Source organism: Apodemus sylvaticus, chromosome 1 (assembly GCF_947179515.1).
Source record: "Apodemus sylvaticus chromosome 1, mApoSyl1.1, whole genome shotgun sequence".
In the NCBI taxonomy this organism is placed as follows: Eukaryota; Metazoa; Chordata; class Mammalia; order Rodentia; family Muridae; genus Apodemus; species Apodemus sylvaticus.
This window is the reverse complement of record NC_067472.1, coordinates 28,118,370-28,190,458: the sequence shown is the minus strand read 5'-3', so window position 1 is coordinate 28,190,458 and position 72,089 is coordinate 28,118,370. Positions and strand designations below refer to the sequence as shown.

General features: G+C 37.8%; 2 protein-coding genes across 6 annotated transcripts in view; both read left to right on the top strand.

The window, feature by feature from the left end:
* The window catches only part of LOC127677435 (gastric triacylglycerol lipase), a 17,366-nt gene extending 17,170 nt beyond the window's left edge, over positions 1-196 (top strand). For all 3 annotated transcript variants that reach the window (XM_052172526.1, XM_052172522.1, XM_052172532.1), the window contains one exon: positions 1-196. This exon is cut by the window's left edge and continues 35 nt beyond it. In XM_052172526.1, coding sequence (XP_052028486.1) covers positions 1-196 — 196 coding nt within the window.
* Positions 197-39,736: 39,540 nt separating this feature from the next.
* Positions 39,737-61,579, top strand: LOC127677410 (lipase member K). Of its 3 annotated transcripts, none has more exons than XM_052172511.1 (9): positions 39,737-39,838; positions 41,791-41,905; positions 43,155-43,257; positions 43,905-44,014; positions 46,185-46,321; positions 52,581-52,727; positions 54,682-54,753; positions 57,623-57,694; positions 61,340-61,579. In XM_052172511.1, the coding sequence occupies exons 1-9, from the start codon at positions 39,737-39,739 to the stop codon at positions 61,577-61,579; spliced, it is 1,098 nt and encodes a 365-aa protein (XP_052028471.1). The 3 variants fall into 3 exon arrangements, with proteins under 3 accessions (XP_052028471.1, XP_052028466.1, XP_052028458.1); XM_052172506.1 differs by having other exon boundaries at positions 41,791-41,908; positions 43,059-43,257; XM_052172498.1 differs by having other exon boundaries at positions 41,776-41,908; positions 43,059-43,257.
* Positions 61,580-72,089: the final 10,510 nt, after the last annotated feature.

Here is a 72,089-nt window from a genome sequence, read left to right as displayed (position 1 = left end):
TGTACCAATTGCAGTGTGGAACGGTGGCAATGACATCCTGGCTGATCCCCAGGATGTCGCCATGCTGCTTCCCAAACTCCCTAACCTCCTGTACCATAAGGAGATCCTTCCGTACAACCACCTGGACTTCATCTGGGCGATGGACGCTCCTCAAGAGGTTTACAATGAGATACTTTCCATGATGGCGGAAGACTAAAGAATAATCTGCATCCATTCCAAACCCCTTTCTCCTTTCATGCAGTTTTTAAAACTGTATTACACGTTATTGTAATTTTGACTTTAGAAATACATTGGCATCAGCAAAATCCTCATGTGTCATTTGGATTTTTTAGTTTAAAGAAATACAATACTTTCATTTGGAAGCTTATATTAGAAACATTGAGGGAATACATTTCAGAGGCAAGGTGAAATTTCTCTTTGGAGTATCTCAAAAGTGGTCTCTTAACTCAATTTGGATTAGGAGCGTGGGTCATTAAGAGTCCTAGATCTGAATGACGACATGATTATGTGTGTCTGACAGTGATTATGTGTGTCTGACAGTGATCTAATTACTTCTGACCACAACTCACAAGCAGTGCCATACCTACATGCTGAAAGTATCACTTCCTCTTTCTTGTGAGCCCCATAAGAAAGCCAACTCTTCTGAGTATGAGTGAGGAAGCTAGAGGCAGCCCAGGGTAAATTGAGGAAGCCATAAGGTGTGCTCTGCTGTCCTTATCCTCACCCTGACGTCACCACTACAGACCTAAACCTCTGTTTAGTCACCATCTAACAAAAATATTTTAAAAGTCACTGCCAGTGCTCTGGTAACTATGAGACGTACAAATTCTCCCACTGACAAGTGGACCAAACTAACAACTGCCATAGGCTGATGAAAATGTTTTGAAAGTCTAAAACTTGAAAAATATCCAAAAACACATCCAAAATTGGGAGTTTTATAAACACAATCTCAATGTTGGTGTGACATCATATTCTAAGTAACTAACATTTTGGTTTCTACTTTTTATAGTAGGGTTCAATGCACTAAGCAAGCCTTATTTGTTGCCAGCATAATGAATAAAAGAGGGAATGCACTCACCAAAATGTTAATTTTCATTGCATTATCCTGTCCCATGTCTTTTACTAAGAATCTTGGAGCTTTCTTATGTACAGTACACTTTCGCTTTCATCTTTATTAAGGAAGACATTTGTCAGAGAGGATCACTTAGGAGCCTTTAAAATTTCAGTGAAAATTTTAGGACCCCCCACCATGAAAATGGCACGTGGCTGTTGGTGAATAGCTAGAGACACATAATTGGTGGTATAATCAGCTAAGGACAAACTACGTCATCTATTCCTGCTTAAGGAAAACACAGCCATCATCACATCCTTAGAGCCTGTGGTATTTCCCCTCTAACTGCCTTTTAGTCTATGTCTGCAGATATGGGCATTTGTTCTTGTTCTCTGAACACAGGGAATGTCACTGAAGTTGCTTTCTCAACAGCCCAGCTTCAGTCTCTCATTCCCTACTCTGAATTGTGGACACATTTGCTAGTGTTGGAAGCAGTATTCACTTAGGATCCCTTTACCCAGGCCATGGATAACATCCTGTCATGTAAAGTTCATCAGTGCCAAGCCAGGATACCTCATTCTCTGAGTCAACAAAAGTCAAACAAAGTGTTTCTAGGAATACAACTTTAGAGTCAACTTTGGACCTCTTTTCCCATCCTAAGAGTCTAAAAGTTTAAATCTATTCAGATTTTATACAGTTTGATGATCTTCTTTATATTCTATATTATTTGTAATCTCTCAGTCAATCCCATCCCACCTGTGACTCCATCCACACTCCTCCATCCTCTGGATAGATTTCTCAAATGATAATGTCTCTTTTTCACAAAATGAGACCATTATTATGTTCCCTAAAAATCCACCCAGAGGTCAAATGTTCAATCCTCTTATAAATATTGACCTACACATAATGATCTTTATTTAATTGTATGAATCCCCTGGGTATTATTAACACTTTATCTACCTACTAGATACCAATAGCACTCACACACCCCCAAGTCATGATAATGATGAGTATGTATCAAGACATTGCTAAATATTTAATAAATTCTTTGTGGTTATATCAGAATTACTGCAAGTCTAACAGAATTTTGATTCTAAGAGTCAAAATTTAATTTTATACAGTAAAGTTAACCCAAAAGTGGGTAGACATGGAAATATAAGAAATAATTATAATGATTTATAATTATAATAACCCTAATATTAAAATAATAATAATAATACTGTGACAAAAACAGTTACTTAAAATAGCATTCTCCCTTTTCCAACCTTTTCTTCTACAATGGGACTTACATTTGTAGGTTTTTTTTATTTAAATATAACTATATTTTTTGTTTTGCCTTCCTTTTCCTCCCTTCAATCAGTCTCTCCTTGTAACTCTCCCTTGCTCTCTCTCAAATTGATGGCCTCTATTTTCAATTGTTGTTTTATACACACAAATCTAATATATATTAGAACATAGTATATATATATGAACACCTGCTAGGTCCATTACTAGAATGTCTATGATTTCAAGACTATTTAAGGCAGGAAAAGTCTCAGGAACAACCCTGTATGCATTTTACCACTAGAGGGCGAGGTGGACTTATTAGTTGCTATTTTTCTCTGCAGGAGTGCTGTTACTCTGATTGACCTTACTCTGATTGTGGTTACAATTTAATAAGAAGGCCTTAGCCTTCTTATTAAAACTTATGGAATCTACTCGGTAGATTAGTGTTGTGTGGAAAGATGTGAGCCTGGTAGGGAGAGAGGTCTGTTCCTTCAGCTCTGTGCCTCTAGTGCAGAACTGAGTTCTCTGCTTCCCGCACCCTGTGTCCTCAGGCCGTACCCCTAAGCATGGAGAATACCTGGATGTGGGTGTGAGGCTGTAGGATCAGATGCCTTTGGAGTGAGTAGGAATCTGCCTGGACCCACAGGCCACAGAGGTCATTGGGTCAGCAATGGATTTCAGGACACAAAGGAACAACTGAGTAAGTGCAGGACTGGTGTCAACAACACAGTCCTGGACAACAGCAACCTACACAAAGTGGGTCGAGAAAGAAACTGTAACAGACTACAATAGAGTGCATATATGGCATGATACCAGCAGAACTAATTAATTCCAGTATCAGAGAAACTGAAAAGAAGCTTAACAAACTGTGTGTGTGTGTGTGTGTGTGTGTGTGTGTGTGTGTGTGTGTGTGTGTCAGTAATTTATTATGTGTCTCCATTTTTTAGTTGTGAGAATTGAACCAAGGACTTGGCATAGACTAGGTAAGCCCTCTACCACTGAACTTTTTTCTCAACTTTGTATTTTTGTTTAAAGACAGGGTATCACAAATTTGCCCAGGCTAAGAAGTATTTATGATTATTCTTGCCTCTTTCCCCAAAGTAATTGGACTACAAGCCTATACTGTATACCTATACCTTATACACACATACACACACACACACACACACACACACACACATATACATATACATATACATATACATATACATATACATATACATATACACACATATACATATACCTATACCTATACCTATACCTATACTACCTATACCTATACCTTATACCTATACCATAGGTATAAGATATAAGCACAGGGCCAGCTTATTTCTCATTTTTTTAAATTTTCATTTCTTTTAAAAGCTACTTTCTTACCTATTTTTATTACATAACCAAATTTTAGACTCTGTATTTCTCTATTTGTATTATTTTCTGTTATCATTGCAGTTCTTTGACCTTGTTTCACTCTCTTCCCTCCTTTCCACCATCCCCCATACTTTTATGCATGAGTTATTATCATCTTTACTTCATAAAAAGGACTACAATTAATTAGGGCCCTCTGTAGTATGAAACCTGCAATTAGGAATTTGCCAGTCTTTATGTATCACAAGTTAATTGAGCTAAGATAGCAGGCAGGCATGATACAGATTTACAATTTAGGAATACATACCTTTAGGCCATAAAATCACTAACTAAAGGTTGTAATAGGAAATAAATGATTTGTTGTAAGTTCAAGGACAGAAGATAAAATATTGACTAGGTTTATCTGTACAAAACTTCTATACTAATGAGACACAAGGCAGATGATTTGCCTTTTGACATACCATGCTAACTGAGTCCTAAGAATTACAATTTTAGACTCTCAATGACCCTGTGGAGCTAGTGGCAGATAATGAACCTTGTTTCATGTTTAGTTAGATAACTAATGTCCTAATGGAAACACATGCAAACATCTTAGTTGTCACTTCTTATTCAATTTATTATTTCAATTTATGTTTGAACTTCTGAACTCTTGAAAAAAAAGGATGCTTAGAATACCATGTGATCATGTATCCTGTGAAAGTACAAGAACTGGGAACCATGACAATAAGTGGCAGATGCAGAAAAAGAAAGTAAAGAAATGAAGATTTGGGAAGACTATAGGATTGCTAGCTTCCTGCACAGGTTATGGAGGGTTTTATTATTGTTGATGGTGGTATGGCAAAATATTTGTTGACACAAGCAATATTGGCAATGAAGTGTTTATTTTGGCTCATGGTTTGTGGGTTCAGGCCATCACAGTAGAACAGAGATGGTTGCAGAAGAGTGATACAGCTGGCCATGATCCACCATCAGTCACAAAATAAAGTGAGAAGAATGGTCTTCTTCCTTGTACTGTGGCTTGCACACCTCCACAGAAACACATATGCAAACATATAAAACTTAAAGTTGCAGATCCACCTGTGATGAAAAAATCATTTGCCTGGTGATTTTGTCTCTGCAGCATTTGTCTTTCTGAGCCTGGTTTATGTCACTCTACTTTTCAGTTCTACCTATGCTCTTGAAAATGCCATGTCTTATTTTTTCTCTATGACTGAATACAATATTATCATATGCATGCACCAAATTATACCTATCCATTCATCTGTTGGTGGGCATAAAAGATTTGGTCCATATCTTAATTATTAACAAACATTATTTAAAGAATAATATTTTACCCCTGACCTACAAAATCTTAAGATCACTGTAGTTAATGTGCAGCACACTTAATCTATCATCAGAAGTATTCAAAGACCTAGATTCCCAATGTGCCTCAAAAGTCTAAGTACTGAATCTCTACTGAGATTTAGGCTTTTAACTATAAACACTTGAAAAATATTTATTAAACTACATACTTCTAGCATAAAATACCACAAAGTAAGAAACTACATTCCAAAATGGGCAAGTGAGAGGGTGACTAGGAAAGGCCAGATAAAAGCAAGATGGAAAGGCACCAGAACAAGAATGACCCCCTGGAGCTCCATGACTAGCATCTGAGAATTATGATGACATTACGTGTGCTTTGACATACTTAAGGAGGCACCTGGTCCATTTTGGAAAATTCATTTTATACAAGCAATTATAATTATGCATAGTCACACACATATACAATAATACACTCTTGTTGGGCCTGGCCATTTGTCTCATCAATGTATATACTTACACACACACACACACACACACACACACACGGGGGAGGGGAGAGAGAGAGAGAGAGAGAGAGAGAGAGAGAGAGAGAGAGAGAGAGAGAGAGAGAGAGAGAGAGAGAGAGTTACATATGGATATGGAGCAAAAGCCTAAACACCAGCAGAGAAAGAACTCAATCATTCTGGATGGAAAATAACCTTTAATCTTTTTTGCATAGAGAAAGAAAAAGCTTCTAACTCTCTATTTCTGTTAGTAAAATAACCCTGTCCTTGTCAGTAATAAACTTCCTGTAAGAAAGAACCCATCTCATGTTGAGAGGAACTCTGCCTACCCTACTCTTTCTGCTCTCTCTCTCTCTCTCTCTCTCTCTCTCTCTCTCTCTCTGCAGCTCTTCATGTCTTCTCACCTCTCTCTAATGTTCTGTTATATTCTGTTATGTTCTGCTATCTGTCTCATCAGCTTCTACTTTGCTTCTATTCTCTTTCTCTCTTATTTTCCTTCTACACCTCCACTATTCCCTTTATGCATCTACCACTTATTGTCATCACTTTTAGTTCTTGTACTAAAAATAGATACATGATCACATGGTACTCTAAGCATCCTCTTTAGTCATGAGTTCAAACAAAACTTCAAATCATAAATTGGACAAGAAGTGACAACTAAGATGTTTGCATGTGTTTCCATTAAGAATAGTTATCTAACTAAACATTCATTATCTGCCACTAGCTCCACAGGTTCATAAAGAGTTTAAAACTATAATTATTAGGTCTAAGTGAGCATAGTATGTCAAAAGGTGAATCATCTGCCTAGTCTCTCATTAGTATTGAAATTTTGTGTAAATAAACCTAGTCAATATTTTATCTTCCATCCTTGCACCTGCAATAAATTATGCTTCCATTTACAGCCTTTAGTTAATGGATTTATGACCCAATTTCCTAAGTCGTAAATCTGTATCATGCTTGCTTGCTATCTTAACTCAATTAACTCATGACACATGAAAAGTGTCAGACTTCCTAATTGCAGTTTTCATATTACAGAGAGCTCTGTTTGTAGCCCTTTTACAAAGGCCTCAATAATTACTAGTATGTATTTAGGGATTTTTATAGAATTGTCATTAGGAATTAAAAAAATGTCTATTTGTCTATATAGCATCACCAAAGGAGTGTATACTTTTTGATCTGCAGAAAATTTGCCCAATAAGGTAGGCTAATGCAGGGCTTGTTATATCAACTTAATAATGACAGGAAAGGCATATCAATAGCAAGAATCAATCCTGAGACAAAGTCCCTTGAATCTTCTATCCAAGAACTCATCATTATAGTTTTCCATAAACCATCTCAGAAAAATAACATGCTAGCCTTTAGCCTCTCCTAGATGGCTTCTGACAGTAGACAGAAGGTGCATGCATCTCTACCCTCCTGGAGCTTATATTTAACTAAAGCTCCATCATAACACTATGGCCTCATGGGATTTCCTTGAATGAGCTATACCAACCATATACTGTCTAGATTCAGCAGTTTTCAGGAACCTTGGTATAAGCTTCCATGACCCTGTAACTCTTAAATATTTTCTCCCCTACAGTCTTATTCAGAATTCTGTTGCTTTGATCAAGACCATGGCCAAAAACAAATTGGAAAGGAAAGGGTTATTATACCTTATAAATTTCAATCACCAAGCATGATGAAGAGAAGTCAAGGCACCTGGAGAAGAAGGAACCTGGAAACAGAAAGTGAATCAGAGACAAAGAGGAATACTGCTTACTCTCTTTCTCCCCATGGCTTGCTCAGATATCATCTTAATACAAACCACGAAAACCTGTCTATAGATGGCACTTCCCACAGTGCCCACATCAACTGTTATTGAAGAAAAACGACCCATTGACCTAGCTATAGACAAATATTATGGAGGCAATTCCTCAAGTAGTATTCCACCTCCTAGATGACTCTAGCTTTTGTAAAGTTGCCAACAAACAAACGATATGACTATCATGTAGACTGGATTGACACGTTTTTCTAACTCAAGATATAGTCTGCTCTGCTTCTAGCACAATATCAGTGGGCTCTGTGCATTTTGTTCAATGAGCATTAGAAAACATTCCTTAGACAGCTGCTATACTTCAGGGATTTTTTTTTCAAATCATCCTGGTGTAAAAGTTCAAACAGGGTGAGGGATGTCAGGACAGGAAGATGGTGTGGTGGTGGTGATCAAAATAAAGTGAGTATATAATAAATCCCTCAGAAACCTACTGTATGGTAACCCGTAGATACCCACAAGGCTAGACACTACTCATCCTAGAAGTAATGGGTTGCTAAACAAAGTCCCAGTGCCTGATATCAAGTAGGTCTGTAGGAACTGTGTGTCAAGAATAACTCAGAAGCCCCCAAACAGGTTAGATTCAAGGTATAGAAAAACCAAGTTGAAATTGAGTTGGAAGCTTCCTCCCTAATGGCTAATGTCCAGTGGTAATATGCAGGCTGTTGAAGGTTTAAGGTATCAACTATCTTATCCAGTTGTTAATTCTATGAACTACAGTTCCAACCTGCTAGTCAAATGTACCCATTAGTGCAATAGTAGCACACCCGTTATGGAGGTAACCCAGTGTTCCTCGATTCACTTTTGGTGCCTGCTTCACAAAAGGACATCTTTATCTAATATTGTAAACCTGGATGAAAATCCATGACTAAAAAAGCCCCTGAGAGGGGGGAACCTAATACTGCTGAATTTACATAGCATCAAACTACTTTCTACAGATGAAGTCTACTCTAAGCCATTCAGAGAGGCCGCTCATTGCAGTGAACAGAGTGAAAGTAGAGACCCCTGGATACAGAAGATTCTAAGAATAAGGGATGACTGAGGACATTTAATGACCCTCATAAGACTCATAAAGATCAACTGGGAGAAGTCTTGGAGAATGACCAACACAGCTATGGTACTCATAAACTCAGTGCAGCTGCTCCAGTGTCACTGGGCTCACACAAATCCTAACAGTCAGTTACAGACTGGGAAGAGGCTCATGGGTCCCTAGCAACTTATTGCTGACCTTCTGGGGAAGCATAGTAATCAATGTGAACCCACCAGACTGTAATAGATACTTACAAGCCCTTGGTCACCTAGATGGCCCTAGTTAAACTCTGTGAGACACAAGGAGAAGCAAAAAGTAGTGAACAAGAAAAACAAATTTGTAAGGAAGGAAGGAAGGGGCTGGGAGGGATGGGGAGAAGTCAGAGATGTTTGGAGGGCAGTAACTAGCATTATCATATGCATGTAGAAAACTGTCAAAGATGGTGTCCTTTGCCTTACAGAAACTTTGTAGTTTTATGAGGTCACATTTGTCAATTCTTGACCTTAGAGCATAAGCTATTGGTACTCTATTCAGGAACTTTTCCCCTGTGCCCATGTCCTCCAGGGTCTTCCCCAGTTTCTTTTTGATTAGTTTCAGTGTGTCAAGTTTTATGTGGAGGTCCTTGATCCATTTGGAGTTGAGCTTGGTACAAGGAGATAAGAATGGATCGATGTGCATTCTTCTGCATGCTGACCTCCAATTGAACCAGCACCATTTGTTGAAAAGACTATCATTTTTCCACTGGATGCTTTCAGCTCCTTTGTCGAAGACCAAGTGACCATAGGTGTGTTGGTTCATTTCTGGGTCTTCAATCCTATTCCATTGATCCGCTTGCCTGATATTGTACCAATACCATGCAGTTTTTATCACTATTGCTCTGTAGTAGAGTTTAAAGTCTGGGATACTGAATCCCCCTGAAGTTCTTTTACTGTTGAGAATAGTTTTAGCTATCCTGGTCATGGTATGTACTCACTAATAAGTGGATATTAGCCTAGAAACTTTGAATACCCAGGACATAATCCACAAATTAAATGATGTCCAAAAAGAATGGAGGAGTGGCCCCTGGTTCTGGAAAGACTCGGTGCAAGAGTATAGGGGAATTCCAGAACAGGGAAGTGGGAAGGGGGTGGATGGAAGAACAGGGGGACGGAAGAGGGCTTATGGGACTTGCGGGGAGTGGGGACCCAGAAAAGGGGAAATCATTTGAAATGTAAATAAAAAATATATCAATATAAAAAAAGGGAAAAAAAAGAAAAAGAAAATCCAAAAAACCAAAAAAAAAAAAAAAAAAAAAAAAAAACAACCCTAAGATTTCATCTTACACCAGTCAGAATGGCTAAGATTAAAAATTCAGGAGACAGCAGGTGTTGGAGAGGGTGCGGAGAAAGAGGAACACTCCTCCACTGCTGGTGGGGTTGCAAATTGGTACAACCACTCTGGAAAGCAGTCTGGCGGTTCCTCCGAAAACTGGGCACCTCACTTCCAGAAGATCCTGCTATACCACTCCTGGGCATATACCCAGAGGATTCCCCACCATGTAATAAGGATACATGCTCTACTATGTTCATAGCAGCCCTATTTATAATTGCCAGATGCTGGAAAGAACCCAGGTATCCCTCAACAGAAGAGTGGATGCAAAAAATGTGGTATATCTACACAATGGAGTACTATTCAGCCATTAGAAACAATGAATTCATGAAATTCTTAGGCAAATGGATGGAGCTAGAGAACATCATACTAAGTGAGGTAACCCAGACTCAAAAGGTGAATCATGGTATGCACTCACTAATAAGTGGTTATTAACCTAGAAAAGTGGAATACCCAAAACATAATCCACACATCAAATGAGATACAAGAAGAAAGCAGGAGTGGTCCCTGGTTCTGGAAAGACTCAGTGAAACAGTATTTTGGCAAAACCAGAACGGGGAACTGGGAAGGGGTGGGAGGGAGGACAGGGGAAGAGAAGGGGGCTTACGGGACTTTCGGGGAGTGGGGGGGGGCTAGAAAAGGGGAAATCATTTGAAATGTAAATAAATTATATCGAATAAAAAAAAAGAATGTGTTTGACCAGAAGTTGACCATCTGAATAAATATATAAACAAATTAAAAAGCAAAAAAAAAAAAAAAATACAGTGCCTCATGTTGTGGTGACCTCTGACCATAAAGTTATTTCTATTGCTAGTTCATAACTATAATATTGCTGCTGTTATGAATCACAGTGTTGATATAGGATATTCTGATGGTCTTAGGAGACCACTGGGAAATTTGACCCCACGTTGAGAACCACTGCTCTGGAGGTATGTGCAACTTATAGAAAATAACAAAAACAGGAAAACCTTAAATTGAACTATAGCACATGTGTACTCTCCTCATTACCATAGTTCAGAGTCTCTCTTTGAACACTAGACACATTGGGAAGGGTTGGATGGGGGAATAGGGGGAGGGAAGAAGGTTTATGGGACTTTTGGGAAGTGGGGAGCCAGAAAAGGGGAAATCATTTGAAATGTAAATAAAACATATATCGCATTAAAAAAAAAGCAAAAAAGAAAACTGTCAAAGAACAAAATTTATTAATAAAAGCTCATACTCATCCCAATGGGAATGAAATTAGAGCTAAGGATAGAGCTGAAAAAAAAAACAAAAACCAGAGAGAAAATATAATGCCACTTGAACTTCAAGAAAAAGGTGGCCATGATCTAGATGTGAGAGATAAAGTGGGCTTTCAGGCAGAAAAGGAACGGTCATAAAGAGCAAATGGGTGTGTGTGAGAGGAGCCAAGTGTAGCCTCGAATGACCCTGGTTTTCATGGAGAAGTGCACGGACTAAAGTCAGAAATGTGCCTGGAGACTCCCGCTTGAGAGCTTGTGAATGCCCTGCTAGGAAATTCAAACCTGAAGCTCTGGGCAACAGGAAATCGCCAAGTTTGGCAGCTCTTGATGTTGCTGTTCACCATTTTAAAAAATCGTTCATTTTACTGACAGTATATTGACTGCAGGGATTTTTTGAGTAGCATTCTCAATCAGACTCTTTCCTTTACGATTAATCTACATTTTGATAAGTTGAGACAATTCACATATGGGTAAGATCTTGTTCTGGGGCACCTTTTATATTGTAAGAGTGAAAAAAAATCCCACTTTAATGGTTCTCTTTCCTTCATCAGTTACAGATGTGTTCTTGGTAACTCCCTTGTCTGCATCTTTTTTTTTTCTTTTTTCTTTTTTTTGAATTTCTTTTTTTTTATTCGATATATTTTTTATTTACATTTCAAATGATTTCCCCTTTTCTGCCCCCCCACTCCCTGAAAGTCACATAAGCCCCCTTCTCTCCCCCTGTCCTCCCACCCACCCTTTCCCACTTCCCTGTTCTGGTTTTGCCCTATACACTGAGTCTTTCCAGAACCAGGGGCCACTCCTCCGTTCTTCTTGTACATCATTTGATGTGTGGATTATGTTTTGGGTATTCCAGTTTTCCAGGCTAATATCCACTTATTAGTGAGTGAATACCATGATTGATCTTTTGAGACTGGGTTACCTCACTTAGTATGATGTTCTCCAGCTCCATCCATTTGCCTAAGAATTTCATGAATTCATTGTTTCTAATGGCTAAATAGTACTCCATTGTGTATATATACAACATTTTTTGCATCCATTCTTCTGTTGAGGGACACCTGGGTTCTTTCCAGCTTCTGGCTATTATAAATAGGGCTTCTATGAACATAGTGGAGCATATATCCTTATTACATGTTGGGGAATCCTCTGGGTATATGCCCAGGAGTGGTATAGCAGGATCTTTCGGAAATGACGTGCCCAGTTTTCTGAGGAACCGCCAGACTGATTTCCAGAGTGGTTGTACCAATTTGCAACCCCACCAGCAGTGGAGGAGTATTTCTCTTTCTCCACATCCTCGCCAACACCTGCTGTCTCCTGAGTTTTTAATCTTAGCCATTCTGACTGGTGTAAGGTGAAATCTCAGGGTTGTTTTGATTTGCATTTCCCTGATGACTAATGAAGTTGAGCATTTTTTAAGATGCTTCTCCGCCATCCGAAGTTCTTCAGGTGAGAATTCTTTGTTTAGATATGTACCCCACTTTTTAATGGGGTTATTTGGTTCTCTGGGGTCTACCTTCTTGAGTTCTTTGTATATATTGGATATTAGCCCTCTGTCAGATTTAGGGTTGGTGAAGATCTTTTCCCAATTTGTTGATTGCCGATTTGTCCTTTTGATGGTGTCCTTTGCTTTACAGAAATTTTGTAATTTTATGAGGTCCCATTTGTCAATTCTTGATCTTAGAGCATACGCTATTGGTGATCTGTTTAGGAACTTTCCCCCAGTACCGATGTCCTCAAGGGTCTTCCCCAGTTTCTTTTCTATTAGCTTCAGAGTGTCTGGCTTTATGTGGAGGTCCTTGATCCATTTGGAGTCGAGCTTAGTACAAAGAGACAAGGATGGATCAATTCGCATTCTTCTGCATGCTGACCTCCAGTTGAACCAGCACCATTTGTTGAAAAGGCTATCTTTTTTCCATCGGATGTTTTCATCCCCTTTGTCGAGGATCAAGTTGCCATAGGTGTGTGGGTTCATTTCTGGATCTTCAATCCTGTTCCATTGATCCGCCTGCCTGTCACTGTACCAGTACCATGCAGTTTTTAACACTATTGCTCTGTAGTATTGCTTGAGGTCAGGGATACTGATTCCCCCAGAATTTCTTTTGTTGTTGAGAATAGTTTTAGCTATCCTGGGTTTTTTGTTATTCCAGATGAATTTGAGAATTGCTCTTTCTAACTCTATGAAGAATTGAGTTGGAATTTTGATGGGGATTGCGTTGAATCTGTGTATTGCTTTTCCTTGTCTGCATCTTTAAACACATTTGTTTCCCTGCCTGACTTTTCAATGAAGGGACAAATGCAGCAGGAGTCTTTGCCAGACTACCACATAGGTGATTTTTAGTCCAGTTCGCAATAGAGTTCTTCTTTCTCTCTAAAACATTATGAACAACTCTTCTACTCTCCAGATTTCCCTCAGATTTGTGGTCTTCCAAACTGAAGATTCCACCAGAATGTTCTGGAAAGCTTTGTATATAGCATTATAGGACTTCTCTAGCCTATAGCTCCAAGATTCTCCACAATCCCCCTGAATAGAAATTCCAAAAGCTTAGAAATCACATTCTCAGGTTTATTACAACAATGACACCCCCATCCCAATATAATTTTCTGTATCAGGTACTTTCCTTGTTGAAACAAACTAACTAACATAGACAGCTTTAGGCAGGAAGGACTTACTTAGTAAAGTTTGATGTTAGAGCCCATCATAGAATAGAAGACATGGATGTGACAGACCTATAGATGCAGAAACATGCAGAGCAGAGAGAGGTGGACGTAAGTGCTCATCAGACTTTCACACAGTCTGTGCATGAAGCTCACATTGAAGTTGTGTCTTTCCTTTCAGTCGATCCTATATAGAAACACCTTCATAGACAAATTCAGACCTGAGTCTCCTTGGAAACTCTAAAATCCAGCCCAGACGATAATGGAGCATGATAATTACATTTAGCAAACCAGCACACAAAACAAAGATTGATTTAAATGTGTACATTTAAGTAATAGTTTTATCTGGCACGTGTAATCAGTTAATTTAATAATTTAAAATATGTGTTAAATGAATATTGAACTGACAAATTTTATAAAATAAACCCTACTGAAGATTAAAAAAAAAAAGACATTTCAATTCACATATAATAATAGTAGGTGATTTTGATGTCACATTGTCATCAATAGATGATGTAAAATTCAACAAATTTCTGATTTAAACATTGTTACTATAAATCAAATGCATTTTAAAGACACCTATAAAATACTCCTTGTAACAACTGTAGAATACAAACTATCTTCAAGTATTCAAGCAAATTTCACATGAACCAATCACATTTCAGGGGTATAAAATAAATATTAATAAGAACAAAAACAGTGAATATAATTTCATGTATATTATTAGGTTATAATGGAGCCAGGCAGTGGTGGCACATGCCTGTAATTCCAGCACTCTGCGAGGAAGACGCAGGCAGATTTCTGAGTTTGAGGCCAGCCTGGTCTACAGAGTGAGGTCCAGGACAGCCAGGGCTATACAGAGAAACCCTGTCTCCAAACAAGCAAATAAAATAAAAGGTTATAATGGAAAAAGAGTAGGCAACAATAACAAGGGAAACTACAGATGTTATATAAACGTGAAGATTCAGTAATACAGTTTGGAATGATCTGTTGGTCATCAAAAAATAAGAAGGTAATTAGGAGTGAATATGATTAAGGTACATATATACAGGTGTGAAAATATTGTAATGATGGCCTGAAAAAAATTGTTCATCAGTTATGGGCACTTGTTGCTCTTATAGAGGACCCAGGCTCAATCCCCAGCACCACCATAGCTGCCACCAAACTCTGTAACTCCATTTCTGGCAGATCTGATGCTATCTTCTGACTTTCATGGCTATTACACATACTCTGCAAGACATGTAGGCAGGCAAAACACACATACATATACAATAAAATAGATGTATCACAATCATATTATTTCCTAAAACTAATATATACTAATAAAGTCACAGTTTCAAAAATATTGTTATTCTGAAAATATCTAATAAGTCAAAAATCATACGCAAAAACAACTCTGAGAAGACTATAGATGGGCTCTAGTAAAATGTACGTCTCTGCAAAGGGTTTTGTATATGGGTTAATAATACCCAAAAACTTGATAATTTTACAGACATTTTACTTAGATTTTGAAAGTGAATTAACAGTAGAATCAGTACATTTGAATTTAATTTTATCTGAATCCCAGAACTCAGTTTATTTAGTTTTCTGCACTTAAAAACTAAATCAAAGCTTTAATGTAAATACATATCTCACATTATCTTATACCTCAGTACCTTTGCTTTCTTTGTTACCAGTCACCCATATGGAAGGTTTACATTGCTCTTGCTGCTTCCAGGTGTGTAAAAATCTATGAATTTATGGATCCTATTTTGATTCTCTGTAGATTTCCTCTTTGCTGCATACAAACACACATGAAGAGTTTTTTTTCAAATATTGACATCTATCATCATGTGTCTTCAAATTCAATTTTTTAATAACTCAGTAAGTTACAATTTTCTGGCCTGTGGACAAATTGCCTTTGTCAATTAGTAGATTCTTTTAAAGACTATAGTTAAGAAGCAAATATTTTTAAATTGATATAGACATCACAAGGTATGTCCTAAGCTTAATACAACATTCACTTCACTTCCCTGGGTTTGATTTACTTAATAATCATTTGTGTTGGGAGTTTCTACTGTGATTTTCAAACATATGAGATTTAGAAAATAGGATGAGCCCTAAATATTTGCCTTGTGCCACAAATAATTAACATGTGATCACTTTCACTCTGTGTACATCTTACCTAAACCAGCAACAAGATATTTAAAAAAAAAAATCCAGACACAGATCTTATCATCTAATCCAGAGATAATTTATTATATGGTTAAAACATAGGTATTTCTAAAGCAGAGTACTGATATTAATTTTAAATGAAGGTATAAATTTTTTTTTAATTTGACCAGTCAACCTCAAATCTCTGCAATTGTCTCCTAAGTGTGCTTTTTACATTAGTTTTATGTTTTGTTCTTGTTTTGTTGTTTGTTTTTGTCTTGTTTCTTGGAATCGGGATATAACATCACATTATACCACGTTGGTTTATAAGTATCTTAAGACTATTTTCTTGTTTGTTTTCTTTTCCTTGCTCTTACTGACTGATCCCCTCCTTCAATTTGGAGAGTGTAATGTGTCATTGAGAATGCTTCAGAGGGATCTTATTTTCTCCATTCGCAATTTTTCTACTTTAAGAGCATCTCTTCTATCAAGTTCATACCTATATTTTCAACTCCTAAGTGATTTTTCTCAAAATGGCTTTGTATCAATTACTTTTACATTATTATATCTAAAATAGGTTTTAAAGGAACTATTAATTCTGCGTATATTTCAAATGTTTCAGTCCATAGCCACTTGGCCCCTGCACCTGAAAAGAACAGCATCCCTGTAGTGGAAGCCTGTGGCAGAGAAGCTTTGTCACCTCCATGAGGACAGGAACCAGAAGAGGACAGGAACTGGAAGAGGCCAGAGACGAGATTTGATGAGTACCTTTTCCCACCCACCTTCTTCAGCCAGACAGTTCCCACCCCACAAAATCTCCATGACCTTCTAAAATCACACCAACAACCGGAGATCAAATACTAATACTCAAGCCTGTCAGGAAGATGGTTTATATGTAATCATGAAGAATGCATTCAATGTATCTGTACAAGTGCTAAATCCCCAATAACATGCCACACCCCATTTCCTCCTCCCATCAACCCCATAAGACTTGACTCAGCTTTATAGATGAGACCTGGAATGTCTGCACTGGTTTGTCACAGCATCTCTCCTGGTCAACATCAACTCAATGAGGCTCTTACATGGATTATGGGGCACTTAATTACTAAAGTAGAACTGAGTTTACTTCTGAGTTTCTTTTGAAAAATCTTCGTATATAGTGCCATGATAGGATTTTACCACTAATAACTTTGTGCTTCAAGAGAGGCATTACCATTTCCTCAATCCCTACCCTCCTATCAAAGTTTCAAGGTATGCCTTCAAGAATAATTAGTGTACAGTGGAGTGACTCTTCTTCCTAGACTTGTTTGATCACTCTGCTGCCTTTGTCAGGATTTGTTCTCACCGACACCACTCCTAACAATTAACAGCTCTATGTGGAATCTTTATTGTATTCCATGGACAGACAGCATGATTGAGTCTGAAAGGCATTTCCATCCTTAGTGGCTGTGGTCCTCAAGAACAGGGAGGTCACTCATACAGAAGCATAGCTCTCACTGTAGGTTCTGCCAGCAATCCACTGCATGGTGTCTCTTATTTGCTTCCACGTTGTTAAAGCAAATCTCCTTACTCAAAAAATGCTCTTGTACTTTAGTTCTCAGTAGCTCAATACATAACCCATAAAAACCAAACTTAACGGAATTAGCAAATCCATTTAGGGGGAACTGCTAGTCTAGATAACTACACTGCTACACGGAAGAGAAACTGACTATTCAAAACTTTTTAGAAACCCTATTAGTAGAGCTAAAACTTTGAGGGCTCAGTGGAGAAGAGCCTTGCACTATTCATCCAGAAGACCCAGTTTGTTCCCAACACCTACGTCAGGGGTACACAGCTACCTGTGACTCCAGCTCCAAGGGATCTGACTCCCTCTCCTGAATTTCTCAGGTACCTACACTTGCATGCTTATATCCTCACACAGATGCTCACAAATAACCACACAATTTCAAATAAAATTAATATAAACAATTTGACTAATAAAATATTTAAATGTACTTATTGATCTTAAAGTCGTGCTGAGTTTATACAGTGTAGTGGTTCTCAACCTTCCTAATGCTGCTACCCTTTAATATAGTTCCTCATGTTGTTGTGACCCCCCAACCATAAAATTGTTTTACGATGCTTCATAACTATAATTTTCTACTGTAATGAATCGTAATGTAAATATCTGATATATAGGATAGGATATCTGATATGCAACCCTCATATTGAGACCACTGATATAGATTCATAAACATGAGTTATTATGAGATTTATTCATCCACTTTTATTTTTCCCTTCTTTTCTTCCTTCCTTTCTTTTTTCATTCTTTCTTTTCATCCTTTCTTTCTCTTTCTCTTCTTTCTCTCTCTTCCTCTTTCTTTCTTTCTTTTTTCTTTCTTTCTTTCTTTCTTTCTTTCTTTCTTTCTTTCTTTCTTTCTTTCTTTCATTCATTATTCTTAGGACTCCAGGGGAACACAGATGTTAATCCAGTGTTAACCTTCTAATGATATTTGGGACAAGCTGAGGGCTAGCAAAAAGAATGGAAACAGACAACTTGAGGAGGTAGGAGGTGGCAGGACCATCCAGAATGTACCAGAGACCTGGGAGGTAAGAGACTCTCAGGACTCAAAGGGACGGACCCTAGATGAAATTCCCTACAGTGGAGAGAGGGAACTTACAGAGCACACCTCCAACAGAAAGACAGGGCATCAAATGAGGGATGGGGCTGCAATCCCACAATCAAAAACTCTGACCCATAATTGTTCCTATCTGAAAGAACTGCAGGTATGAAAATGGAGAAGAGCTGGTGGAGAAGGTCAATTGGCAGGCCCAAGTTGGGATCCAGCTCGGGGAGGGGGAAGAGGGGCCCGGGCCTGATGCTTTTGCTGATGCTGTGGTGTGCTCACAAAATGTGCCTATCATGACTGCCCTCTGAAAGACCCAGCAAGCAGCTGACAGAGTCAGATGCAGATATTTACATCCAATCAATGAACAGAAAGAAGCTGCTGACCCCTGTGGTTGAATTAGGGAAAAGCTGAAAGAGGCTGAGGAGGATGGTGACCATCTAGGAGGACCAGCAGTCTCAACTGGACTCCTGAGATCTCTGATACTGAACCACCAACCAGGCAGCATACACCAGCATATATGAGGCCCCCAACACATACACACCAAGGACTTCTGGGCCTGGACTCAGTCAGAGAAGATGCACCTAACCCTCAAGAGATTTGGGGACCCAGGGAGTGGGGAAGTCTGGAAGGGGGAGGTGTGGTATGGGAGGACTATTCCAAATAGTCAGAGGGTGGACTAGGAGGGGGATAAAATCTGGAATGTAAAAAAGATTAAATAATTAAAAAAATAATTTGAGAACATTTGGCATTAATTACAACCCTTTCTTCTAAATCTCAAGCCTCTCCAATGAGTTTCTTCATGTTAGCACTTAGTACTTAACCTTTTCTCTGCCTCTGTAGAATATAGTCTCTATCATATGTTGTGCAGTACATTTCCCATTATGGTTTGCTGTTTTATAATTAAATTTTGGCCTGTCTGTCCTCTTTTATAGACTGTGGTCAATTACTTAGATGCCACAGAATTAAACACTTTAGCTTTTAGAATCTATTTTATGATATGGTTTAGTCTTGTTACTCTGCTTCAAATCTATATTCTTAAATATGTTTATATAGTTATTCTTATTTTTATCTGTCTTAGGGTTTTTATTGCTTCAGTGAGACACTATGATCAAAAAGCAAGTTGGGAAGGAAGAAGTTCATTTGGCGTATGCTTCCACATCACAGTTTATCATCCAAAGAAATCAAGACAAGAGCTCAAGCAGGACAGAAACCTGGAGGCATGAGCTGATGCAGAGGCCATGCAGGGTGCTACTTCCTAGCTTGCTCCTCGTGGCTTGCTCAACCTGTTTTCTAAGGGAATCCAGGACCACCAGTTCAGGGATGGCCCCACCCAAAATGGGCTAGGCCCTCGTCCATCAATCACTAATTAAGAAAATGCCTTACAGGTCTGCCCACAGCCCAACATTATGAAGATATTTTCTTTTCTTTTAATCATCCATTTATTAATTTATTCTTACATCCAATCACAGCCTCCCTACCTCCTTCTCCTCCCAGTCCCATCCTCACACACACCATCCTCCACTCCCCTGTTACTCTGGGAAGGGAAGGCATCCCATGGGTACCAGCCCATCCTGGCACATCAAGTTCCAGCAGGACTAGGCAATTGTGTATCCTCTCATACTGAAGCCAGATAAGGCAGCCCAGCTAAGGGGAAGGGGTTCAAAGGGAGCCAGAATCACTGCTCCCCTCCACCTGTTAGGGGGCCCAATGAAGACCAAGCTACACAACTATTACATGTGTGTAGGGGGCCTAGGCCTGTACCATGCCTGCTCTTCGGTTGGTAGTTCAGTCTCTGTGAGCCCCAGTGGGTCCAGGGTAGTTGACACTGTAGGTTTTATGATGTCTTTGAGCCTTCCAGATCCCTTACTCCTCTTTCCCACTCTTTGACAAGACTCCTCAACGCCTGCCTAATGTTTGGCTGTGGGTCTGTGCATCTGTTTCCCTCAGCTACTGGATAAAGCCTCTCAGGGGACAGTTAGGCTAGGTTCCTGCTTGCAAGCATAGCAAAATATCATCAATAGTGTTAGAGGTTGGCTTTCTATAGGTTAGTCTTTTATTCTTAAAAAAAAATTACATTTTATTTTGCTGTTTAAAAAAAATCAACAGAATTTTGATTGAAGTCTCATTAAACCTTTTCAATAATCTCCAAAAACTAGACATTCATTCAGGTTGACTTATTCATATTGTCCTCTGTTAACTGTAGGTAATGTTGTGCAGTCCTCCATACATACATTCCCTTTTTATTATTCTTGGTGTAACTGTGGCTATTCAAAAACAAGTTTCAAAATCGCCTGTGAGTTTTCAAACTCTTCTCAAAAGGAGCTGAGACACAGACTCCAGAAGAGAATCCTTCCCACTTCTTGTGGATGAATTCCTATCATTCATCAAGATGAGATGAAACAATGTGGAATAGCACCAAAATTAATAATAATAATAATAATAATAATAATAATAATAATAATATTTTATTCATTATTAATATTAATTATATTACTTACTTAATAATAAATATTATTAAATAATAAAATTATTATTATTATTATTATTAGATTTAATGATTTCACAATATTACTTACTTTTTTCTCTTCTAAGAGCTATCCTTTAGCATGGAGCTATTTGTTCCCTAAAATTAAACCCAAGTATTTCTTTGAACATGGAAAAGGAAAACTTGCCTCTACTTACTAACCAACAGAGAACCTAACATATGGAAAAAAAAAAACAGAGTGAAAGTCTGAGGAACAGGGATGCAATCCTCTGAACGTGCCTTTGGTCACTCGGATTTGGATAAGAGCAGATGCATAATGGACTAACTAAATGTTAAGTATGCCTCACCCCTTCTGTAATGAAAACGCAGTTGCTGCAGAAGAATGTTGAATTAGGGCTAATCTTACAATCTGATTGTAAGAAAATTCCAAATTTTATCTTTTCTTCACATCTATAGCTTTTTCTGTCATCACAACTAAGTGTGTATGGAAAGGTGGCACTGGATGTAGATATGCAGATAACTTATTACACAAGACTGTAGGAGGCAAAGGGTAAGGATCTGATGCGGTCTGCTGCTTGGAGACAGTAGAAGTAGCCTTTGCTGAAGAGAAAGAAGTGCTCTTTCTCATTTTCATAAAGCCAGTGGGGCATGTGGTTAATAACGGGTTGTCTCAAGTGTTAACATCTAAGTTGTGTATTTATAACTTACAACATATTTCATATGAAAATACTGCTCTAGATTAGAACCAACTTCAGCTTTTTCTATAACCTAGAGATCTTGATCAAACAAACCCAAGTTCATAGCCTCTGACTCAGTATGTCTGGAATAAAGGCCATAAAACTGCACAAGATCCCTGCTTATCCACAAACTGATCTGAGATGCCCTGGCCTCTTTGGTGATCTCATGGCTACTTCAGCTATGCTGTATCTATTTAGGTCATCAGACACTGACTTGTGATGTTTATGGAGTCTAACTTGGACTGTTCCAGAAAAATATAGGAAACAGATTCAGCTGTAGTCCCAGTTTGGATAACTCCAACAAAACCAAAACCAGTTTAAATTTCCTTATAAATCATAACACTGTATAGATTCCAGGAGGAAGGAAAGAAGGAAGGAAGGAAGGAAGGAAGGGAAGGGAAGGAGGGAGGGAGGGAGGGAGGGAGGGAGGGAGAGAGGAAGGGAGGGAGGGAGGGAGAGAAAGAAGGAGGGAAGGAGGGAGGGAGGAAGGAAGGAAGGAAAGAAGGGAGGGAGGGGAAAAAGGGAGGGAAGGAGGGAGAGAAAAAGAGAGGGAGGGAGGGAAGACCCAGCCATTGAGGTTTAAAAAGGTAGAACTGGAGATATGGCTCAGCAGTTAAGAGCTTCCCAAGAACCCAGGTTCTGCTCCACATGTTGACATGGTGGCTAGCAACCCTTATTCCAAGGGTGCTAACACCTTCTGATGAGCATACAGACAAGCAGGCAAGGCAGCTCATATAGAGAGAAAATAAAATGAAGACCTAAAAATTAATTCATGAACAAAGGACTTAGGCGATGGAGGAGGATTAAGAGAAGGATGGTAGGTAGAGATGGTATCAGTCGGGAGGAAAGCTGCAGGACTGAGGCTTTCTTTGGAAAGTCTCACCAAGTTTGAGGGGAGAAGAATAGTAAGAGATTGTGGCTATCTATCACAATACCCCTCTGACACAGACACACACAGACTCACAGAGACACATACAAACACACACACACACACACACACACACACACACACACACCAGCAAATGGAGCAGACCCAGAAGAGCTTAAGGACACAGGCTCCCCAAAGTGCCCTCTTTCCCAATTCTTATAAATTTCTAAAGTTATCTTTTCTGGCCATACATAGTTAAATATGTAATATTGGCCCCATCTAGAAAGAAAGAAGTATTAATTAATATTTATCTATTAGCCATCGAGTGCTGTTCTAGGACCATTGCATGCACCATTATTTTCAGTTTCTGATGTCATTTTAGAAAAGAGAGCCTGTTGTGGAAAAAGCAAAACACAGTTCTTACCATTCCATGAATGGGTGGCTTGACTTTTCCACTCACAGCATGGTCACTTGTACGAGAGGACAGTCATTCCATCTTTGTCAGATTGTTGTGAGGAACAATATACGTAGGTCAAAGACATAACATAGTGCCTGGCCTGTAGCTGACATCCTAAATTCATTGTAATGACATAATTGTCTTTATTGGGGAAAATTTACACAAGAATTTGCAAAACTTAACCATTTGGCAAGAAATAGGCAGAATTCAAATCTGGGTACTGTTTTTTCAATGTCCTTGGCATTCCCTTAGTCTGCCAATAGTGAGAGTGTGCTCCACACACTAGTAATAGTTTTGTGTTAATAAAAAGAGTGATAGAAATAGAGAATTACAGACTCCACATAGGTCAATAGAGTCTGAATCAATACCATAAGTAAAGTTTACTGATTCTGGCATGATTTTAATGATTGACGCAGTTACTTTGTTTGGATATTAAAATCTGAGATGCTTTTGCTATCATTACTACTGCGAGCAAGATGTCCTTTTCAAGATATGGTCTGCTACCAATATCCAGTTCTTCCATTGATAGAGGAGTTTGACATATATATTAATATGAATACTGTATATATATATATACATGATATGTATGTCTATATATATGAATATGCATATCCATATATGTATATATGTGTGTGCATGTGTAACACACATAACATTTATAAATATACATCTTAATCAACATATATAAATACATATCCTAATCATTTTCTTAATTAAAAATCTGATCTTGAAACTGTATAATTTAAATGTCATGACTAATTTGTCTTCAACATTCTTTCTCACGTTTTTGGCTAAGATTGGTGTACTTTGCCTCCAATGATCACAAAAGAAATTTTCTACCTACCTCAAAATTTGGTTGTCCTTTAATAATTGGGCTTAAATGTTCTGCATAGATTTTTTCTTTAAATCAAAACAATCTAAATGTTTTGCCTTTGTACTTTATTAGAGTTATTTTAGACACATTACTAAAGTATGTATTTCACAAAATATTTTTAATAAATTTGGTCAAATAATGCTTATATTCAAAGGAATACATGAAATACATGCTAGCTTTATGAAAAACAGTAAATCAAATGCCTAAATGGAGAGAAGAGATTATGAACTTTTTAAATCTACTCAACTGTTTGTGACTGACTGGGGAAAATGCTCCTTACATATATATATATATAATTAGTAATCTTAGGGATCTATAATAACCTATATGTGTATATACATACAATTGGATGTGCATGTCTGTGTATATACACATGTGTATGTTCATGCACTGTTCATTATGACGTTTTATTAAAGAAAAAATGAAAAATCCCAGAAAGTGAGATTTCATAATTCTCTCACCGCTCTTCAGTTAATTAGGTTAAGTTAAAAGGCAAATTTCATTTTTACGTTTAGAGGTATGAACACAGGACCACCAAGTGTACTTAGCTTTACAACACCATAACTCTGTTCAGACAGTCTGTACAGCTGTAGCAGTGAGGCCGCAGAGGGTGAGTGTGGAATAAAGCTTGACAGTAACTGTCAGCTGAAGTCAGAGCTGAGAATATTTCTTGTGGTACTGGAAGAACGAGAAATACAGAAATGTCATGTGGCTTAATGATTTGTTTTGTTACTTTTGCCTTTGATGTCATATTTGAAAATTCCTCCCTCAAATGACCCCCTTCACAATAGCCACAAGCAGTATAAAGTATCTTGGGGTGACTCTTACCAAACATGTGAAAGATCTGTATGACAAGAACTTCAGGACTCTGAAGAAGGAAATGGAAGAAGACCTCAAAAAATGGGAAAACCTCCCATGCTCATGGATCGGTAGAATCAATATAGTTAAAATGGCCATTTTGCCAAAAGCAATCTACAGATTCAATGCAATACCCATCAAAATCCCAACTCAATTCTTCACAGAGTTAGAAAGAGCAATTATCAAATTCATCTGGAATAACAAAAAACCCAGGATAGCTAAAACTATTCTCAGCAACAAAAGAAATTCTGGGGGAATCAGTATCCCTGACCTCAAGCAATACTACAGAGCAATAGTGTTAAAAACTGCATGGTATTGGTACAGTGACAGGCAGGAGGATCAATGGAACAGGATTGAAGATCCAGAAATGAACCCACACACCTATGGCCACTTGATCCTAGACAAAGAGGCTGAAAACATCCATTGGAAAAAAGATAGCCTTTTCAACAAATGGTGCTGGTTCAACTGGAGGTCAGCATGCAGAAGAATGTGAATTGATCCATCCTTGTCTCCTTGTACTAAGCTCAAATCCAAATGGATCAAGGACCTCCACATAAAGCCAAACACTCTGAAGCTAATAGAAAAGAAACTGGGGAAGACCCTTGAGGACATCGGTACAGGGAGAAAGTTTCTGAACAGAACACCAATAGCGTATGCTCTAAGATCAAGAATTGACAAATGGGACCTCATAAAATTACAGAGTTTCTGTAAGGCAAAGGACACCATCAAGAAGACAAATCGGCAACCAACAAATTGGGAAAAGATCTTCACCAATCCTACATCAGATAGAGGGCTAATATCCAATATATATAAAGAACTCAAGAAGTTAGACTCCAGAAAACCAAACAACCCTATTAAAAAATGGGGTACAGAGTTAAGCAAAGAATTCTCACCTGAAGAACTTCGGATGGCAGAGAAGCATCTTAAAAAATGCTCAACTTCATTAGTCATTAGGGAAATGCAAATCAAAACAACCCTGAGATTTCACCTTACACCAGTCAGAATGGCTAAGATTAAAAATTCAGGAGACAGCAGGTGTTGGAGAGGGTGTGGAGAAAGAGGAACACTCCTCCACTGCTGGTGGGGTTGCAAATTGGTACAACCACTCTGGAAATCAGTCTGGCGGTTCCTCCGAAAACTGGGCACCTTACTTCCAAAAGATCCTGCTATTCCACTCCTCGGCATATACCCAGAGGATTCCCCATCATGTAATAAGGATACATGCTCTACTATGTTCATAGCAGTCCTATTTATAATTGCCAGATGCTGGAAAGAACCCAGGTATCCCTCAACAGAAGAGTGGATGCAAAAAATGTGGTATATCTACACAATGGAGTACTATTCAGCCATTAGAAACAATGAATTCATGAAATTTTTAGGCAAATGGAGCTAGAGAACATCATACTAAGTGAGGTAACCCAGACTCAAAAGGTGAATCATGGTATGCATTCACTAATAAGTGGATATTAACCTAGAAAACTGGAATACTCAAAACATAATCCACACATCAAATGAGGTACAGGAAGAAAGGAAGAATGGCCCCTTGTTCTGGAAAGACTCAGTGAAGCAGTATTCAGCAAAACCAGAACGGGGAAGTTGGAAGGGGTGGGTGGGAGGACAGGGGGAGAGAAGGGGGCTTGCGGTACTTTCGGGGAGTGGGGGGCTAGAAAAGGGGAAATCATTTGAAATGTAAATAAAAAATATATCGAATAAAAAAATTTTAAACAAAAAAAACTGAAAAAGAAAACACTATAAAAAAAAAGAAAAAGAAAATTCCTCCCTCATTTAAATATCCTAAAAATACTCGCGTGCATTTCTTTTGAGTTTATGTTATTTTGCTTGATATTTAAATCCTAATTCAGGTGTAATTTCTATTCCTGTCTGGCATGGTGTTTCGCTTTCTATTGTTACGAATATTTAGATAGCTGCACTAACGCCATCTGGAAAATGATCTACCTTAACCTGTCAATGTTTAGCCCTTTTGTGTTCTAATATTCTGATGTGAAATGCATTTGTGTGATGAATTTTTCAATCTATTGTGTTCCCCACTTTGTGGAATATTTTTGGAGATGTTTTATTTTGCATTAATTTCACAAAAAAAGGTGAGTATCTTTTAATTTTTTTGTCCTGTGTTTATTCTAGTTTGTAAGTGCATTACAATATTCATGGGATCAGCAAGATGGGTCACCAAGGTAAAGGCATTTGCTACCAAGCCTAACAACCAAATATTGAACCTGACTACCCCACCTATATCGAAGGAATAACATGGTGGGAGAGGGAATCAGTTCCCATTGTTTTCTGACCTCCATATGCTTATCTTTGAACATGCATGCCAAATACATACAAACGTACATATATACATACATATATGAATTTTAAAAATAATTATTTTTATACTCTTTAATAGCCATGTGAGTTGATATAACTACAATTTGCATATCATTTAAGTGTAATAAAATCCTACCTACTCAAATCTTTTTTATATTCTTGAATTGCCTTTTACAGTTTTCTCAAATATATTCATGTGATTTTTTGCTTCTGAAGTTCGTTGATGATTATATTTCACAATAAAGTTTTCAAAAAGCATCCGAACAAATCATATTCACGAAGGATCTCTGAAAACGAGGCCAAAAATATTTGAAACAGTTTTGTTCATGAGTGTGTTTTTCCTGTGGATCCAAACCAGTCTTTATATGGCAGTGGAAGTCACAGACTCTGAGGTTCATGAAACCTTTTGAGGAAAAATGTTACTAAGCATGCCATGAGTTAAAATAAATTCCAAATCTAATATGTAATATCACAAAGGTATTTCTGGTGGTGCTGACCCATGCTGCACTACAGAGACACACTATATAGCCTTGATTCTGATTGCACATGTGTATCCCATACTGTGCATGCCATTAACCACACATCATCAAGGAATGCACTTTGAACCACCTTGGCTCTGATCCCAATCCCAAAACCATTGTATGCTGTGAACTACCATGGTTTTAATATACATACAAAGCTTTCCTCTCTTACAGCCCCAAATTGGTTTAATCAGAGAAAAAAAATCACTTTGCTATTCTCAGTTTTAGCATATAAGTATCTATAAAATGTATCTTTGGGTTGTGTTGTATTAGAATGCTTGACTTTTTAAAAAATTGATCTTTAGTAACTGACATGAGATCTAATTTAAACTCATTTAATAAATTGTGGGTTAGAATAAAGACAAAATTTTCAGTAACTTCTGAAGCTACACTAAATATACTTCTGCCAATATATACATTGTATTTATATGAAGCAGTGTTGTCAGCACTGACAATTATAAAAGAAAGTATTGATCAACTATGAAAAATGTTGAAGACACTACATTCTGAAAATAAAAGATACAATTAAGGGTTGGTTATGTAAGAAGAAATAAGGAATCCATATAATCAATTTGTAAACATTTTTCACTATTAGTAAATGGTAGGATTCTATATACCAAATATTTTACAATAAACTATTGATTTGGCATTGCTTACATATGTGGGTCAAGTCAAAAATTTCTTGTCAAATAGAGTTTCAAATTGCAGTTTATGAAACCCCCTTTTCTATGCCTGTCGTTCTACCAGACACACTGTATTACTGCTGCTGCTAGGTCTTAAAATAGCCACTAAATTTTATCTTAAAACTGTATCTTTACAAAAAATTAAATTCCCAGTACATTGGCTTCTATGTATGCAATTATCTTCAAACTTAGATTAGGTGACAAGTAGAGATAACAGGTTGCCTATCTCAGTATTCTCTTCTTAATAGTTGTGGTTTCTTTCTTTTTTATTAATCATTTTATTTGTTTACTTTTCAAATGATGTCCCCCTTCATGGTTACCCCTACCAAAACCCTCATCCCATCCCCCTCTCCGCCCTCCCCCTCTCTTAGCCTCTATGAGGGTGCTCCTCTACTCATTCACCCACTCCCACCTCACATCTCTAGCATCCCCCGACACTGAGTCATCAAGCCTCCCTCTCCTCTCATTGATGTCAGATAAGGCAATCCTCTGATACATATGTATCTGGAGTCCTGGCTCCCTCCCTGTGTACTCTTTGGTTCGTGGTTTAGTCCCTGGGAGCCCTGGATGGTGCAGTTAGTTGGTACTGTCCTTCTTTTGGGGTTGCAATCCCCTACAGCTCCTTCAGTCATGGTAGTCCTAGCGCTTCCATTGGGGTCCCCGGACTTCGTCCAATGGTTAGCTGTAATTATCTGCATCTGTATTGGTCAGGTGCTGGTAGAACCTCTCAGGGAACAGCTGTATCAGCCTCCTGTCAGCAAGTGCTTCTTGGCATCAACAAGAGTGTGTGTGGGGGGGTGGTATCTGCAGATGGAATGGATCCCGTAGGTGGAGTGGTTTCTGGATGGCCTTTCCTTCAGTTTCTGTTCCATTTTTTTTGTCTTTCTTTTGGACGAAACATTTCTGGGTTAAAAATTTTAAGATGTGTGAGTGGCCCCATCCCTCAACTGGGGGTCATGCCTATCTACGAGAGCTTATATATCCCCTTTTGTTGGGTATTTTGGCTAAAGTCGTCACCACTGGCTCCTGGGAGCCTCCTGCTTCCCTGGAGTCTGGGACTTTCTAGTGGCTACGCCCAGCTCCCCATCCCCCACTGCTACATGTTTCTATTCAATTTCCTGACCCTTTGTACTTCTCAACTGTCCCTTCCAATACCTGTTCCTGTCCCCCCTTTTTTCCTTTCCCTCCTTTCTCCCTCCTATATTCCTCCCTCCCTCTACCTCCTGTGATTATTTGGTTCCCCGTTATTATTATATTAAAAGTATTGCAAACAGAGGTACAGGAGGATGACTAAATGCATGATAGCCTTTTTTTTTTCTATATTCTTTGTTTACATTCCAAATGATTTCCCCTTTCCTGGTTCCCCCCTGCCCATAAGTCCCATAAGCCCTCTTCCTTCTGCTGGTTTTCCAATCAATCCCCTCTCACTTCTCTGTTCTGGTAATCCCCTACATTGCTGCATCAAGCCTTTCTAGGACCAGGGCCCTCTCCTTCCTTCCTTCTTGGGAATCATTTGATATGTTAATTGTGTCTTGGGTATTCAGAGCTATCCTCTTATCAGTGACTGCATTCCATGTGTGTTCTTTTGTGATTGGGTTGCCTCCCATGATAGCCTTTCTTGAACGAAAACTTGTTTTCAGAGTGAGGAGGGTGCATCCTGCTGAGAAACCGCCTTCCCACCTCTTTCTTGAGGCCCAGCACTTCAGGTCCGGCTTGGCAGGAGCCACATCTTAGTTCCTATGCATCACTTAGAACTCGCCCAGCAAGACTGCCCCAGCAGCGGTGGCATCTGCCATAGCTGAAGCCATAATTAACCTGCCTCTGCTTGGAAACTTTCTGATTGCAACATCTTCTGAATTGTTCAGAGCAGAGCACATTTCACTGATAGGAAACTCGGGAAGAAGCTGGAATCAATCTGATGCTCTCTCATGACTTGAACACTGGCCCTCAGAAGAACTGAAATCTGGTAATGTTTGAAGGGGCTGGGGTGATGGTATGTCAGTGAGACATGGGAGGTCTTAGAGGGACATAAGTTAAAGTGTGTGAGGAATGGTGTGTGTGAGTCTGTCAGGTTAAGCAAGATATAGAAGATTACTGTGAAAACATAGCAGTGTAACCCATTTCCGTGTGTGCTAAGAGAAATCATTAATTTGTGAAAGGAAAAACTAGATGTGAAGAGAGAGGAGAGAGAGAACTACTTCAGAGGGAGAGAGGAAACCCAGGAACTAGCTACTCAGTGAAAGGTAACAGTAGGTATTTTAGTGGAGTTTTCTTCAGAATTGTACATGTAGAGATTAGAAAATGGTGTTTAAATAATATAACATGCTTTGTTTGTAAAATTTCTGCATTGCCTATTCCATTGGCCTTGAACATGAATATTGCTGGAATCATCTACAGGGGACTGTAGGTCCCACTGATGGGTGAGGGTCTGCTGTCTCATGTTTATAAAAACTGGGAATGTTCTCCTGCCACTTATGAAGGGTACGGCAGATTTTTTCAGTTTCTTTGCAATAGTCTTACTGGCTGAGAAGTCTAAAAAGAGTTCATGAGACCTGCAATTTATAGACCTTTCGGGGGTAAGAATGGCCTATAAAATAGACTAATACCCCTCAACATTCTAATAAGTGGCAAATAAACATCTTCTGGAAAATTCAAACATCTATACTGATGCCAAAATTTAAAAATTAACATATAAATACTATCAGAAAATTCTGAAGTGACTATTACAGGGTCAAAGTGCTGGACTTCACAGATTCCGATTTATAATAAGAAATGGAGGGTTGGGATGAGGATATAACTCTTATGATAGAGGGTTTGTGCCTTATCCATGGGATCCTGGGTTAAGGCCAGAACAACACACACACACACACACACACTTGCAAACGTACAGTCTCAAGTGTACATACTCCCATACAAACACACACACATATATACACATGCACTCACACACACACATGATCAAGTACACATACATACACACACATACACACATACATACATACATGCTAGCACACTATGTACCCACACATGAGCATGCACACAAACAGAATTTCAGAGATCATTGATTTAAAATAAATTTATGTTTTTACATTGACATCCAATTATCTTATATTGCATTTTTTTGCATTTTATTTTTAAAGTAACTCAGACTAATAAAGTCATTAAAAAATAAACAACCTATGATTAAATTGATGAAAGAAGAAAGATTATATTCAATAGTCAAATATAATTATCATCATTTTAGAGTTATTATTCCAGTCTTTTTGACAATCTTAACTTTTTTATTGTCATTTGACATTTAAAATAATAAATTTTATTAATATTTGCAAGAGTTTCTTAAAATTTGTTATTATTATTTAATCTGAAGTAAAAATTTTCAAAACTACAAGTGCTTGTCTAGCTTTATGATAACAACAATTTTATCACAATTTTAAATAGCAGCTAAAGATAGATGTTATAGTACATTGTATATCTTAGTAATTTAAAATTAAATCATCACAGTAGATTGTAATTTCATACCTCATATCTTCTACTGGAAAAATCTCTTCATTTAATAGGATGAAATTTTAATAGAAGCTTAAGACCTTCCATCTTTCTTAATAAAATCTCTTCGTTAATCTTTTCTATTTTCAGAATACACATTAGTGGTGCAAACCTATGCTCAAATGGAGCCAATTGCTTTCTGGAACTCTTATCTGCAGCTCTGTTATTAATTGCATAGCAATGCATCAATAAAAGTACTTTTATGCTGGGTTTAGTGGTGAGTTTGAGGCAAGCCTGGGCTATACAGAAAGACAGAAAGGGGCACCAGGAGGTCGGGAAGAAGACATACTCATAATGTGTCTGCCAACTAGACAAGTTCATATCCTTTTGGTTTTTTTGTTAAAGTAAAGAAGTGGAAGCTCTTTTACAGATCAATTACCATTAGAAAATAGTAAGTAGTATACTGAAGCCTTCTCTTTTCCCATGGTCAACTTTGAGGATTTTTCATTTCTTAGAGTATCTCAGCTATTTTTGAAGCTCAGAGTAATTGATAACAGTGTGATAAAGAAAAAGAATTGCATAGACAAATAGACTCCAATCTGGAAAGAGCTGTGAACTTACTCCTGGCTTAACTTCAGTTAAATTTTATCAGGCATATAAGACCCTATGCCTATAATTTTGCCCCACATTTCTCCTCTTTCAGACAAATATCAGAAAACATAGGAAAGGAAAATAACAACTGTCTCTGGTAACAAACTAATCAGAATACCAAAATATCTATACAAAAAATGTCATCAATATGGTCACAAGCCAGAAACTAGTTCATGCAACAATACTCTTCTGATCATGATTATCTGGGGAGAAAGAGATGGAGGAAAGTTACCTGCACTTCTTGATGAAGCATTACAGGCAGAGGCAAGACCTTGATTTAGAAAAACAAAACAAGCAAAGTAAAACTCTATGTTCCTACCAGGCTTTGCCATTTGCCTCACATTCTTGTCTGCAAACTCTGAAGCAGTCATGTGCCTCTACCACTCTGAGTTGAACCCCAAAATTTTAGGGACTGGAAAGGTATAACACTGGTCCTCACCCTTCATAAGGGTGTTGGATCCTTTAATAAAAGACAAATTGGCAAGAGAAAGGCATATGGATTTATTTCATCAAATTTTTATATGACAAAAATGAATACCATTAGGCCAGTGAGATGGTTCAGCAGGTAGAGGGACTTCCAAGTCAGGTCACCCCAGCTCAACTCCTGCACCCTACATGGTGCTATGAAAGAATGATTCTCATAGGCCATCCTCTGACGTCCAGGCATATACCTTGTCGTGCACAAATGAGCATGAAAATTTGATTTACAAGCGAAATATGAAGGGCTCAGTACCCAGGAAAAACTCTATTTCTAAGCCTGAATTTCGTGGTAAATGGACATCTGTGTAGAAAGGTGTTTTGACACAGAGCATGATATAATGGTGAAAGACTGAGGGGGTGGGGGGAACCCCAGCAAAGCCTAGAGGACATTCCTCTTGGCTTCTTAAAGTCATTCTTTCCTATATGGTATGGCTGTTCTGGAATAATCATCAACAAAGGACAACTGGACAAAGCAGCCTTTCTTTCCTTTATGCCTTGTTACACAGAGGTCTTCTAATTTTTATGACCTGCTGTGGGCAAGAATTTTGGTTTCTATGCTTTGGTTCATGGTAGAACAGAGATAAGACACTGAGAAGCAGAAGCCTTAAGTTTGTCAGACTTTATGTCTTCAGTAGGTCTATCATTAGATGCCTGTGTATAGGTTTTCTTTGTCCTGTTGATGAAATCACTATTGTCTTCCATTTATATGCTAACATTATGACATATCTCTAACAACACTCTACATTGTCTTATGTAAATGCACTCACTTTCTTAGCTTTACTGTTTATATGGTGTATTTAATTCCTTTTACTTTCAACCTATTATACCTTGTGTTTAAACTGTGTTGCTTATTTAAAACAGGTCAGTGGGATTCACTTTTAACATAGCTTAAAGTATTTTTTTATAATCTTTGGTTATTATTTTTCTTTCTCTAGACCAGTATCTTATTTTGGTTCCTATAATATCATGCTAAATTCTTGGTTAGTTTATGCCCTCTGTTATATCAATTTATGAAAATGATGCAATTTAATCTGCTGAAAATTAACTTAATACATTGTGCCCATGTGCTTTCAGCTAACATCTCCTGGGAAATGTATAAATATAAATAATTCAATTGTCATTTGTGTCTAATTGGGGATACCATTTACCAAAAGCTAAACTTGGGAATCACTCAGACATAGACAAGCCAATAATTAAAAACCAACCAGCATCTAGGCTGCCTATACTTCTGTTGTTTTAATGGAGCCAGTACTTCCTTCCTTCCTTCCTTCCTTCCTTCCTTCCTTCCTTCCTTCCTCCTCCTCTTTCCTCTTCCTCCTTCCTATTTCCTGACTTCTATTTCCCTCATTTCTATTTCATTCCTTTGTTCTTCCGTTCCTTCTCTCTGTCTCTGTCTCTATCTCTGTCTCTGTCTCTCTCTCTCTCTCTCTCTCTAATTACTCTCTCATTCTAGGGAGAGGGATTTCTCATCTCTGTTCTAACTCACCAATCAAGAAAATACCGATCAGGTATAATCATACCTGCTGCAATACAAGCATATAGCAGACATAGTCAGTAAAATCTCAAGTTTGAGGTCAGGATGCTCTAGATAGTGAGTTTCAGGGTGACCATGGCTGTTACTCAAAAGGGGGAGAAAGGAAGAGAAGAGGGGGAAAAGGAATGGAGGGAGAGCAGGAGAAAGGAAGGGGGATGTAATTTGTCATTGACTCGGAAGATCTAATTATTGATGCTTTTCCTTTTACATACATAACAGTTTTTTCAACTTTGTTGGGCTATGAAGATGTCAGACATACATTTGACTTGAATTTGTGCATCTTCACAATGACTTTTTATAATGACCAACACACAAAGAATGTTTTTGTATCTTCAAGCTCCGTCTCTTTCAGTTTCATCACTGATAATTTTATGCTCAGACCTGTTATGACAATCTCGTTCCTCTATTTTCATTATCTAATGTGTTGCACCGTATTCAATCTAACATCAGTTAACATCTTGAGAATTTTATGAGTAAGTCTCAGTGAAAACAAAATTGAGTAATCTTATCTAAATGCTAAGCTGATATTTATTAGCTCTGAAAAAATAATAATTGTGATGAGTAAGTCCTACAAAAATTATGGGTTAAATAGACAAGATTCTCTATATAATCAAAATGAAAGTTATTGTTAGAAGGACTATCAACATAGAGATTCCTAATTCTCTTCGTGATCCTGTTGAGACGTGACCATGATACAGAATGAGCAGTTCAGTCACAGTTTATAATTCAGTTGAAAAAATTGTACAATACCCAGTTGGGGGGGGGGAGCTGGGTTTGTTTTTGTTTTGAAGATTTATTTATTTATTATTTATCTGAATGAACTGCAACTGTCTTCAGACATACCAGAAGAAGGCATCAAACCCCATTACAGGTGGCTGTGAGCCACCATGTGGTTGCTGGCCATTGAATACAGGACCTCTGGAAGAGCAGTCAGTGCTCTTAACTGCTGAGCCAGCTCTCCAGCCCCTTGTTTTTGGTTGTTAATGAAGAAGAGTTTGCTGGAGAGCTTGGTGTCAGAGCATGATCACCAATGCTGTGATCATGGAAGCAGGATGGCGAACATGGCATTGGGCCAGTAGCTGAGAGCTTGCATTTTGAGATACAACCACGAGGAAGGGAGAAGTTAGAGGGGATGGAGAGAGAGAGAGAAAGAGAGAGAGAGAGAGAGAGAGTGAGAGAGAGAGAGAGAGAGAGAGAGAGAGACAGACTAGGAATAGCACTGGCTTTCTGAAACTTTGAAGTCCACCCCCAGTGTCACACCTCTGCTAATCCTTATACCTCTCTCTTTCTTTCTCTCTGTATAGCGCACATTTTTATACCTCCCAGAACCACCTGGCAAGGGGTAGTACTTCCCCCACCCCAGTGAGCTGGTCCTTCCTATATCAATTATTAATCAAAACATATAAAATTGCCTACAAACAAAATCAGATGAAGATATTTTTCTCAATTGAGGTTCCTCCTCCAAGGTGATTTCCAAGTTTGTTCTTTATACAAGAACTTTATGCTTTGACAAAAAGACTGAGCAAGACAGCATGTGTATAAGGAATTGATTTCATTGTTAATTGATGTAAGAAAACCCTGCCCTCTGTGGATGGCACTATGCCCTGGACAGGTAGTTCTGGACTGAAAAGGGAAGAAAGAAAGTAAGAAAGAAAAGAAAAGAAAGAAAGGAAGGAAGGAAGAAAGAAAGAAAGAAAGAAAGAAAGAGAGAAAGAAAGAAAGAAAGAAAGAAGAAAGAAAAAAGAAAGAAAGAAAGAGAGAGAAAGAAAGAAAAAAGAAAGAAAGAGAGAAAAGAAAAGAGAAAAGAAAAGAAAAGAAAAAAGAAAAGAGGAAGGAAGGAAGGAAGGAAGGATGGAAGCTAGGCAGCCAGCTAAGTGTAGGATTGAATAAACCAGCAAGAAGCATTCTCCTCTGATTTCTTTCTAAATCTCCTGCTTGAGTTCCTGTCCTGTATCCCATTGGTGATGGAATGTGACCTGGAAGTAAAAGCAAGTAAATATTTTCTTCCCTTAAGTTGCTTTAAATCCTGTTGTTTGTCACAGCAACAGAAAAGAAAACTATTCTGGTATGAAAGGCGACACTTCCTCAGGAAGCCAATGAAGTAGCTGAAGGGCCAAGCTACACAGGTCTGAAAGAGTCACTGAGTAATAGAACAACAGTGACCACCTGCTGAGAGCCAAGCATTGTTCAGTGTTTTCTAGATACTGTCTTTCATCTGTGTATTACAACAGGATGTGTTATCTTAAGTTAAATCTACATGTAGGTGTTAGTTATGATCCTGGTGACACAGACAAGGAAGTTTAATTGACTGTGAGAGTAACATAGCTACTAATAGGAAAAACCAACACATCCTATCTTAGGCATGTAACCGATGTGAGCACAGGGCTGGGCTGAGAGCACAGAGCCAGGTTTAAGGCCATTGTTGCTCTCCGAAGTTTGAAATCTCTGATCTAAAACTTGTGGGCTGCCATGGCCATTGAAAAAAATGAGCCAGACATTTATGCCAAAACTTGTGTAAAATTCATCATCATATTGCTTTGCCATTGAGAAAGCAGATTGATCAGAGCACCACGTGTAAATAGATACCCATCTTTATGTGCTTTCCAAACTAAGGCCATTTGTTCTACAGGATTCGGTCCCTGCATATTTTCTGCCAGTTTCATCTCTATTTCTAAACACATTGAGGGTTCCCTTCCCGGGAATTAGGGTGTGAACTAATCAATATTATCCAAGTTTTCTCATAAGCCCTGCTTAACATCTGGTTAGTAAGTCCAACAGTTCTGACCATGGATCAATAAAACACAGAAATCTGAATATTGCTTCTGATCTCTTTTTCTTAAGTGAATGTCCTCAATCCCATTATCTCTGTGTATCTCTGTCAGTATTAAATGTTTTGTTATGAGAGTTGCCTGTATATAATCTACTAGCATTTATATAAAATAGCTAACAGTGTAAAATCAAAATTTCAGGAAACAGTGAATTTTGCAAATTTCTCCATTCTCTGGCTATAGCAAATAGAATACCAAATAGAAAAGAAAACAAATGGCCTTTATTGGCGGAAGGGTATCTTTGGGCTGTGGGATAGTCTTACACTGTTACAGAATGTCACAGGCTTGATTTGTTTGGTCCAGTCAGATGCAAGTAGGACAACTGCAGCTGCCTCCATGATGTTGGGAGTCTCTACTTAAAGCAACCTGTGAAAGATGGAGTTCAGATTTGTGAATCCCCACTTCATTGTATCTTTTTCCTTTGCTACACAGGCATTTTTCAAGAAAATTATAAAGAAATACTAAACTAGCTTTTCTCAATTTGTATTCTTTATAAAATTTGTTATAGTATGATTAAGTAGTATAACACAAAAAATAAAATCGTGGAATAATAAATTAAACAATTAGATAGTATATTGATTGTGGATGTTACCTAGCTTTAACACTGTAAGTTATGATTATCAAGCAAATCAGGCTTGTGGTATGCACATGTCATCAAGTTATATAGTTGTATACAATATAACTGTGTATATAAAACTATATATATATATATGTATATATATATATATATCTGATCAAATTATATAGTTACATAGTATAACTACATATAATATATGTATGTATATCATATATGCATATTTTATAGAACAGAGTTATCCAGCATGGCATAGCCATTATTCTTTTCAAATTATACCAACTTTGGTTTCCACAAGAGACCCTCATAAGACTGAGCCTCCTAATGTCCCCTTGTGAAGGGGAAAAAAATGACAAGTTCAAGGGTCAGGGCGTGGAGTTTATAAAGGGCTTAGAAGGTAGCACACAAGGGGTTAAAGAAAGCCCAGGAGGCTCTGCTTAAGTCATAGAAGGCTCAAGAGACCACATACAAGGAACTCATGAGGAGGCATGTAAAGGTGTGGATAAGAGGGTCACGGGTAGCTCAGGAGCCAGCGCACAAGATGCAGAGAGGTTGGCACCTCTCTGCATCGGTGGGGACCTAAGACCAGGTGGTGAATGATTGCTGAGGAGACACGTTTGGTGGTATAGCTACTTATAAACAGGCTGTGTTACTACTGTAGGCAACCTCCATCTACACTCCTGTGAGGACCACAGGAATGAACTTAGGTTGTCAAGCTTGGTACTAAACTATCTCACTGGACCCTGTGGTGGTCCCAGTTTTAGCTTTTTAAGGAATCTCTGGATGGATCTCACAGTGGCTGCATAATAGACAGTCCCACTGAGTTCCCCTCTCCCCCACCTCCTTGTCAGCATTTACCTTCATTTGTTTCCTCACTGACAGTCATTTTGGCTTAGCTAGCAGGGGCCCCATATGTCATTTTGATTTTTATTTCCCTAATAGCTAAGGATATTGAGCATTTTTCTATACATCTCTATTGATTTCTTTTCTAGAATTGTCTGGAAAACTCACTTGTTTCATTTATTGAATTATTTCGAGAGGTTGGTGTTTAGTTTTTGAGATCTTTGAATATTTTGAATTCTGGTTGCTTGTTGAATGTACAGCAGACAGAGATTTCCTCCCATTCTGTGGGCTACCCTTCTTCTCTATGCCTTGACTGTTTGGAAGTATTTTAGGGTCATGTAATCTTATGTCTCCATATTTGCTGGAAATTGAAGCTTTTTTTTTTTTCAGAAGGTTCTTGCCAATTCCAAAATCTTGTTTGCCTCTAAGAGTTTCAAAATTCACAACTTATATTAAGGTCTTCAATCAACTTGAAATTGACTTTTAAACATGTTTTTATGGCTAAATAATTTGATTCTTCTTCATTAATAATTGATTTCGTTAATCTTGTATTTTGTAAAATTATACCATATTAGACAGATACATCATAAAGAATACTTAATGCATGGAACACATATGCCTTATCTTTTTTTAGTTCTATTTTTGTAAATAAAATTACTGAGTGAAAGAGTAAAATGCTTTTAAAAGTAGAAAATGTGCTGACAACATAATTTTTTAAAATATTTTAAAGCTTACTACTACATTCAGGAAAGTGGAGAAATATAACACAATCTAATAGGGCCAGAGTTATAGTTCAGGGGTAGAGATGCACATCACATGGCTCCATAAAATGATAAAACAGAAACCGTTTTATAATGTTATATAAAAACATATTAGTCAATATATTTTTCTTCAATTGTCCATCATTTCTTTTATCTAATTACCTACTGAAGACTCAATTTGTTTTTCTTATACCCTTTTCCTTCCTTCCCACCCTTGGTCCCTACTTTGTCCTTTTTTATCTAAGGTCACCATTTAAGGATTTTTATGCAATGAATTCTTAATAACTCAGTGAATTGCTTGTAAAACTATAGCCTAGAAGTTTATGTTCTACTCACTTTCTCAGCAGTACTATTAAAAATAATCACACCAATTTCCCTTTTGCAAGATTTCTCTTTGATGATGTTGCATTAATATTTTCTTTCCTAGGCAGACTCCAAATGTGGTGGCTTTTAGCAACAACATGTTGTCTGCTTCTCCCTGGACACATAGATGGCCATAAGCAAGGAATAGTCACAAATCCCGAAGCCAATATGAACATTGTAAGTAATTCACTGGAAAAAATAAGATAAGAAATTATGAATTTGTCACATTTTAGGTATAATTTGTGTGTGAAGAATGTCTCTAATGATGAAATCTGGGCATCATCTTTTGCTCCTTCCCAACATTACCTAATCTTAGAATTGAAAGCTCAGACCCACATTGGAGCAGCAGTCCTGGTGGTCTGCGCTCCACTCTAGCTGTGGCTTTCTGAAGAGGAGGTTCAAGATTTATTTTGATAATTCCCTGCCACATATCCTCACCTTCTTTCCGGATCTCTGTGTAATGCATCTTCATGGTCTTGTGAGCTACGTCAGTGTACTTTGAAGGTTTAATAAGCCAGATTTGGCTTATGTCCACATAATTTTAAACCATCAGTGGACTTTTTGCTATCTAGGAAAGGTAAATGATACAAGTCCACTCTGTGCTTTGTGATAGTGGATTAATAAATAGAACACCAGATGCATCATGCCATACAGTCTGTCTTTAGAGTCTAGGCTCTTAACACTATTCTGTGTAACAGTGTAACTCAAGCATATAATGTGTGCCTCACATGGGCAAATGTGTAACCTTGTGATAATGGTATAGACTGTGCAGGTAACCTTACTGTCTCATTAATAAATTATTTACCTCATCCTAATGTATTATCTTTGATGAATTATTAATTCTGCTGATCTTCAGTATTCTCAATTCTAAAATATTTACAATTCTATCACAAAGATTTCTTCACAGGATTGGTGAAGTAGAGCAAGCTTATATCCTGTAACATTTGTTTCTACTTCCATGAATGTCTGTAGATAGGGAAGTTTCTGATGGCCTTCTAACTCATGTTGTATTCCTTTATGATTTTCTTTCCATCCAAAGGGCTGGCCTATAAGGACTATATCTAAAGCTCCATCACACATTATATATATATGTGTGTGTGTGTGTATGTGTGTGTACATATGTACATATACACATATGCATATATAATTATATACATACACATATGCACATATATATACATACACACATATGCACATATATATACATACACACATGTGCACATATATATATACATACACACATATGCACATATATATGCATACACACATGTGCACATATATATACATACACACATATGCACATATATATACATACACACATGTGCACATATATATATACATACACACATATGCACATATATATATACATACACACATATGCACATATATATACACACATATGCACATATATGTACACACATATGCACATATATACATACACACATATGCACATATATATATACACATATGTACATATATATACATACACACATATGCACATATATATACACACATATGCACATATATACATACACACATATGCACATATATATACATACACACATATGCACATATATATATATACATACACACATACGCACATATATATACACACATATGCACATATGTACATATACACATATGCACATATATATACATACACACATATGCACATATATACATGCACATATATACATATGTACATATACACATATGCATATATACATACACACATATACATATATATACATACACGTATACATATATATGTGTATGTATGTATATATATATATATGAGAAGAACAAGATATGCAAGAGTTCTTGTTCGCTTTTATTTTGCAATTGCCCTTGCTCTATTCTTGTAAAGTTAACTTAGTCATCTATCTCCCTTGATGTGATCCTCTCCTTTCCCTTCCCAGATTCTAATAACCACTTCCTTTTATATCCCTTTGGAGTCGACTTTGTAGGAACTCACTTATTATTAGACACAATAACCTTTGCAATCTCTTGTGGTTTCCCTCATTAATTTCTCCTGTTATATGCTGTTGCCTAATGCATACATTACTGAAAGGATTATAGTGCAGCATATACACAAACAGGAAACTGAATTGTAGGTATGTGTTTTTCAGAGTGAAATCATTTCTTACTGGGGCTATCCTTATGAAAAATATGATGTCATAACAGAGGATGGTTATATCCTTGGAATTTACCGGATTCCTCATGGGAAAGGATGTTCAAGAAAAACAAGTATGATTTATTTTGCTTTGAAATCAAAATGACTGAAATGTCTAGCCATCCTGGCAGCAGCAGGATGCCTTTGCCCAAGATAGCTCATGGTCCTTTTGTCAGAGATGCAGCCTCACCTCTATTTAATTTATATACTCTTAAAAAGTATATAATTTTCTTTTTTAAAAAAGGCTTTTTCCAGTTTTATATGTTCTGCCTATTTGGACTTTCTTTTCTTCTATGTCTTTGTCCCTCCAAGAACAACAACAACAACAAAAAACCCAACAAAATAGCAAAATAAAAGAAAATACGATCTCATTGCAATAGTACCTCCATAGTTTAGAAACCCAAAAGTCATCCTTGACATGGTCCTTTTACTGGTATACTAAATGCTGCCAGTCCTCAAAATCTTTCAGTTTGCCTTCCAAATCTGTCAGTCCTGAAAAATTTCTTACCTTTAATCGTATTCAAATCCACATAAATTAAAGTTGTTTATTTTAATTTAATTTTTATATATTAATATTTCGCCTGCATATATGTCCATAAACCATGTGTATGTCTGTTGCTTCTAGAGGCCAGAAGATGGTGTCAGATCCCCTGGTCACAGTGTTACACGTGTTTGGGATCTGCCTTTGTACATGCTGGGAATCCAGCCCTGGCTCCTCTGCAAAAGCCACCTGTGCTCTAAATCCAAAACACCTCTGCAGCCTCCAATAAGATGCTTCTTGAGAAATAAAATAATATGAATGAAAACAGTAGTAGAGTTAACATTTACTTTGCTGTAAAGTTTTTTATATGTTTTATTTTTAATTGAATTCTTAAACCTTCCCTATGAGTGAGCATTTGCTATTATTTACCACTATATAAATTATAGGAAGCTCATATATACATACATAGCAAGATAGATTTTGAACCAGAAAAAGCTAGCTCTGACAAACCCCTATGTGACATAATACACTATACAGACTCTTCATCTTATAAATGAAGAAAGTAGGGCATAATTATGCGTCCCAGGTAAAGCGTCTCTCAAAGACTGGATCCCTAAAGATTAGGTTTACCCGGTGCAAAATCTCATCTTTTAACTTTGCTTATGTGGGAATGTCAGAAAGCAGAGTTTGCAGGAAGGCTGTGAGGGATCGGGGAGGAAACCTTTGTTGTCTGTGTTTTCCAGTTCCGAAAGCAGTTGTGTATCTGCAGCATGGCTTAGTTGCATCTGCCAATAACTGGATTTGCAACCTGCCCAACAACAGCTTGGCTTTTCTTCTGGCCGATAGTGGCTATGACGTGTGGTTGGGGAACAGCAGAGGAAACACCTGGTCTAGGAAACACTTGAGACTGTCACCCAAGTCACGGCAATATTGGGCCTTCAGGTAAGAGAAGCCTCTTTGTGACTCACAAGAGCAAACACTTCCTGGTTTCCTTTCTCTCTCCAAATGCACCCGATAGAATATGCAAGAAGCAAACTAGAATTTCCTCCCCATCCAGACTTTCCTCCATCTCAGAAGAAACTCTAGTTACTGCTTGTTTTTAAAGTCTTCTTTCCTTCCTGGTGTGGCTGACTGGGGTGAGGTGAGGTGGGGTCAGAGGTTGTATCTGTCTGTCCTGATCGAAATGTGTCTAAGTAGCAGAGAGAAGCCTGACACGCTTTTTCACAGGGGTGAGGCTTGCTCTTCCTCGGAACTAAGAACCACTGAGATCGCTAGGGCCACTGGCTCCACAGCCTCCTTTCTGTGTTCTTTCTGGAACTCAAGCTAATATTTCCTAAATCTCTGGGATACATGAAACATGACTTAGCCTCAGAAAAATTATCAGTAGGCTTTCCATCAGATTCTTTTAAATTCCAGTTCCCGGACAAGGAAGATGGCAACACGGAAGCTGTTCAGATACACAACGTAGTCACTCTCCCTTAGATGGAGCCAAATCTGAGTATCAACTCTGCAAGGGCTGTTTGCAAACACTACGGGTTTAACAATCACAGATCCTCGTTCCTAATTTCATCATTCCTTTTTCTCGGCAGCTTGGATGAGATGGCTAAATATGATCTTCCAGCTACAATCAATCTGATCTTAGAGAAAAGTGGACAGAAGCAACTTTTCTATGTGGGCCACTCCCAGGGTACCACCATAGGTGTGTTTGGGCTGGATGAAATTAGACAATGTCAAGTATTTTCTTCAGTGTTTGTGGAAAGGGTCAGGTGGTTGGTTGGTTGGTTTTCTGTATAGTCTTTAGTTTCTTTTCACTTTGAAAAACTATTTCCTCTAGGTAGGTTCTAAAGGGTAAAAGAAGCAAGAATGACTATGAGAACTTCGTCCCCAACACTGAATTCAGAGGTGCATAGAACTTAGTTTTTGCTCTCATCAAATGTTGAGACACCAGGCTATTTTCTCAGGAAACAAAGATAAACAATTTTCCCTTGAATTTCTCGCAGTCAAGAGAAGGGCATTGGGGCTAGAGAGATGGACGATTCAGAGGTTGAGAGCATTGGCTGCTCTTCCAGAGGTCCTGAGTTCAATTCCCAGAAACCACCTGGTGGCTCATAAACATCTATAATGAGATCTGGTGCCCTCTTCTGGTATGCAGGCATACATGCATGTAGAATAATATATACTAATAAATAATATATACTAATAAATATATACTAGATAAATCTTTTTTTTAAAAAAGGACACTGAAGAAAAACCATGGAATTATGAAACTGATTATATGCTACAATCAATGAGGCTTTTCTTTTTTAAGAAATTTTTTTATTGTATATTTTCTTTTTTTACATTTCAAATGATATCCCCTTGCCCAGTTCCCCCCAACACCCCCTCTTCCATCTTCCTTCCTCCTCCTTCCATGAGGGTGTTCCTCATCCACCCACCCAGTCTCACCTCACCACTCTCGCATTCCCCTACATTGGGTCTTCAAGTGAGGACCAAGGGCCTCTCCTCCCACTGATGCCCGACAAGGCCATCCTCTGTTAGATATGCAGCTAGAGCCATGGGTCCCTCCATATGTACTCCTTGGTTGGTGTTTTAGTCCCTGGAAGCTCTAGGGTGTCTGTTGGTTGATATTGTTGTTCTTCCTATGGGGTTGCAAACCCCTTCAGCTACTTCAGTTCTTTCTCTAACTCCTCCATTGGGGACCCTATGCTCAGTCCAATGGTTGGCTGAAAGCATCTGCCTCTGTATCGTTTTCATGTGTTCTTGGATTTGGTTTGCAAGAATATTATTGAGTATTTTTATATCGATATTATCAAAGGAAATTAGTCTGAAGTTCTCTTTCTTTGTTGGGCCTTTGTGTGGTTTAGGTACAAGTATAATGGTGGTTTTATAGAATGAATTGGATAGTGTTCTTTCTGTTTCTATTTTGTGGAATAGTTTGTAGAGTATTGGTATTAGGTCTTTGAAGGTCTGATAGAATTCTGCACTAAAACCATCTGGTCCTGGGATTTTTTTTTTTTTTATGGGAGACTTTTAATGACTGTTTAGATGGTTTATCTGATCCTGATTTAACTTTGGCACCTGGCATCTGTCTATAAAAATGTCCATTTCATCCAAATTTTCCAGTTTTGTTGCATATAGGCTTTTGTAAGTAGGATCTGTTGGTTTTTTTTTAATTTCCTTGGTTTCCATTGTTATGTCTCCCTTTTCATTTCTTTTCATTAACCACTGAGCCATCTCTCCTTGCTAGCAGGGCCCTGAGTCAAGCTAGAGAGCATGATGACAGAGCCACAAAGCATCTTGGGCCTCTCAGTGCTTTCATCCAGTTGAAAAATGCAAATATCTGAGACTACAATATCCATAGTTCTTCAATTATCATAATCAGAATTTTTTTTCCCTAAGGGTAAAAATTCTAAGTAGCACTTTAAGTTTCTTTTTATATATTTTCTGCATAATATTTTAACATATATGAAACAATATACATATATCATGCATAAGTAATCTCATATACACATAGAATAGTCATTCTCTATAGATTGCTTCCTTACATATTTAAGAAACTCTGATTCATAAAAGGAGGTAACGTTCTCATCTATTGAGTTAGAAGTCAAAATGATAGGTTGGTTTTATATTACACCAAGGTTAAAGCCACTGTGGTCCCTTGCATTTAATATACATGCTCCACAGAATGTCGCTGAACCTCCCTACAAGAACACAAGAGAGAGCCAGTTGTACCCTTGAGAAATTTAGAAATTCCTCCCCACAAATAGTCCTCACAGTTTGTTTTGTTTTCGATATAGCTACCTTCATAAGGATTTGCAGTGATGAGATAACTGGAAGTTTGTGTGAGTTAATGTCTTCTTTCCCTGCAGCATTCATTGCATTCTCTACAAATCCAGAGCTGGCTAAAAAGATTAGGCTGTTCTTCGCACTAGCTCCAGTGGCCACAGTAAAATACACTCGGAGCCCAATGAAAAAATTAACCACCCTTTCCAGGAAAGCTGTCAAGGTATGTGAATTCCTCTAAAGCGGGAGGAACTCTAAATCTCCATTTCCAAAGACACCAAGAGAAGACATGTGGCATCTTTAAATCAGTTAGTGATGTAAACGGTGGTCAAGGTTCCATGGAGGTTTGCTGATGACCTGTTTTATCAGTGAGCTCAGGGAACTTGTCCTGATGCCTCCTGTTCTAGGATCTTTATCTCTGTCTCTAGAACATCTCTCCAGCTTCACCTCCCAATCACAGCTAAAGTTAGACCCGACTTGATATATCTGAGGAATCTTATTCCGGTTCCAACTTCATTTCCCTTTCCCCACATCTTCAGTACCTGTCATCTGCAGTATTTTTGATAAAAGATATTCTAACTACAATGAAGTAACTTCCTGTGTTTTAAGATGTGTTTTGATGCTCATGGCCGAGTATTTCACACATACTTGAAGACTGCCTACACATCTTCTTTTGAGAAACATGTCTTTAATTCTCTCCCCCATTTAATCACATTTTTATGTCACTTAGTTGAATCTCTGGAATATTTTGAATGCCAATAACATCGGATGTGTAATTTACAAATATTTTCTCCCTTTCCATGTGGCCATTTGTTGTTTCCTTTGCTATTCAGAAGCCTCCTAGTTTTATAAAATCCTATTTGACTACTTTTGGTTTTGTTTGTGTATTAGTCAGGGTTTTACTGCTGTGAACAGACACCATGACCAAGGCAATTCTGGCCTATAGGTTCAGAGGTTCAATCCATTATCTTCAAGACTGCAACATGGCAGCATCCAGGCAAATGTGGGGCTGGAGGGGCTGAGAATTCTATACCTCCATCCAAAGGCAGACAGAAGAAGACTAGATTCCAGGACCAGGGTCTTAAAGACTATGCCCACAGCAACAAACTATCTTCACATAGGCCACACCTACTTCAACAAGGCCACACCTCCAAATAGGGTCACTCTCTGGTCCAAGTGTATTCAAACCACCACAGTTGCCAAAGATGTGGGGGATATTATTTTTAAATCCCTTGATAATTCCAACTTCCCAAAACACTTTTCCTACACTTTCTTCTAAGTTTCAGGTTTCACATGCAAACTTTATCTGTGTTCAGTTTATTTTTCTGCACAGTAAGAGGACTAGCTTCAAGTTCCTGAATGTGCACATTCAGTCTTTGCAGAATGACATACAGAAGAAACTGCTCTTCCCCAGTGAGAGTTTCTAGGCCATATGGCTGTCACATGTGGCATTATTTCTAGGTTCTCCAGATTCTCTTCCGTTGGCCTGTGTGTTTGTTATGTCAGTGCCATGACATCTCTGTCCATGTAGCTTTGTATTATATCACACAAAAGTATGCTCCACCTTTGTTTTCCTCTCACTATTGTTCTAGATGTTTAACTGTTTAGGTTTCCTTATGAATTTTAGGATATTTCTCTTATCCTACAAAAATTGGGTGGTTATTTTGATTGCAATTGCATTTCGATTTACTTTTGGAGGTCTTTTAATATGTACAAATGGCATGTATAGTTTTTATACACTTTAGATTTCTCATTGTAGAAAGTTTTCTTTGCTAGTTAGTTTATTCTGCTTTTTTTAATTTTTATAGTTATCCTAAATGAGAATGCTTTCTTTATTTCCTTTTCAGAATAATTTTCCATTGAAATAAAGAGAAGCTACTAATGTCCACATACAGATTTTATGTCCTACAACTTTGTCAAATTCATTTATTCTAATAGTTTTGTGGTAATCTGCAGGGATTTCTATGCATATGACCATACCATATGCCAATGATGACAACTTGAATTTCCTCTTTGAAAATTAGATCAGATGGGATAGCACATGTTTATAATCCCAGGAGTCAGGAGTCTGAGGGAGCGGGGTTGGTAAATGTAAGTCCAACCTTGACTACAGAATGAATTTGTGTTCAGGTTGATCTATGTATCAAAGTCCTTTCTCAACAAATAGAGGTGGATAATAAGTAGATAGATGATGCCCTTTGATTTTTGCCCCGCCTTATTGCTCTATTGAGGACTTTTACTCCTGGTTTATATCACGATGACAATGGACAATCAATCATCTTGTTCCTGATCCTAGAGAGCATGCAGGTTTCCTCGTTTGTGATGATGCTAGCTGTGGGATTATTATGTAAGGATCTGATTATGCTGGATATACAGTCCTTTCATGCTAATTTATGAATGGTTTCTATCATGAACTAATGTGCAAGTGTTTCCAAAACTTTCTGGATCTATTGAGGTGATAACCTGCTTTTGTAATTTATTATTGGAAGGGGCTGCATGACATGAACTGCGTGTGAGTTGGCTTGTACACAATTTTGTGGTACTGGTTCTCTTCCACAAAAATGACATGTATTCTAGGGATCAAATTCAGATCAGCATGCCTTTGCCTGCTGAGACACCTCACCAGACCAATAATATGTTATTTGGTGTTTTTTTTTCCCCTGTTGCTGTTGCTGCTGCTGCTGTCTTTCATCCTGATGGTCTGTCATATCATGTTTTTTCATTTGCAAATTTGTCTCATGCTAATATTTGATTAATTCCAGTTGATTGGAATAATTTAACTTTTCCATGTGTTGTATTTGGTTTCCTAACTTCTGCATTAAAGCATAAAGCATATTTCCATCTTTTCATCAGGGATATTTTTCTGTAATTTTATGATTTTGTTGTTTCCTTGCCTGAATATCATGATCATTTTGCCTTCATAGAATGAATTTGGAATACCTCCTTTTCAATTTGAATGCTTCTAGAAATTTTGGTATTAACTCTTCTATAGATTTTTGGAAGTATTCAACAATGATACACTGGCCATGAACTTTTCTTTGAAGAAAGACTGTTTTTTATCAGTTCACTATTATTAGCTTTTACTAATCCATTCAGATGTCTATTTATTATTCTATATTGACTAGGCATGTGCATCAATGAACTCACTCATTTCTTCTAGGGTACAAGTGTCAGGCATCTAGTTATTCAGAGTCATTTGTGCTGGGAAACAAACGTAGATGCTTTAAAGGAGCAGTCTGCTCATAAGCACCAAGCCACCTCTCTAGCCCATGATTTTTAATTTTTAAAGATTCATAGAGGTTTTACCATAATGATCTGTTCTGAAAAATGTTCTACACACTGATTTCTCATTGTCAGTCTTGTTCTTGGAATCGGTCCATTGTTCTTACTAAATTGAGTCAATCCACTTGAGGACAGGTCTAAGGACTAGAGTCACATAGAATTAGGCTCTTGTTGTGTATCTGCCTCATGCATTTATGACTGTGGGTAAGCAATTCAATATTCCTAAACTGTGCTTTTCAAATTTATATAGAATTTGCCACACTGCAACATTCATTGAGATAATATGGGTAAGCATCATTCCTGGTCAATAACACGTGCAACACACATTGCATAAGATTGTTAATATATTAATCAATTAAAATGCTCAATACAGAGCACTTGACATTTGTTTACTGTTGCTCCATGTGCAACACACATTGCATAAGATTGTTAATATGTTAATCAAGCTTAGAGTTCAGTGCAGAGCACTAGGTGTTGGTTTACTCTTGTTCCCTTCACTCTCCACCCAGCCTCTGGGCATCGATTTCTTTGTATTGTTGTCTCTCTACTTTCCTTTTAATCCGCAATTTACTCTGAACCTTTTCTCTTTTAACTTTCTCTGATTTACTCAATTGTTATTTTTCTTTCTTAAAAATAAAAGCTTAGGACTCAGATAAGCAGAGCAACCTTTCTCAAATTCTGTGAATGGGTGCTAGAACTAAGCTTCAATATTATTATTGTTATTATTGCTATTATTATTATTATGCAACTAAAATAAAGTAATGATTTTGATTATATGCAATGGTTTCTCTGCTGTTTAGATGGTAGGTGTTTTGTTTGAACCTGTCTAGCTTGAAACTTGCTATATAAATCAGGCATCTGATTTATAGCAATCCTCCAGGCTCTGCTTCACAGGTGCAGGGATCATAGGCATACTTTATCAAATGTACCTTCATAACTTTTCAATGTTGATCAGAAAAAAAAAAGGCTTAAATAGTTGCCCAGCCGAGTAGACAGTTGGAGAAGTAATGCAACCAATGTTCTGTTAGGCAAGACATATGTTCACATTAATAGAGTGGGTAGCATTTGTCAAGCTGGTATAGTCGTTGACATGACACATAGAAGCATCAGATCTGTTTTGCCCACAGCCACAATATGGAGTGTTGTCATTTTTTTTCAACAAAACAAAAATGACTCAGTTCTCACAAAGGTGCAAAGATTCTTGTAGGAACCATCGTCACTAATTGTCATTATTACCATGTGACAAATACGCCCTCTCCAGGATCGAGCTGATTGCTTGTGCACAGTAATGTGTCCCTCTTTAAATGATCCCTGGACTTGAGAAATACTACACTACACTCTCCTTCAGGCCAGGTTGAAGGAGTGATTCTTTGCCCTTGGGTAATGCACAGTGATGGCCACAGGAGTGGAGTGAAGATGGGAACCCCATGCTGTTTCTCCCTGCATTTGGGAAAACAGACTATCAGAACAAAGAGCCAGGGCCCATGAGCTAAAGATGGCCTCTTTTATCATGTAATTTTGTAGTTGACTGCATTAACATGCTGGCTGTTTCATGTCATGTGCATTTTTCCATGTATGGAAGCAAATAATATTGATAAACAGAGAATAAAAGCATGCAGTTAATCAGATTAGATATGCTTTGCAGTTGATTCACTTATTCCTGTGGGAATCCAGGTTTTCACACACAGAACACTGAATAGGTATCAGTGTTCTTTTTAAGCCTAAGTTCACAGTGTAAATGCATATTGCCACGATTATTAAATTATGAAGGAGACAGTTACACAGAGCTACAGTTTGGAGAGTAGTGGTTGTTAGGATTGTGTAGTAATTAGGGCAAAATGAAGAACGGGCCAGAATGAATTAGATGACTTTTGCAATGGCCTATTATTGCCTTCTGACCTGCAGAAGTGAGAAGCTTGAACTTAATTGAATGCCAGTCTTCTCCTGCCTTACCTTCTTCCTTTTCTTCCTACTTACCCCACATCTTGTTACACTTTCTCTCTCCCTCTCTCCCCTCTACTTCTCTTTTTCCTTTTCTCTATTTTTTCATCTTTGGTAGAAAACTTTATTAATTAGATTATGGTGTCATTCATATATATATATATGAATATATATTCATATATATATATATTCACAAATATATATATATGTCATTCATATATATATTCATATATATACATATATATATATTCTGTCACAGTTTCATAAACTAGTAAATGTTTTACTAAACAGAAATTTCTATAATACAAAACCAGGACCTGTGAACACAGAACTGAAGTAGTTATGCCACATAGGAATTTACTGGCTCTAGTTTACCAAAGAAATGATAAAACTTTATAGTGTATTACTGCAATAAAAATAACCATGCATTCTTTTTGTTCAATTGTTGTCATAACAATCAGCTAACAAAGGATTCCAGAGGAAATCTGTGACAGTTCTTATAGTAACTGGTTGTTTCTAAATCTTTTAGGAAATAAAATTGTTCTTTCACCTCCCCTATAACTTATTTCCCTAATAATATGAAATTCGCTCTGATGAAATTAAAGTAAGATTTGATTAATATACGTGTGGATTCAATGTTTTCTTGTGTTGTGTTGTGATAGAATTTTGGAATTCCCAAGGTGTATTCAACATACTTGTGTCCTTGCCTGAAATTTTATCAGTAGGGATGCTGTGCTTAGGGTGAAGCTTTTGTTTCTGGGAAAGCATTAAAAGATCAAGAAAGGAAAATATGATTACGTGTTTCAGTTGCCGCTTAGGACAAACTTACTGTTCTGAAACTATTTACTAGGTTCTAAGAACTTCATTAGATAGTCAAATATAAGCTATCACCTTCACAATGATTCTGCTTAGGAGATGTGAATTTCCTAATTTACAGCCACAAAAATTTAGACAAATGGGAACTAAATTCTTCTCAAGTTATAAGAAGGAGAATCTAGAACCATGTAGAAATGTTTTAACAATCTCCATGCAGGCTATCCTCTATGGAAACATTCCCAAAACATCCAAATGAATGAGTCTTATGAAAAGTTTCAGAGAAGTTAGGAATACTACAAAGATAAATTTTCACAACCCTTGTGGTTTCACACAGGACCAGTACTGTTTCTTCCCGTGTAGTCCTTGCTTGGACTGAAAAATGTTCTCTGCTCCTGACATCCATTAGCTATGACAGTTAGTGATGTTCTACGCCCATCTTTCAGGTATTGTTTGGTGACAAAATGTTCTCCACTCACACGTGGCTTGAACAATTCATTGCTACCAAAGTGTGCAACCGGAAGTTATTCCGTCAGATATGCAGCAACTTCCTGTTTTCTCTAAGCGGATTTGATCCCCAAAACTTAAACATGGTAAGTATAATAACTTCCTGAAAACCAAAGATTTTGTTGCAAAGGGGTTGAGAGTTCACTTTGGATTTTATCCAAACCACATTATATGACTTCTGTTTTGTCTTTTGAAATGTAATTACTATCATCTTGGCTCCAATTAGGGTTGAGAATTGACTGTCGTATAAAAAAACAGCTGGAAAAAAAGCCTTACTGACATAGCTTCAAATTCTTGTTATGGCTAAAATTACACCAATAAAAATATCTGATTATTTTCATTAGAATAATGATTATTTCTGACCTACTAAAGTGGAATCTTAGGGAGTGATTCTAGAATCTGCCTTTTGTATTTTTTTAATAAATATTCGACATCCATGAGCAATTTGGAAATTCTTATCCTGTGAATCACCACCCAACTAATTGTAACAGCTATAAACCTAGCACACAAGGGTCCTGAGATGGGTGGATACTGGGGTTCTCTTCCTTTCTTCTAGCACAACTGGTCTTCTCTCCTTTTAAAATATAAGTAGCTAACTTGATGGACAAAGAAGTGAAATTTCAGAAGTGACTCCACACATCCCAGCTAGACATGGGCTATGTTTGAAACCAGAGGTAGCACACAGCAGAAGATGGTCTCCAATTGTTTCAGAAACTTTTGCCAAGAACCTGCTCTCTTCTATTTTGTAGATCTGAGGTTCTCTCTAAGTTGCCCAGACTGGCTTTGAACTCACTATGTAGCCCAAATGAGCCTTGAATTCATTATAGGCCTGTCTCAGCCTACTGGGTATTTGGGATTACAGTGCTGATGGCCAGGCTCAAGGCTTTAGCGTACCTGAACCACTGCCTTTCCATATTCTCCAGTGAAACTGTGTTTGCTATCATGGGGATCTAGGAATGTCATGTAAGATGCTGAACTAAGCAAGTTAGCCCAAGTATCTGATAAAGACTTAGTAAGTCAATACCCTTGACTATAGAAGACCTCATTGGCCATATCCCTTTTTGACTGTCAGCTAAGGATTAGATTATAGGATATTATAACATCAGGAAGAACAGAGCAACACATAACCAGAAGTGCACAGAAGCTTTTGTGGAACTTTTAAATATTAACTATTACTAATAATACCAATGTTCTGAACTTAATTTATGATTTTGGCTTTTTTCAGTAGTCTTGGGTTAATCATAAATAGATGTATTTTTGAAAACTGTCAAAGTTGGTAGAAAAATAATTATTGTATTTAAAAATGAATTCAAAGTGTGAAAGAATCTTATCCAGAATAAATCTAACTACATTTATAGGACTTTCATCCTACATTCAAAGGCTTCACAGAATATTTGATACATTTTTAAAACCTAGTAATGACTTGGAACATGTAGATCTGTTGCCAAAATGTTTGGCAAACATTTTGTGAAAGCTGTGAGCAAAGCTTTCACTTTCTTTTTATTTTTCATATGTATTTGTTTTCATTTTAGGTGTATGTTTGGTACCCTGTGCATGTTTTATTTGCAAAGGGTAGAAGAGGTCATCAAATCCCAAATGCCCTGGGACTGGCATTACACACAGTTGTGAGCTGACATTTGGGTGCTGGGAATTGAACCTACATCCTCTGCAAGAGCAGTCAATGCTCTTAACCACTGAACCATCATCTCTCCAGCTCCTCAAAGCTTTATTTCAGTGTCCTTTCATATATACAAAGTAAAGAAGAGGTCCATTGAAGTTTTTAATGCCTTGTCTGTGTGAGATGAGTCCAAAAAGAAAGGCTACATGGCCTTCTGCATTCAAGCAGTTAGATACCCTCTGCGGACTGAAGGGAACCATTATCCAGGACAGAAACAAGCCACAGAGGGGAGTATTCTTAATGATGGGCATCTTTGGTTAGTATTTCCACAGAGATACAGTGTGTGTTTTCCCTAAGGATAATAATTGTTATCTTTGCGTGTGTTATGAGTGTCCTCAAGATGAACGATGATCTCTTTACAGAGTCGCTTGGATGTTTATATGGCGCAGAGTACTGCAGGAACATCTGTTCAGAACATGCTGCACTGGGCACAGGTACATGTTCTCTCTCTCTCTCTCTCTCTCTCTCTCTCTCTCTCTCTCTCTCTCTCTCCTCTCTCTGTCTCTCTCTGACTCTGTCTCTCTCTCTCCCTCCTCTCCTCCTCTCCCTCCCCCTTCTCTCTCCTTCTCTACCCCTTCCTCTCTCCCCACTCTCTCTCCATACCCAAATATCTACAAAATCCTTGAGGTGTAGTTCCATGCAGAACTATATGAGAGAGCTCCACGTAGGTCCTTCATGTACCTACCTAGCATGGTGATGCTTCTAGAATCAGCACCAACTTCTTCCTTTTGATTACCTGTGTTCCCAATCTATCCTCCTAGTCTTTAGTGCCTGGGTTTAGCGCCTGATTTCCACATAGTATGACTGAGTTCCTGTCCTTGAGTTCCTCATTTAGCCTGTTTGGGGAAGGCTTTTATTTCTTCTTCTGGGAAATCATTAGGTTTGATACAACTGTATGTAAATCAATGCAAACTATTCCAGAAAGACCTGTTCATCCTCCAGTTAGCCCATGGGGCATTTCAGAGTACAGAAAGAATGATTTGTTCTGAACAAAGGAAATTCTAGGGAGGGATTAAAATATATGAATAGTTTGTGGGTTTGCTCATGATGACAATTTCGTTTGATAAGATTACTCCATATCAGGTAAGTTCAAGATAAGCTGAGTTCAATTACATTGCAAAACTTTCTGAGCTAAGACGTGTATGAGTGTATATTAATTCTTTGTGTAATGCTGTCTTTGTCAGTAATTTTATTCTTTATCAATAATTTCAGTCCTATCCTTTTAATGAGTTAAAATTAGCATAATCCCATTTATCTGTGTATGAGAGTAAATGAGAGAGTAATTTGCATTTCAATATATATACTAATATCTATGACCCACTTTAAAGGTGAAAATGGGAATTAGTTGCAGAGAGTATGAAAAATTCTGGAGATTTCTGCAAAGTACGTGGAGATAGACTTTGTGTTCCTATGAGTGAAGGCTGCTCTAAGCACAGAGCCTGCTTCTGGTGAGGACATGGGCCCAATCTATAGTGGCCCTGTCTTCCTCAGAAATGCAAATACAAGTTCACCGTTCTCCTACGGCTTACTCTTCTTCCTCTTCGTATATGATTTCCTTCATCTTGCTGGACTCTTAGGAAAATATTTCCATTAAGGCCCATTCTACAGATATTGCAGCTGACGCCTTATGCATCTGCGGAGACTCTTGCCTTTTACAAAAATAAGGAATGACAGGGATAAAACATTTGTTTCCAATGCATCTGGACAGCAAAAGCAAGGGTGATGTTGCTCCTCTCTCTATAGCTCTAGTTGAATATGTCTAATCCATCACTTACACTGAAAAATCTTAGATTTTGGGGCAAGTTGGATTGGGAGTTTTCAGATTAGGCATGTTCCAATGATTTAAAAAAATCATACAGATATTCCAGAATTTAAAAACTACGTATTTTTAAAACTTCTGAAATCAAGAGCATAGCTGGTCTCAAGCATTTTACACAAAACATACTTGATTGGTAGTGACTCAGTATAAGGTGCTCTGTTGTGCATTGCCAGGGACTGAGGCTTATACACGGCTTCCTAGTTCATCTTTCAGAACAGGCAGATGCTGCCTTCATTCACAGTGCATGGATATCTTGCCCTGCATAGGAGACTGGGTCATCATTCAAGCCTGGGAATAAAGCTGTCGTATTAGACCCTAGACTCCAGAGTCTAGATAAATAAATAAAAAAACACTCTGTTGCTTCATACTGCTTAAAATGTGTGGAAATTGGGCTGGAAAAATGGCTCAGAGTTGAAAAACACTGTCCACTCTTCTGGAGGTTCTGTGTTCAATTCCCAGCAACCACATGGTGGCTCACAACCATCTATAATGAGAGCTGGTGCCCTCTTCTGTCATGCAGGATACATGCAGGTAAAACGCTGTATACATAATAAATAAATAAATCTTTTAAAAAAATGTGTGAAAATTTTGTTTTTTGTTTTTCAAGACAGAGTTTTATAACACACTCATATAAAATAAAAATTTATACATGCATATATACATGTATATATCTCCCATAACTATATATGTTACATTTATAGCAATGTATGCATTCATATTATTATACATATAAATATGTATACATACATATATGTTATGGAAGTAAAAATATTATAAATTAAAAGAATTAAAACTATAAGGAAGAGAAATTCTTCTGAAGATAATTAAATTAAGTGCGACATATAAATCTGAATTTATCTGCCTCCTTAATTCAACAGAGATGACAGGTGGCAAATAACAGAATCAAGGAAACTGTAGGTGTCTGAATACTTCTACTCATACATTTGAAGTCTGAATGCCAAGGTATATTCCCACTGTTTCCAAAGCTTAGCTCACAGATCTTACAGCAGGGCACATGGCTGCATCCTGCTCAGAAGTGGCAAGCAATCAACATTTGCTGAATATTCTCCTAATAATGACAAACACATTTAATAATAGTAAATACATTCATAATAGCTTAAGGGCACTTGCTGATAGATAGTAAAGTGACAAATTTTTTAATAACAGCCATACACATTTGTAGTGATGGAAATTATGCCCAAATTTTCTATAAACATAAGCAGATAGAAATTCCTGAAATCCAATGTGTAATGTAGCTTTTGATAGTATTGTTATCTGCAGATTTTCATTCAAAAGATATATGTGGGACAGAGCATAAAAGGTTTACAGTTTCCATGAAGCAGTACTTTTATTATTTGATTAATGCTCTAATGAACATTAGATGTTCTAATGTTCTAACATCAACTTTCTCTCTGTGTTTCTTGCTCACTAATTTTAAATGGACATTGTTTTCTTATGTCATTTTATGTGTTTGTTTATCTTAGGCTGTCAATTCTGGTCAACTCCAAGCTTTTGACTGGGGCAATCCTGACCAGAACATGATGCACTTCAACCAGGTAAACACTACTGATCCTGGTCACAGCCAGTTTGGCATGTGGCATTGGACCCGTGAGAACAGCTTCCACTCCGATATTTATGTGCTGTTTCCCGTTTGCTTTGACGACCACTGCTCATTGCTCCTAGCACATGGTGCTTCCTGGGTTTTACCCTGAGCTGGGCCATTGTTTCTCATCCTCACAATGGTCACTTGAGGTGAACTTATTGCCCTCATTTCACTAGAGACTTAAGGAAGGACATTGCCAAATAACAAGACAATGGCCCACAAAATTCTGGATCTCAAATGTTTTTCTCTATTTTTCTTTCACTACTCATTCCTTTACAGGAAAGCAAAACAAAACAAGTACTCTTCATACTTCATTAATACTGTTTTAAAGACAGAATTTAAAAACATGACCCCCATTTCTAAAATAGGTCTTTATCTAATAAAATTAGCAGTGGTGTAACAGTTCCTCATGATGTCCTTCATTATTTTTAAAACCCCAAGATATGGATTTTAAGATGAATCAGTCAGAAAATACCATCTTTAAGGAGAACTGGCTCTATCAAATGGGTAATATAATATTAAAATATTTCTTGACATCGTCTATTAAAATGATGAATTTTGTGAGTATCTTACACTAAAACGTGTGCATGCTCTTGGTTACTGTTACTTTTTTCCAACTATGCTAGACAACATAATCATTGTTCTGACTGCCTAATGTCCAACTGAGCTAAAACATAAAACATTGTCATCATCTGTTCAAAACTGCAAAGAATAAATAGTACAAAAAGAGAAATTAATATTTTTAATGTTTTGAAAAATCTGGCTATCCTCCCAAAGTGCAATAGTGGAATCTGCACAGGTTTGGTGCAGGAACAGATACCAAACACACATTTCAGCAGGCTGCAATGTTTCTCTCTGGTATTGACTGCCTTCCTTGCTCTACCAAGTTTATGGTTTCTTTAGGACGAGCACTATAGACGCTGATCTCATCTTATAAGCTAGGAGTCTCAGATGAAAGCAGGGTCAGAGCTATCAAGTTCATCTTTGCATTCACAAATGGAAGGAGAATCATGTGTGTGTGGTGAGTGAGGTTCAGATATGGTCCCTTGCTTGCAACTTTTGGTGGAAACTCAAACAGAAGATGAACTCTGCATATACAACTACACTTAATGACACCATAAATTGTATTGGTTTTTAATTACTGACATAAATCACTAGAGATTCTACATTGCTAAGGAAGTATGATGTCTAAATAATTTATCATTTCTCACTGTCAACATAAATATAAACTAAGAATTCCTGACAAAAGTTACCAAATACCATTTAAAGCTGAATCTTAGTATTTATTTTTTTATTTGCCATCTTCTCCATGCCTAACTTCTTAGCAGAGTAACAGTGTCACCAGAATAATGGAATTCCAGCTTCAGGGATGTCAGGCAGACCTTGATCCTGAAAGCATGCCTTTGTCTCGTGATGCCTTCCTGTTGCTTTGGTTTTCTTCAGTCTTTGTTGAGCTCTATTTTAGCAGCTGAGTATTTGTCCTTTGTATGTTGCTACCAAGAAAATCACAATCAGAAAAACCAGCTTCATTCTTTCCCTAGTTACACTTTACATGTGGGACACTAGGCTAGGCTTTCTGGATATCTCTCTCCCTCTCCCTCTCCCTCTCCCTCTCCCTCTCCCTCTCCCTCTCCCTCTCCCTCTCCCTCTCCCTCTCCCTCTCCCTCTCCCTCTCCCTCTCCCTCTCCCTCTCCCTCTCCCTCTCCCTCTCCCTCTCCCTGTCCCTCTCCCACACACCCACACCCACACCCACACACACACACACACACACACACACACCCTCCCTGCTTCCTGTTGCACACTAGACATGCAAATCTACATTCCCTTCCTTCTCTACATTCTGTGTTGCTCACTCAGAACTGCTAATTTCCCTTTACCACTTTCCACGAGCTCCCACTAATAGATGAGAGGGATAATACACTTTTAATACCTGAGAGCACAGACTCCCATGCTCCCTCCCATCAACAAAAGTAACATTCCACAAGGCCGTATCAGTGAGCTCTGCCTAAGTACCACTTTGGAAGAGAGTTTGAGACACAGGTTCTCCTTGTTATGATCATCCACAAGCAGAATTCTACTGTGCTAAAAGAGTTTCTGTGGGCCCTTGGGGTCTTTGCCTTTGTCTGTGTTACCTCAGTACTAGAAGTGATATGCTTGTGGTAAAGGGCCCGTGGAAGCTGAAAGCTGGACTGAACTGAGGGTTCTTTTTCTGGCTTGAAGTCAGCTGTCTTCTTAATGTGTGCTCCTGTGGTCTTTTCTCAGTATATGTTCTTGGAAATGAAGGAAGGTAGAGGGATAGAGAGAAGGAAAAAGGGAGAGTAGGAGCGAAGGAGGGAAAGATGGAGGTAAATTATTATAACCAACTATTCTATAAAGTTAGAAGGAAAGAAATGCTTGAAATACGATTTAACCTTAATTATGCTTAATTATGTTAATTAATTAATTAGCATTGCAGATTAGTTATTCAACTCTTGAACTGAAGGAGAACAAACTTCACTCTACAGTGTGGATAATCAGAGAGGATTAACAGTAGTCAATTATTTACTTGCAAGTAGCAGAAACTAAGTCCCTTTTAGGAAAAAAAAAAAAAAACACCTGATTTTCTGCAATATCATCAGATTTTCTCCATCCTCTGTCTTTGCAGCTTACTCTCAGTTTGGCTCAGAGACCATTTCCAATTGTCGGCTCTTTCCAAAAGAGCGCTCACAGATGACTTTATCTCAACACAGCTCTTGCCATTTCAAAACCAAAGGAAAGGCCGTATTTTCTGCATAGCTAAAGAGAGAATGATATGGCAGAAACTGTCCAAGTCAGTTTTATAGCTGTGCTCAGATGCTACTGAGTCAGTATGGTGGGTCTTCAGGCCCCAGAAGGACCAACTGGGGTACTTGGTCTTTTAGGCCAAGGTGGGTACTAGATCATCAAAATAAGGAATGTGTAAGGGAAAGCTTGCCGTGTGTTTACTCCTATACCACACTATTTCTATGTACAGATTGATCCCTTTAAATACACTTCAAGTGTTTGCTTTAATGTCCGTTGGTGTAAGTGCTCTCCAAAAAGCCTGCTGATGCACTAGTGTCAAAAGAGCCCCTGAGCCCATATTTCTGCATATGACAGAGATGTTTATCTTGAAATGTGCACACTCTCAGGTCAAGTTCTATGAGAAAGAGAAACCTCTGATTTTTAGAGAAACACTCTTCCTCAAGTATCTGCCTTAAGTCGAAGACAAGAGTATAAAGGTTATTCTTTATTTTCATAATGCATTGTTGCATGACATACTTTCTTTGATTCCTGACTATGTCATGATGGGGGAGGCTTTCCTCTGCTGGATGGTTCTGTCATGATACATTGCCTCATAACAGGCCTAAAAGCAAACAAGATATACAAACAAATATTGCAATCTCTGAAAGAGTAAGAACATGTCTCTTTTATTTATAGGAGTTATTCTAAAATACTTTTCCAGTGGAAAACTGGCTATACAATGTTTTTGTGTTTATATGTCATTAGCTGAATCTCAGTTCAACAGATTAGAATCTGAAAAAATAGCTCAATATCTAATACTGTTCTCACTTTTCCTTGCCCCCCCAACTTCCTTTAGCTTACACCTCCTGTATACAACATCACTAAGATGCGTGTACCAACAGCGATGTGGAGTGGAGGACAGGATGTTGTGGCAGATGCTAAGGACACTAAAAATCTGCTCCCTAAAGTTGCCAACCTTATCTACTACAAGGAAATCCCACACTACAATCATATGGATTTTTACCTCGGACAAGATGCACCCCAGGAAGTTTACGGAGACCTAATTAGAATGATGGAAGAATCTTTGCAAAATTAAAGACACTCTATTTTTGTAAGCAGGTGGGTTTCTTGCGATAATAATGAGACTGACCCTACAGAGACACCTCAGTAATTCTCAACTTGTATTGTCCCTTCTTTTTGTGAGGAAGAGAACCTAGTGATCTTTGAAGTCTACAGCATTTGCAAACTTGACAGAGGCCATACACCTGGCTAAGTTATTCTATTTGGCAAAGGTGATGGAATATGATTACTTTCTTACATTACAAGACACATTCTAAAGCAAGAGCTACTTCTATTGGTTTGAGACAAACGGATGTGATGAGGAAGTTCACATAGCAAGGAACAATGAATGGCTTCTCAGAGCAGAGGATGGTCTCTGACCAATAACCAGGAAAACTCAGGACCTTCAACTGATCTACAGCTACAAGAAAATAAATTCTTCCACAAGTGTGCTTGAGAGCGGAAGCCCATTCTTTTGTGAAAGCAACCTGGATTGCAACCTGTGAAACCCAGGGCAGGGCCTCCAGCTATAATGTGCCTACATTCCTGAACTCCAAAACAGTGGCATAATAAATATACTCAGTTTTAAATTGTCAACTTTATCCTAATCTGTTGTCAGCAGTACTAAGCTACCAACCATTAAAATATGGCAAGTATATAATAAATGCAATGCTTGAATCTATTAATTATATAGTAATACTGATACCACAATTTAAGCATTATAATCTTATAATTATGTAATACTATATTATATGTAACAACACACCTATTTCAGTATATTGTATGTTGTTGTGTAATTTCTTGAAAACTTGATATAATCTCATCTTGATTTCACCTGATAACCTTTGGTGTAATTCTCTTCCTTGACCATTCACTTGTAGGTTATTAATGACTGAATTATTCAGCATGTATTTAGTTGAAAAAGTCTTTCTGCTTTTTTTTTCTAGAAGAATTTTTTCCTGAGGACAGAATTTACATCCCCATGTTTGAATTATGTTGTTATTTTTCAGTCATTTTTTAATTTTTATTCTTCTTTTATACATTACACCCCACCAGTTTCCCCTCTCCCTCCATTCCTCCTACACCCTCCTGCTACCTCTCCTCTTCCCCAGATCAATTACTCCTCTGGTGTGTGTGTGTGTGTGTGTGTGTGTGTGTGTGTGTGTGAGAGAGAGAGAGAGAGAGAGAGAGAGAGAGAGAGAGAGAAAGACAGAGACAGAGAGAGAGACAGAGAGAGAGAAGGCCTCCCCAGATATCCATTGTGCATGGCCTAATAAAATAAAATAAGACTGGGCATAAACCCTCATAACATGACTAGATATGGCAACCCAGAAGTAGGAAAAGGATCCCAAGAGCAAGCAAAAGTCAGAGACACCCCCAACACCCATTATTGGGAGTTCTACAAGAACACCTAGCTACACAAGCATAAAGTCTATGCAGAGGACCTAAGTCATGTTCGTACCTTCAGGTTTTGTGAGCCCCTATGAGCCCTGCTTTGTGGTAGGTCCTGTTCTTAGAGTGTCCTCAACTCCTCTGGCCCCTGCACCCCTTCTTCCATCCATTTCTGTGGGTTTCCCATGCATCTGATCTCCTATTCTCTGCATCTGCTCCCATCAGTTCTTGAATGACGCCCCTCTGAAGACAATTGAGCTAGGCATCAATCTGTGAGTATAGCAGACTATCACTAACAATCATTTCATTGTCTTTGGTTTTTTTGTTTTGTTTTGTTTTGTTTTGTTTTGTTTTTTTGCCTGTTGGGTTTGGTTCAGGCCTAGGTCTCTGGGCTGTCCTGCCTCTGGTTCCTAGCCTTTCAGGCAGTGTCAGACATGAGCTCCCTCTTGTGGTGTGGCCTCAAGTTGTACCAGTCATGGGTTGGTCACTCTGCCAAGTTCTGTGCCACCACTGTCCCAGCAAGTCTTGCTGGCAGGACAGATCCCAGATTACAGGTTTGGTGGCTGGGTTGATGTTCCAATCCCACTGCTAGGAGCCTTGCCTGGTTATAAAGCATAGCCAGTTCAGGCTCCATATCACCCATTCCTAGAAGACTTTGCTATGACCACTCTTGTAGAGTCCAGGGAGTTCCCACTGCACTAGGTTTCTACATCATGCCTGAAATGACCCCCAATTCCATTTCCTTTCCCAGTATTCTTTCCATCTCTCCCAGTTCCCTGACTGTTCCTTTCTGTTCTCATCCTGACTTACCTCTACTTGCTTGCAAGATCTATTTTATTTTCCCTTCCCAGGGAGATTCATATGTGTCCCCTTCAGCCTTCCTTGTTACTTAGCCTCTCTTGGTCTGTGGATTATAGCCTGATTATTCTTTAATTAACAGCTAATATCCATTTATAAGTGACTACACACCATGCTTGTCTTTCTGGGTCTGGATTACCTCACTCAAGTTCATCTTTTCTAGTTCCATCTATTACCTGAAAATTTCATAATGTCATGAAATATTTAACAGTTGGTTAATACTCTGTTGTGTCGATGTGCCATGTTTTCTTTATCTATTCTTCAGTTGAGGAACATCTAGGTTGCTTCCAGTTTCTGTCAATTATGACTAAAGCTGCTATGAACATAGCTGAACAACTGTTCCTTTGGTAGGATGGATCATCCTTTGTACCTAAAGATATGCACAAGAGTAGTATAACTGGGTCTTGAGATAGACCAGTTCACAATTTTCCACGTAACTGCCATATTGATTTCCATAGTGGCTGTACAAGTTTGCACTTCCACCAACAGTGGAGGAGTGCTCCACTTGCACTACATCTTCACAAGCATGAGCTGTCACTTCTGTTGTTGATCTTAGCCACTCTGACAGGTGTAAGGTGGAACCTCATAGTCGTTTTGATTTGCATTTCCCTGATTGGCTAAGGATGTTGAACATTTCCTTAAGTGTTTCTCAGCTGTTTGGAATTCCTCTCTTAAGAAGTGTTTTAGATCAGTTTAGGAATTTGTCTCAGGTGCCAATGAATTCAAGGCTATTTCCGACTTTTGTGCTAGAACAAGGACAACTGTCCTTGCCTTATTCCTTAGAGAAAATCCTTTCAGTTTCCCACCATTACTATGATGTTGACTTTAACATTTATTATGTTAGGATATGATCCTGCCTACCCCTTTCTTCTGAGTGCTAGGATTATAGGTGTACCACACTGATGTATTTGGATCATGTAATGGTGGGGATCAAACCCAGAGCTTTGTTCATGCTAGTCAATTGCCCAACTAACTGAGCTACATCTCGAGCCACACACATTCTTACCTCTTTTTAATACATTCAGATAGTCTGTGTCTTTTAATTGGAAAGCATCATTGGGAGTCAACATGGAACAATATGGATTCTTCTCTGTCATTTTGCTAAGTTTTTTCTAATTGTTTTTAATATTTTTTTCTTTTTCTGTTCATCCCCCTCACATCCATCTTTGTAGTTTTATGGTTAACTATATTAGTAGTATTCATTTTCTGTATTTCATTTGAACATCCATTCTTCTATCATTTTTTCTTTCCCTTGTTTTTATGACAGCTGTCACCTTGCTTCTGTTTCTTGATTTATGGCTCATTAATGGCCAGTCAAGTAGGATCAAGTAGGATTACCTTAGTGCTTGCTTTTCTTGGAGTATCTTTACTTACTCTTCAGTTCATTGGGCATAATAATGTCGGCTGATAGTTATTTTCTCAAGGACTTTAACGTGCATCATCTCATACCTTCATGGCTTTGCGGTTTCTGATGGTACTCTGATGGATTTCCTATTCAGTTTGAGTTGGCACTTGTCTTTCATAGATTTAAAATGCTTTCTATATTATGTACCCTCAGTAGTTGACTATATTTCATTCTGGAATTCATTCTGGCTATGTCTATTTGGGGCTCTAAATTCCTTCTACATGTAAGTAACCATTTCTCTCCACCAAGATCTAAGGAATTTTCTGCTTTTTTTCATTCAGTAGCCATCATGTGCTCTCAGCTTTTATGTCTGCTGAAAGTCCAACAGTTTGAACTCTGAATGATGTCTCAAAGATGAGGAGTGATTTCTGCATCCATTCCTGTTTGTTTTCTGTATTTCTGTCTGGATGATATGTTTTCACAGTCTAACATTCATTCTACTGATAAGGTTTATTTCCATACTTTCAACTGATTTTTGCTGTTGTTGTTGTTTTGTATTAGGATAGGGTCTCACTGTTTATATAGATCAGCCAACTTCAAACTTGCAATCTTTCTGCTTTAGCAACTCAAGTACTGGGAATACAGGCATTATCCACTATACCCAGATCAACTGATTCTTTTTTTTTTTAACTTGGTTTTGATTTCCCATATTTCTCATCATCTCTTTCCTCAAATTCCTATCCTCTTACTGAAGTTCTCATGTTGCCTTCCTTCTTTCAGCTCATTGTTTACCCATAATCCCTTGTGGTTTACCCATAATACATTGAGGCTTTTAACAACTCATCACTTTTAATTCTTTTTTTAAAAGTTTGTGTAGTGTGACATCTATAGGATCTATTATTACAAATGCATGGATTTTAAGACATGTCAAAGTTTATTTTTCTATATTCTTACTCTTCTATGTTGATCTTTACATGTCTGTTATGGTGAATATCTCTATTGTTTTGTTGAAAATGGCTTTCTCCTAGTGCTCTGCCTTGGATAGTCAATTTGTTGTACAATGTTAAGTATTTCCATTAGCACAGTGTTATTACTCCTTGAACCTTATTAGCTGTGATGAATGACTTTGGACATCATGAGTACGGTTCCATTGTTAGAGAGACCCAGTGACTGCCGTTCTTACAGAAGTGGAGGAACACTAGCAGTATCAGTCAGTGTGGTAGAGACAGAAGAGCTCAGCAACACCTTCTGTGCTGACTCATAAGATGAGAGTATTGCCAGCTACCCAGTAATGAGGGCTTCCACAAGCATGACTGAGATTGGCTCTGCTGCTTAAGAAGGTTTCTGTTACTGACTGTTCCAGTATGGTCCTGGCCTGAAATATTTGCTATCTGGTATTCTCAGATGCTTTACAGAGATAGGTGGCAGCCAGAACGAGAGACCTACCCTAACCTATGCCCTGACTTCACTCTCAGGCTTGTCAGTGCTATATGTTAACACAGGGTGTTGACAGAAAAGAAAACATGTTCTTTCCCTCTGCTGCTACTGTGGTGTGTGTGTGTGTGTGTGTGTGTGTGTGTGTGTGCTGTATATGTGTGTACATGCATGTGAGTATACATATGTATGTGCATATGTCTCTGTGTGTATATATGTATGTGTGTATGTCCGTGTGCATACATGTGTATATGTGTATGTGTGTATGTCTGTGTGCATACATGTGTGTATGTGTATATGTGTGTGTGTGTGTATGTGTGTGTTGTCTTGTCTGTACGTATGTCTGCTTACCAATCTATCTGTCCTGAGCCCTGCTATCAACATTCATGTTAGATCAACAGCTGGAGCTTTTCCTTTCTTGAATATTTAAGCTTAAAGATCTGTGTAGGATTTGAGTTAGTTTTGCTATAGCAGGGGTAGGGGGTTAGCTCACTGAAGTATACCCAGTCAAGTGTGTGAGGCCCCACACTCTATCCCTAGCATGCACTCTATCCCTAGCATCACACACACCAATAATAAAAATCACTAACAACAGAAAAAAAATCAAAGCAGCAAAAAATAACAGGAAAACATAAAATCTAAGGTAATTGCTTTCAACTGAGGTGCCTATGTTGTCTAAGTCAAGTACAGTTACTCTTTGTATATTATGCTGTTATACACTACAGAGGCAGAAGGATGTCTGAGCATTGCTTATCTCTCTTCCAATTGTGGTGTCACTGGGTTTTGAGAAAAATAAGTCACATAAGAATGTTATTCAATTGTTCCCAACTGGTCTACTTACTAAAAACAAAAAACAAAAAAACAAACAGGTTGAAGGAATACAGACAGCACCAATGGGTTTACTGTCTAGATAATCTTAGTCTGAGAAACCCACATGTGGGGCAAAACTTTTTCAAGAGGTTTGTTCAAAATCTTCACAGAAAACCCCAGAAAAATTACTATAGCCACAAAATTCTACACTTGGAAAAGGACAACAGGAACTCCGTGATGCAGGGACCTCAGTCACGGTGCCCTAAGCCCTATCGATCAAGCAAGATCAAATATGGTAAAAAAAAATACAGTAAAAAAGCTCCCTAAGTCCATAGAGATGCTATCTTCTCCCTTCAGTATGCAACTGCTACTATATACCATGTAACACTATCACCAAGTTTGTGTCAAAGTAACTTCACCAAGACAGGCAAGCACAGTCTTATGGAGAAGTGTCTCGCTGAAGCAGTTCAGTATAGCATTCCAAAAGATAGCACTATTCAGGGGCTTCTGGCCCTCCAGAATAGTCTTTTTTCCAATAAATTAATTTATTTATTCACTTTACATCCAAATCCCATACCCTTCCTTCTAGCCCTAATCTCACAAGGCCCCTCCCTCATCTCTGAGAAGAGTGAAGTATCCCCTTGGGTACCAACCCACCCTGAAATCTCAAGTCACTGCAGAAGTAGTTACATCCTCTCCACTGAGGCCAGCCAAAATAGCCTAGGTAGTTGGACAGGATCCACAGGCAGGCACCAGAGTCAGGGACAGCCCCTGCTCCAGTTTTTGGGGTACCTGCATTAAGGACAAGCTGCACATCTAGTACAAATGTGCAGAGGGCCTGGGTCCAGTTCTTGTATGCTCTTTGGCCAGCAGTTCAGTCTCTGGGGGCCCTAGAAGGTTCCAAGTTAATTGACTCTGTTGGTCTCCTTGTGGACCCTATGCTATTCGGGTCCCTCAATCCTTCCCCAACTCTCCTAAAAAAAACTTCCTCAACTCCAACTAATGTTTGGCTGTGGGTCTCTACATCTATTTGGGTCAGCTACTAGGTGGAGCCTCTCATAGGACATTTATGCTGGCTCTTGTCTGTACGCATAGCAGTATATCATTAATAGTGTCAGGGATTGGCTCTTGCTCATGGGATAGAACTCAAGTTGGGCCAGTCACTGGTTGGCCATTCCCCTAGTCTCTGTGACATCTTAATCCATACAACAGGTCCCTTCACAATAAAGCTCTCAGCCACTGCATCCTGGAAAAGAGCTTGGAGGTGCAAATGACTTCTCCAAAGTGTTATCTCAAGACATGTTGCCTATTTAGATATAACCTGGACCATTGCCAGATTCTGTACCAACAGAGTTTGTTGTGATTCTCAACTTTATTTCCACACAGGGGAAGCTGTGGAGATGAGTTGTTATTGCTAGGTTTTTTCCATGACTCTCTTTTCTCTGGTCTGAGTCTTATCACCCTTCTATATTAGTTTTATTTGGAATGAAACTCTTTTATCAGCATGTGTTCATTGTCTAGACTCGGGTAGTTCACATAGAAAGATACAAGTATATAAATTGCTTTTATGTACTCATCATAGAGTCCTTATTTTTCTCTTCCCCCTCTGCTAATTTCCATTGTTGTTCCAGTCAGTTTTGTTTATAGTTAATGAAAAAAATACACATGTTAGGTACCTATATTAAATCTAGAATCCACAAGTGAGAGAATTTTTGTAACATTTGTCTTTCTGGTTCTAGCTTATTTCACTTAATGTTATGGAATCCATTTGCATCCATTTTCTTTCAGACAACAATTTATTTATTTTTATGGAGGAATAAAGCTCTATTATGTACATATTTGTCTTTTTGGCCATCATCTCTTTAAGGACATTTAGGCTGAGTCTATAATCTGGCTAGTGTAATTTGCGTTGTAATCAATGCAGATGTGTAAGCATCTGTGGGTCATATTAAAGTCCTTTATATTTACCCAGGAATGGTATATCAGAATCTTGTACGTTTTAGTTTACTGAGGAGCCTCCATACTTCTTTCCATACTACATTTCCATACTATATACTACATTTCCTAGACATATTTTTATTAATACCAACAAAGTGTAAGGATTACATTTTTCTCCACATTACACCAGAACTTGCTGTTATTTGTTTTTGTTTTTTTTGTTTTCTTTTGTTTGTTTTGTTTTAATGATAGCTGTTCTGACTCGGGTGACATAGAATCACAGTTTAGTTTTAATTTGTGTTCCCTTGATTGTATTCTTGAATAAAATTTGCTTTATGTGGTTTTGAGTCAACTCAACTCATCTTTTGAAAACTCTCTGTTCATTTCCTTGGTGCCTTTATTGGTTGGACTGTTTAGTTTCTTGGCATTCAGTATTTTGAGCTCTCCTCATATCTAGAAGTTAATCCTTTACCCCATGCTTATCTAGAAAAGATTTTTCCCAGTTCTTTAGTCTGTCTATTTATTCATTAATGGTCTCTTCTGTTGTGCAGAAGCTTATTAAATTTCATACAATTCTAAGTCCTTTTCAAAGAGTATTTGTGTATGCTCACATTTGACATCTTTTCCCTGTGTTTTCCTTTGAATGTTTAGGCTTTATATCTTACATGAAGAACTTCCACTTAGAACTGATCTGATTTTAATCTTTTATATATGTATACCCAGCTTTCTTAACATTTCTTCAAGTGGCCTTTTTACTCCAATGGATAATTTATCATCTTTGTCAAAACCAACTGGCTACAACTGGATCCAATATTCCTTTTAACTTTGCATCTGCTTTGGTACCAGTCCATGCTGCTTTTGTTAGTATGGCTCCAGAGAATAACTTGAAATCAAGTGTGGGGAAAACTCTACCATTTCTTGTTTCCTCTCAGGATTACATTGGTTATTCTGCACATTTTGAATTTCCCACATGAACTTTTTTCCATTTCTATAAACAATATTATTGGACTTTTGGTGAAGATTGCATTGAATCTGTAGATCGCTTGGGTAATATAGACCCTTTTAGAATGCAATTTTTGCTTCACCATGTGCTTGGCAGGACTTTCCATCTGTCATTGTCTTCTTCTATTTCATTTTTCAGTGTAACAGCTTCATTGCCAAAGTCTTTCTCTTTTTTGGTTGAGCCTAGTTTTATTTGTTTTGGGGCTATCATAAACACTGGAGGCTCCTCACCTCCAGTGTCTTTATCAAAATTGTCATTACTGTTATTTTAGAAAGGCATTGTATGGTCAATTTATATTCTCTTTATTGCTTAAAATGTTCATCAATTCTAAATTTTCTAGGAGCATCCTTAGAATTGCTAATGAATAGGATCATTTTGATTGAATATAAGGGTGTTCTGATTTCTGTCCTTTCTATTTAACTCCCTAAAATTTCTTCTCTGCTTTATTTCCCTAACTGTAACTTCAAGCACTACTGTGAATAAGAGTACAAATATTGAACACATTTGCCTCATTGTTGATTTTAGTGAAAATAATTTCAATTTCTCTCACTTGAGTTGATTATAGGTTTGTTGTATTCAGTCTTTATTATGTTAAGGTATGCTCCTTCTACATTTAGTTTATTTGAAGTTGTTATAAAGAAAGGTTGTAAGACTTTGTCAATGTCACTTCCATTATCTAATGAATAATAATAAGCCTATTTATATCAGATATTGATTCACGGAACCATCTCCCCTTCCTAGATCTCAGGCATGAAGCCAGTTTAATCACAATGAATATTTACTTTGTTATTTGTTCAAATTCTGTTTATTTTATAAATATTGCCACCTTCTACAAAAAGAAGCTTCTCAGTTAAAGATTGAGAGATGCACTGATCAATGGGTACAATCATAAATCATTAGGAGTCAGCTTAATACCATGTGCATTTAGCAGAGTAACAATAACAGGGCCTATGATTTATCTAGTCTCATATTTTTGGCCTAATAATGTGGTATCTGGTATGGGTTTCTTCTTGGGAAACAGGATTTAAATCAAATCAGATACTTGTTGGTTGTCCCTATGATGCTTGTGCCACTATTGTACAAATTGGTCTTTTCTGCCAGTTTAGTTGTTATGGCTTTATACCTGGGTAAGACTCATGGTTGTTTTCCATTCTCTATTAATATATATAGCATCTTCTGGCCCCATGAAAGCTACACCGTAGAGACAAAGTGTCCAGATCGACACCAACTTGATTTGTCCATGTTCCATATTCAAGTGTGTTCTGTATTTAGTAGTATCAATAAGTTAGTACCATCATCAAGTTATGGATAGTAACTAATAGCAATAGCAATAATCTGTAATGTTTGGAAATTTTCAGGACCCCACTGACCAACCACTCCAAAATAAGTAACCCACTCCTAGAACTGGGCTTCTTATTTTATGCTCAATTGTCTGGGAAGAGCATTATTTCCCTATTATTGACTAAGTTCACTTAAATTATTTTTTTGTGTATTATTTATGCACACATATATTTATGTACACATAAATATATAATGCATATATATATATTTTAAGGAGAATCTATAGTACTAGTTTTCCATGTGACTTTCTCAAAGGCCTTTATGGTAATTACCCCTTTCCATGTTCTTTCTTGTACCCTGCCATTCTTCCTCTCATCCTCCCCCAGTCATCCCTGTTTCTCAATTCCCTCTTCCTCCTTCATATTACTTGTATATCATCTCCCTCCTTTGAAATTCCCACAATCACTGTTTCCTGCCAGCTTACCA

Bases quoted from the DNA above. Each gene is read 5' to 3' on its own strand.
- LOC127677410 (XM_052172498.1), top strand. From the start codon at position 39,737: ATGTGGTGGCTTTTAGCAACAACATGTTGTCTGCTTCTCCCTGGACAC. The intron at 39,839-41,775 runs GTAAGTAATTCA...ACTGAATTGTAG, and splicing joins CCGAAGCCAATATGAACATT to GTATGTGTTTTTCAGAGTGA. The intron at 52,728-54,681 runs GTAAGTATAATA...ATCTCTTTACAG, and splicing joins ATCCCCAAAACTTAAACATG to AGTCGCTTGGATGTTTATAT.